A 72,089-nucleotide genomic window follows, 5' to 3' on the forward strand; every position below is an offset into this window, starting at 1 on the left:
AGGGCAGTCTAGTGGTAATAAACTCCCTTACCTTTTGTTTATCTGGGAATGTCTTAATTCCCCCTCACTTTTGAAGGATGATTTTACCAGATGTAGGATTCTTGGTTAGCAGCTTTTTTCTTTAATTACTTTGAATATATTGGCCCATTGCCTACTGGACTCCAAAGTATCTGATGAGAAATCTGCTGATGATCTTATTGAGAATCCCTTGCATATGATAAGTCACTACTCCCTCACTGCTTTCAAGATTCTCTCTTAGTCTTTGACTTTTGAAAGTTTGATTATAATGTGTCTCAGTATTGGTCTGTTTGAGTTCATCTTATTTGGATTTTGTTGCGCTTCTTGGATGTTTATATTTGTGTCTTTCATCAAATTGGTAAGTTTTTAGCTATTATTTTTTCAAATATTCTCTCTTCCCCTTTCTCTCTCTTCTTCTTAGACAACCTGAGTGGATATGTTGGTCCATTTGATTGTGTTCTACAGGTCCCTTAGATTCTGTTTGCTTTTCTTCAGTCTCTTTTATTCTGTTTTGTCTATTCTTCCAACCAGATAATTTCCATTGTGCTATCTTGTTCACTTATTCTTTCTTCTTCCTGCTCATATCTGCCTGTGAACTCACCTAATGAATTTTTTCTTTTCAGTCATTCTACTTTTCAGTTCCAGAATTTAATTTTAGTGTTTTTTTAGGGTTTCTATCTCTTTATTAATATTTCCATATTGTTCATACCTTGTTTTCTTGACTTTATTCCTTTAGTTCTCTGAGTATCTTTTAGACAGTATTAAAGTTTATGTCTTATAGATCTGTCATCAGGTCCTTATTCGGGGATAGCTTCTACATACTACTTATTTTTTCCTTTGAATTGGCAATACCTTTCTGTTCTTTTGTATGCCTCATGATGTTTTTTGTTGAAAAATGGACATTTGAATCTGCTAATGTGCTAACTCTGGAAATTAGATTCTCCTCTTTCTCCAGATTTTACTGTTTTTATCATTGTTTTTGTTGAGAGAGAGAGACAGAGAGACAGAGTGTATGTGTATGTGCATGTGTGTTTATTGTTGTTGTCTGTCTCTCTGCCAATTATTAGCCTGAGGTATAAATTTAAGGTTTTCTCGGGTTTCTTTCTGAGTCTGTGCCTTTCCCTGGGCATGTGTGGTCACTTTCTAAGTTTTCGTATATACACAGTTACTTTTGAATGTTCTAGTCTTTATTGTTTGACTCCCAAAGGGGAAAAAAAGAAAAATAAAGGGTGGAAGTGAAAACACTGGCCCTTTAAATCCCGTGGAAATCACTTCAGCCTGAGGTGAAGGAGCTTGCAACAACAGAGGGACGTGCAGTAACAAAGGCTGCCCACCTCTTTATCTGCACCTGTTTGATCTTAGCAGCAATCAGTGATCAGAGCTCTGATCCAATATCCCTGATATTTGGAGGACATAGGTTTTTTTTGCACACCTGTGTTTCTGCAAATTGTGTGAAAACTGCTACAAGAACACATGCATGGCTGCCTGCCACAGGCTGGGCATGGTGGATGTGTAGCTGCTACTGTGCTAAGAGCTGAAATTGATCAAAATTAACTACAGTTTACAGTCCAAGCCTTCTCCTAGGAACTGCAAGTCTTCAATAGACTCCAGAATTCCAAAATATTTACATAACACAGATTCTGCCAATGTAATTGTTGTCTAGGCAGGAGACAGATTCCTGGTGCTTTCTGCTCTTCCCAGAATCTTCTAAACAATGGCACTTAAAGAAATTAAGCTTTAGCAATTATATGTAAAGGTAACTATTACATGGCTAAGGGAAGCTTAATTGATCTTCCTAAGGAAATGTTTTCTCTCCTTTACTACAAAAGGGAGATGGTATCAGAACACCACATCTTTCTCAATGGATATCTTAAAAAGAGTCATTCACAATCCTGGTTACATATAAGCATCACCTGAAAAAATTTTTGAAAATACAGATTTTTAGATATGATGAATCAGAACACATGGGGCATGAGGGGGTGCCTATAAATCCCCCCATATCATAATTAATTGCCAGTGACTATCTTCTAAAATAAGAGAGGTAGGTTGAGGCAGAGAGTGGGAGAGTCACCCTGTGATAATGTGTGAATTGGGAAAGGCATGGAGATAAGTCTGCTTGTATTTCTTACCTTAAATAGGTTTTGAGACACGCTTGATGGGATGCCAGAAAGTGTTACCCAGTGAACCTCTGTGATTTTAAACAGCTTGTCCCAGACTAATATTGTCCCTTTTAAAGCTGTTAGAAGTCTCTGGAGGCAACTATCTGTATGCTACTTCTATGCTAGTTTGGTTTAAAGATGAGAGGCCTTAAAAAAGGTATAAAAGAATTAACGGGACTTGCATTTCTGACCCCTACCTACCTCTTCAGAATTACTTTTGTATATATTGTTAGTGTCTCCAATCCAGGAAAGTCTTTTGTGTCTGTGAAACTTTATGTGCTCAAATTCTATCCCCCTCTGCATGAAACAATGAAACATCCTTTCCAAATACGCACCCTCTTCTCTCCCCGCCACCATCTAGTTAATCCCAAATTAGCCTTAATGTTCATTTCAAATGAGCTCTCCAAAGAAGTCTTCCTTGATTGCCCTTTCTACAATCTAAGTCAGGTATCAAGTCCTTCTTTTAATCTTGCATTTTATGCTTTAATTTTTCCTTGTATTTATCAGAGTCCGGTGTTATATGGTCATTTGTGTAACTCTTTTGTTAATTTCCGTTTCTCTCATTGAAATCTAGGTGTTTTGAGAATTGAGCCTAGGTCCCATTTGTTCTTTGCTGTCCAGACCTGACAAAATGCCTTTTCCCTAGTACAGGTTCAGACACTGTTTGTTGAATGAATGAAGTAAATGAAAGAGAGACTATTTTAGATCGTCCTTTACTTTCCCCACCCATGGCAGAAAACTGTTTCCTCAGTAAGGTTTTTAAAAATGTCTCCAATGTGCCAAGGTCTGTGAGAATTAAATGATAAGTCATTTATAGATCCTGTCCTTGAAGTCCTTAGGGTCTAGTGGGGAATAAAATACATGTATTTAAGTAGCTATTCACAGGAGACTGTAAAGGAAATTTTGTTAGCTAAATTTTGTTAAACTAAACTTTGGTTACTAAACTTTGTTAGTAAAATCAAAACAAAGTTAAGGGAGGGGAACTCCATTTGAGAAGAGTTAGGGGCCTCACTGCCCTAGGCTTGTGTGGTCTCTTGAGTCAGCTGGATTTGAATCCCTATTGTTACCTCACGGCTGCTTGGCTTCAAGATATTTAACCTCTCTGTGCCATAGCCTCCTCATCTGTGAAATGTTCATTTCCTAGTGGAAAGGGAACACTGTCATTACAGAAAGTGTTTTTAGTGTAATTCTGTAAGTTTGATAATATGAGGGGTCTTCAAAAGTTCATGAAAGCATTCACCATATATTTTAATTCTACTTTTCCCTGAACATTTTTAAGTACCCTCATACTGGAGATCATATACAGATAGTGAATAAGCACATGAAAAGATCGTTAACCACCAGGGAAGTGCAAATTAAGTACGCAATGAGATATCATGACACACCTAAGAACATGGCTAATGTAAAAAATGACACCACCAAATAGTGGTGTGGATATGTGAAAAGTGAATCACTCATATAGTGCTGGTAGAAATGTCTAATGAAATGATACAACCACGCTAGCAAGCAGTTTGACAGTTTCTTTAAAAACTAAGCATACAGTATTGATCTGATCATCACATCTTGGACACAGGTGCTGGTGTCAGCTCTGTGCCCCATGAATATGTATAATGAATTTAAAAAAACAAGACAAAACAAACTAAATATGCAACTACTATATGATCTCGAAATCACACTCCTGGGCATATATTCCAGAGAACTGAAGACTTTCATTGATCAAAACCTGTACACAAATGCTCATAGCAGCTTTATTTGTTGTAATAGTCCAAAACTGAAACAACCTAGAAATCCTTCAACTGGTGAATGTGATACCAGAGGGAAGGGTCTGGAGAGGCCTGATAGCTGGACTCATCCCACCTCATCCTGTTACCCAGGTTCTTGATTCCACCACATGAAAGAATTCAAGAGCAGAGTCACAGTGGAAATTGAAAACAGGTTTAATACAGAGGATAAGAAGTACAGACTTTGGAAACAAATTGTGGCCTGGCTCCAGAGTCTGAGTGGGGCCAACATTAAGTTTAATACAAAAGTCAGAAATATCCACTTCATGTTTAATGCAAAGTACAAGCTGGCTCAAGAGAGTGAGCAGCCACCGGCTAAAAGCAAGTTTAATACAAAAGTAAAGCACACGCATCCTGCCAGTAGAGTGCAAGTTGGTCTCAGGAAAGTGAGCAATAAACCCACCTTTACCAGGATTCCACTTTTATAGTTTAGATATCTAATACATATTCATGCTATCTAATAAATATTCAACTAAGGGGTGGTTTTCAGTTATGTAACAGGTTTGCTCATGCTCAGTTGATCTCTTATTAGGGCATGTTCATTGGTTCAATTCTATCACACGCACAGAACATATTCAAGAATATCCAGTGCTTTTTGGTGCCTCCAGTGGAAGGTCATTCAAATAATAAATTCCACTTTGCTGAGCATGCTCAGCCACTGAAATTATATAACCCCTCCTTACTGAGCATGCTGAGACACTGGATTTGCATGTCTGTCTCCTGTAGTCTCAAACTCCCTGTATTGGGACCACAAATGCGTGCAATGAGCAGCAATGACTCAGCTCTCAGGGAGGGCCTAGAGAAAGGGCTTGAGGCTTCGGGGAGTGACTTGAAACTCAAAGCTGTGTCCTGAAACCTGAACATACAAATACTGAGCACCTGCTATCTCAATGGTTAAACTATAGTACAACCATACAATAACGTACTGCTAAGTGATACAAAGTTATGAACTGTAAATACCTGCAATAATCTGGTTGAATCTTAAATTATCCTGAGTTAAAAAAATATATAAAACTACTGTATGATCCCACTTATATAACATTCTTGAAAAAGCAAAATTATAGAAATGGAGAACATATTAGTGGTTGCCAGGGATTAAAAAGGAGGTGGAGGTAGGAAGAAAGTCGGTGTGGTTGTAAAAGAATAAAATAAAAGATTCTTGTGGTAATGGAAATATCCTGTATCTTGACTATAGCAATGCTAATATCCTGGTTATGATACTCTACTATAGTTTAGGGAGATATTACCATTGGAGGGAACTTAATGAAAGGTTGAGGAATCTCTCTGTATTACTTCTTACAACTCCACATGAATCTGCCATGTTGAAGGGATACCTGCACTTCCATGTTTATCACGGCTCTATTTACAATAGCCAAGAGTTGGAATGTCCCTCATTGGACACCTGGATCAGGAAAATACACACACACACACACACAGAATGGGATACTACCCTGCCATAAAAACGAATGAAACTCGTAAGTGGGAGCTAAAAAAAAACAACAATTAAATGAAAGAAGAAAGAAAAATACAATAATCACAATTATATGTTGAACTTTCAAAAGGAGAGAACAGAACTGAGGTTCCTAGAGGTGGGAAATGGGGAGTCAGGGGTGTATAGGAGGAAATGGTAAAGAGTCATGAAAAACAATTACATGGTATAATGTTGGATATACTAATAATCCTGATTTGAGCATCACATATTGCACACAGGCATTGATATTCAACTCTGTTCCCCACAGCTATGTATGATCAACTATGTTTCAATAAAAATAAAATGAGAAAAAGAATGTACAATTATCTTAAAAATTTAACTTTAAAAAGTTAAAAAATTGGGGCAAAATGAAGGAAACGAATATTGTCAGTTTGTCAGTTATGGCATGAGCCTTGGAACCTTGATATCATAATGGTTAGTGATTCTGACTACTGGGGAATCCTCATGCTTTGTGGATTTGTCTACAGTGCTCTGCCAAATGCTATAGACATAACTGATTTTCAGTGCCAAGAATTAAAAGAAAAAGTGTTCACATCGATCAAAAGGCACTCCAAGCTTTTTGGTGGTCATTCAAGGTTTCACTGCACAAGGTAGTCTTTTAATATACCCTTTTTGATTGTCAAAACAGACTGGCAGTCCCAGGAATTGTTTGCTCTTGTTTACTCAAAAACATATGAACTAATTCTCAACTTTAGCACTGGTTTCATGGAAAGCTAGTCATTTTCATAAGATTTAGTTCTGCTGAACTCAAGAGAGCAGGCTTTGTTTTCTTAGAGAAGATACTTTCTGGGCTCCATGAGAGACAATCTTCTGTAGGTCCATGAGAATGTCTGCCCCACATGTAAAAATTTTTACATTGTCTTCAGTCTAGTTGGTTTTAACTATTATGACCACAGAGTCCTGATGGAGCTTGCTTTTAGCTCAGCCAAATAATACCTAAGGATTTCTGGTGTTTAGAAACTTTTTGATGATTCCAGTATAATTTGGTGTTCTTTAGCAATTTTTTCTCCATGTTTGAATATTGATTTCGATCACTTTTTCCAGAATCCTCAATTATCTAAATGTTTATGCTAATGTGAAATCAAATTATAATTACTTCTTTGCATATCTCCATATCATTTTGTTTTATATGTGTTGGACCACAAATTGTCTTTTATTTATTTATTTATTTATTTTACCAGATTTTAAGTGCTTGGTGAGTATAAACTATCAGATCCATATGAGTCTTCTTTGCAAAGTGCAGTGTTGTGGCTTAAGCAGAGTAAATATTTATTAGGTGATTTAAAGGAAATATACTTTTTAAAGGTATAGATTGGCATAAAACAGTAGGGGCATGTAATTATAATTTTCCTTTAAAAATTAAGCAGAAACTTTTCTCAAAGGACATACCTGTCACTGATAATCAGAATTAACTAGCAGCAAATATTTATGGAGAACTTTAGAATTTAAGAACACTTTTGATACCTTACTTCATTTTAACCTTCTTTTATAACACTGTAAATAGATACTAATTTTTCCAGATTAGAAATACTATTTTATTACTTTTATTGGCATTTTGCAAGATTAGAGACATGAGTACTCTAAATTTTGGATGGTCTCGACATATATTGTGTATGCAAGGTATATTATATATTGGATTATTATCTTTAAAAGTATATCTCCAAAGATGCTCCAAGCATAGTCCCCTGCAGCCCTTGGCACCACTGTCTGGACATTTTGGCACTGCTTTCTGCATCATCCTTATTTTAATGAAAAATAGCACATATTTACATTGAGTAGTTTTATTAGCCTTTTTTATGTCAGTAGGATTTGGGAGTTATGACAAGTTTCTTTCATTCTGTGCTCTTTCTATCCCATTCAGCCCAACCTGGCAGTGTTTCTGTTTATATAAAATTCTCACAAGCTTTGTATGCCCCCCATGGCTTTCACCGGTATTTTCTTCATTAGATAGAAGTCAGTGCACAATCTTTCTGAGAAAATTTCTTCTTTTTTTTTCTTCTGCCATGATGACCAAGGGACAATGTCCTTAAGCATTTTAGAGTCCCTCTGGTTAGGTTGAGGGAATCTGTGAGCATTCCCTTAATCTCTTCAAAGAGCCTTTTGTGTGACTGAACAATATTTGTTCATTATGAAGTTTTAGTGACAGGTTGTACAGCCACACACTCAGCTTTTTTCTCTGTGATATACTTTCTGAAACATCCTCTTAATTTTATCATCTTTTGAATCTGCATGGGCTGAGAATTTCCCAAATTTCTGTTCTCTTTTGTTTAACAGTTCTTCTCTCAATTTATCTTTCTCTTCTCACATTTTAATATAAGCAACAAGAAAAAAAACAAAAACAGAAAACAGGCCACCCCTTTCAACACATTGCTTGAAAATCTCTTCACCTAAATATCTGAGTTTACCATTTGAAAAGTCTGCTTTCCACATATGTACAGGGCAGAAGTCCACTAGCTTTTTGCCCACTTATAACAAGGATATCCCTTCCTCCTGTTTTCAATAACATGTTTCTTCTGAGCCAGCAGTGCCTTTTAAATCCATATTTCTTCTCACAGTTTGTTTGTGATGACTTAGACATTCTGTAGGGCTACTTAGATGTTCTCTATAATGCTCCTCAGTAACTTCTGTGCTCTCACTAGCAGAGAAATGTAAGTATTTCTACTAACAGTCTGTTCAAAGCAATCCAGGCTTTCTTTTTTTCCCCGTACCATCCTCAAAATTCTGCCAACCTCCATTTACTGCTGATTCCAAAGCCACTTCCACATTTTTAGGTGTTTATTAAAACAGCACCCTACTTCCAGGTACCAAAGTCTGTATTCATGTTTTTATGCAGCTATAACAAATTAGCACAAACTTAGTGGCTTAATACAACAGAAACTAATTGTGTTATAATTCTGTAGGTCAGAAGTCCAGGTTAGCTTGACTGGGTCCTCTATGTAGCATCCCATAAGGCTGATCAAAGTGTTGGCAGGGATGCTTTCCTTACTAAAAAGTCTGGGAAAGAATTCTTTCCTTGGCTCATTTAAGTTTTCGGCCGAATTCAGTTACTTGAGGTTGAATTCAGTTACTGAGGTCCCCCTTTCCTTGCTGGCTATCACCTGGGGGCTGGTGTTTGCTCCTAGGGGCTGGCTGTATTCCTTCTTATGCTTTCCAGGTGGCCCCTGCCAACAGTGGTAGATTGAGTCTCTCTCACACTTCAAGTTTCTTTGACTTCCCCTTCTGTGCCATTTCCCTAACTCCATTTGGACAAAGTTCTCTGATTTTAACAGCTCATGCGATTAGACCGGGCCCACTAGTATAATCTTCCTATTTAAGGTTCATAATACTAATTACATCTGCAAACTTTTTGAAGTACTCTCTTATTTCAACCCCCAACTATGGCCTATGGAGACCCTATGTGACTGGACACTTCTCTGGAGGGGAGTGACTATACCAGGTAAATATTTTTAGTATATTGTTCTGGCTATTGGTGGATAATAAACTGGAGAGCAGGCAAAAGCGGAAGCAGAGAGACAAATTAGGGGAGGCAATCATCCTTATTACCCATAACAAGGGCTCCATCTTGGGCATGACAGTGAAAATGAAAAATAGAGCAGATAGATTTGGAATATGTATGCGAGACAAAACCAGCTGGGTGGCTTTTCTGTCAGTGCTGAATACAAATGCAACTGATACCCAGCCTAGAAAATGGTGATTACTTAATAAATAACTGAAGGCAGGAGATGGAAGGATTTGACTGGTCTGACTGTTTAATTGCTTCATCTCTGTTTTCATCATTTATGAAATATCACAAAAAACAAAGAATATTTCAACAAATAAAATCTCATCAAGAGGCTTTTTAGTCACTAGGGAAAAATGAAACTTCTTTCCTGCACTCACCCTGGCTCTTAGTTATGTCATGTCATAGATATGACATGCAAGAAAGATTAAGTACTAAATTTGTAAAATGCTATATTTAACCCGAGTGACAATAATAATGGGTATGATTTATCAGGGGTATACTATATGTAGGTATTATGGTAAGGAGTTTATGTACCTAATATTGTCTGACCCTTACATCTGTTCCACGAGGTGAGATTATTTCTCTTGTGTTTACAGAGGTCCTTGATGCTTAGAGGTCTCATGGTTTCTCCCAGGTCACCCCATTAACAATTAGTGGAGTTCACATCTGAAACTAGATATGTTTATTTCAAAGCACAGGCTTTTACCCAACATGCAGAACTGCTGCCTCTATTCTTTCTTTCCTTTTGGATTTCATAGATGATTCTGTAATCATTTAGCTTCTATCTTGCCACTGAAATCAGCCTTTACTTTGTGGCGAGTAAAAGAATAACTCCCATCTGCTTTGTATATAGTGAACACTGGAACAGAATGCTTTGTAAACAGAGAAATGAATAAGAAGTCCAGCTATCAAAAGAGAGAGAGAGAGAGAGAGAGAGAGAGAAAAGAAAGAAAGAAAAAAGAAAGAAAGAAAAGAAAGAAAAGAAGGAAAAGAAGGAAAGAAAAAGAAAAGAGAAGAGAAAATCAGAGACAAAGATAAAGGTGATAAAAAAATGTTTGGGGGCCGACCTCGTGGCTCACTCGGGAGAGTGCGGCGCTTGGGAGCGCAGCAGCGCTTCCACCGCGGGTTCGGATCCTATATAGGGATGGCCGGTTTGCTCACTGGCTGAGCATGGTCACAGAAAAAGGACAAAAAAAAAAAAAAAAGGTTTGGGTTGAGAGAAATTGCCTACTGATGTAGCTGTAGACATGGTGATGTCATAAAGAGGACAGAGAGGATTGTCCAGGCCTTTGCATGAAGTCCATGTGAATTGCCCCATAAGATCTACTGATAGAGAGAGGACAAATCATTATTTAAAAAAATTTAGAGTATTTTTTTTTCTTAACCAAGGTGAGAATAGAACAGTAAAATTTACTGGGGGGGCGGGGCGGGTATTCTCAGAACCACACTAGCAGACTCAAAACTGTCTCATGCATTTTTTTCTCCAAGGCAGCTGCTGTTATCATCTCCAGGTTTTAGATATGAAAACAAGAGGCTGAGAAAGGCTCATTAAGTGGCCCAAGGTCACACACTAGGAAATTTGTGGGGAAGGACTTGATTCCAGGCCAGCCTAACTCTTCCTGCCACACCAAGTTGTACTCATAGTGCTCAGCCTAAGAGATAAACAGGCAGTGACAGTATTCATTTCCTGCTTCTTAGGATCTTGCAGGCCACTCACATTCAATTTTTAAAGGGAATATGTTTTCCTTCACTTTTTTCCCCCCACCTTTGTAATTATGATAGCATTTAGGGAGAGTACACCTTTTTTTTTTTCTTACCCGAACCTATGTATTGCCTTAGGTACTGCTAAACTCTTCATGGATTTTATAAAACCTGCAGTATTCTTCTAAAAACATTTTATATAAAGACAATGTTCCCTTTGTCTTAGAAAATTACATCTATTCAAGAGCTGGATTTTTAATTCGATTGGCCCATTATCATGAAATATATGCAACATTTTTTTATTTTTCACATACTGCTTTGAGATAGCTCTTTACATTCATTTAAGTGTTTTTATGATGTGATACATTCTATATTAATTTATTTAAAAATAATGACTTTGTTTCAGAGACTCAGTTTCTGAAAGATTTTTTTATATACTTTTAACACCCATTGAGAATACTAGAAAGTGTAAGTGATCTAAGGCATTTGAATTTGGTTTTTAAGTTCAAGGTCTGTGAGATAGAGAAAGCACAGATTTTTTGAGAGGCTGACTATCAGTACTGAATACTGCCACCTTGTATGAGTGTTTATCACAATTTTTAGGAAATGGGGTATACACATTCCCATAGTAAACATTTGAGTACATTCATGATCACCATTAATATGACAAAATTAATTATTTTTAGAAAGATTCTATGACTAAAAAGAAACAGCTCCCTACAATGACAAACATATTTCTTCCCTGTCACACCTTGCTCTTAGATGGAGCATTGTTATTCCCTGAATCAATTATTCATTCAAATTAATATTCTGAATTTAGTGCCTAGTTTTTCTACTTATCCATAAAATGGGAGAGGGGTGGTTTAGCTTCCATTTTACCTTGGCTCACCTTCAGATTCCTGTTGGAAACTTTTTAGATTGACACTGCAGTGATCAACTCAAATGGGATAAATGGTTAACCAGTTGTCACACATGCATTTTGTTAAAGTAAGTGAATTTTAGTTTGTGTGTAATAATAAAGGGGACTTAAATGTTTATTTCTTCACAATGGCATTATATTTGTTCCAGTCTTTTTTTTTTTTTTTAAGACTAGTCAAGTGAAGCAGTGGGTATTATTTTTTTGTTATGTACTATATGAGAAACTTCTTAAGAATTAAAGTCAGATGCAGCCTTCATGATCATTTTTAATACTTATTAGGATGTTAAATAAGTTTTTTTCTAAAAAATTATGACTTTTTTAAAAAAAAGAATCTGCTTTATAAATGTTTAGATATTAATACTATCACTCTAGCAATCACTGCCATGGTATTTAGTTATTAAATAATAAACAATGAAAAATGAGCTTTGTTTAGGTCAAAAGATGAAGATGACTATCACCTTATTACGAGTGGAATTACAGACAGATGCTTATAGGACATATGTAACCCCTACTACCGAGCACCTAAGAGAACATCTCTCTTTTTAGGATCGGAGAAATCTCCTTAGAATCCTGTCAATTTCCACTGTTCACTGGGTCTTTTCTTTCAGTATAAAGGCTGAGGTAGTTCCTCTTCTTTTTCTTTTTCTTCCTCCTCCTCTTCCTCCTCCCCCTCCTCTTCCTCATATTTCTTCTCCTTCTTTGAGCCGGTTTATATTACAATCACATTTTCTCATTTCTACCAAAATATTCGAATAGAGTCAATGACTGAGAGTGAAGAAACAATGTGACCTACAAGAATCCCTTTGAGTATAAAGCTATGTTTTAATATATTTCATATATTTACAAGGTAGCATCCAGCTTTGTTGATACAAAGTCATGAGATTTATCCCTCCACTCCCAAAGTAAAAGAACAGTCCCACCAGAAAGGCTGATAGCTCTGGGGAAAGGAGGCTGAGGGGAGGAAAGATGGGGGAGGGTACTTCATGGAACTATTCCTCCAAGGAGGAGCTTTAGAAAGTAGGTCAACATCCATAGATGCCAAGTGGCTATGAGCATAGGCTTTCAAGTTAGGCTGTCTGGGCTCAAACCCTGTCTCTATTGTTTTTGACAATTTACTTAACTTTTCTGTAAGTTTCCTGTTCTATATCTTGATGTGGTTATTTGCAGATTAAATGACATAGTGTGCATAACATTTAGGAGAGTGTTTGGCACATGGTAGGTGTTCAGTAAACATTATAGAAGAATGAAATGCTCCCTCCTTTGTTTGGTTTCAAGGAAGTGGATGATTTTAGTACTTTATTGAACTAAAGGGTGAAGTATTTAAATGACTCTTTCTAGGTCAATTTATGTGGAAGTTTCCATCAGTATCTTAAGTACTAGATATCTACATTAGAAAAATAAATCTGTATAAACAAGCAGATGTGTGTCTATATTTCCAATTGGTCATATATTTTTAGTTTGGTAATACCATTACAGTTGCTATCTAGAAAAATTGTGTTTCATAAAAATATTCAAAAACACATACATAGGGTATAAAATGTTGAAATAAAATGTAGGAAGAAGCCACTTAGTGTCTCCAGGCACTTTTCCTTTGTACTTATATTCAGTGTGCCCTAAGCTTTGTATTCAGATTATCCTTCAGGCATACTTCATGGAAAATTATTTTCACTTCATAAATATCATTGAAGAGTTTTAACTTTAACTGTCCCATGAATCAGGGGAGCCACAGAGATATTTCCAGGTGAGGTGTCTTTGATCTCATTTTAGCTTTAGTGTTTCCACAAGTACTTCTTAATAGTAAGGGGTGCATGAGGGCTGTGCCCAAGTTCCCTCAGTATCCTTCATAGGGTCTTAAATTATTTAAATCTCAGGTCCACCAGAGCATTAAATTTGTAAATTAAACCAAGAGATAAGGTTGCTTCTGCATCAGAGGTCTAAGGCACATATTAGGTAGAAATTGTCAGAAAGAAATTTCATTGTTGACAAAATTGATCACCTTCTGACTCTCCAGGGATAAATTGAAGTGTGTCCATGACTTGCACACATGACCTTCTGACCTCTGGTTGGGGTTTGTTTTGTTTTGTTTTTTAAGTTGGGTTCAGCTTGTAGGCTACAGTTTTAGCCAGTATCTATGGGAAAATTGTATGAACAAAACCAGGAAAGTATGTATGAACAAAGACAGGAAATTTCAAATAACTTGTACTTTAAAGGTTCAAAAATGTTATAAAAACTCAGGTCAAAATGTATTTTAAATCCCCTTAAACCAAGGTTATTTTTTTAGTCTTTCTGTCAAGAAAAAAATTATAAATATTTATATACACAATGCACTTTTTAATCTTTGTTCAAGTCCCCAAATAGATTTTGAAGTAAGCAAAATATAGATAATAAGTGAATTAATGGTTCTCTAAAAGAGCGGTATCTTGAAAGTGTAGAGGGTGATCCATACTCAATATTCACCATTCAGAAAAATAGACCAATCAGTCTGTTGCTATTTGTTATCATTCATCAGGTGTGTTCAGGGCCTTCCTGGTGCAGGCTTTGCTCAGTACACACTGTGTAAAGACCCATCTGACCATGTACTGTGCTGTGCACTGTGGGTAGTAGAGAAGAATGAGGCATGCTTCCCCTGGTGCAGGGAGACCTGACATCTTGTCATGAGCACAGCTGCTTCCACAGCATTTAAAAAACTAACAGAGATCATGCTTGATTATCTTTTTAGGTATAAAAAGTCCTTTATGATAAAATACAAAATACCACTGAGCACCCTGTGGATAGCCAACTGTATAAACAAAGTGGGGGAGCCCAAGAGATCCTTCTTCTTGGGCTGGCCAATGGTGAACTTTGTGGCTACTTTCAGGTAAGACCCACAGCTTGGTACTGTGTTTACATGGGTGAGCTATGGAAGGACACAGCCAACTTTATATTGTCTAGCACAGATAGAAAAATGTTATTAAATTTTTTCCTAAACTTTTTTTAAAAAGTAAAACTTTTTAATCTATTTGTATATTAAGCCAGTGACTCACTTTCTGACCTCCCACAATGATACTTATATGCCTTGTGCTTCCCCCGAAGAGACTTTTATGTGCAAATGGATATTAAATAGTGGGAACTAGTGGAGTAATTTCCTTTGGTTTTGATCAGTGGTTTTTCAGCATGGCTGTATGTGCTGTTGGTGAGTGGGTGTTCAGAGTCTGTGGAATGAGTCATGAGAGCAAGACTCCAGGCCCCCACTCCACCCTCCACCCGATGCCCAGGTATTATCTGTGTTTTTAAACTTCTTGAACAGATCTTTCTTCAGCAAGTGTTCTTAAATAGTCCAATTAAGTTTGAAAAATTGTTTTTCTGTTCCCAAACTACTCCTTACAGAAATAATATTGAATTATACATATAAAACAAATCATATCATCAACCACTTGATTGCCTGAATTGCTGTACAGCAGATTATTGTATCTGGTGTATATAGAGAGGTGACAATCTAAAACAAAGGTTTGATTCATGGAGTGCAGGTTAGTTTTCTAACACACATTCTTAGGCTAGTATGAGGATGGGGACTGTGGCTCCCTACCCTGGAGATACTGGTTTGGCAGTCTTGAGTTCACAGGGATCATCTGTTACAACAACTTACATCTGTTGCTCTGAAAACCATACTTCTTTTACATATTGAGGGTTCATCACATGCACGCAACTCTTTTTTTCTTCTATTCCTCACTATAATCCACTAAAATATCATACATAATCATAAAGTTAAGATAATTAAAATGTTTACAAGTTGTTAATATACTAGATTCTATAATGTAGCTTTTGACTTTAGGAAATCATTTTCAAAGCTAATTGGGAAAAAATAGATGTTTGTATTACTTTCTATGTCTTCTTTCCCATGACAGATTTCCCTGAAGGGGATCTCAGCTCTTATTATTTAATGTCTTGTTGCAGGTGAAAGGAAACAGTTTTAATTGGGAACATATGAAATCTTTGATGAAGGATTTTCCAAAGAAAGATTTTTTTTTTCTTTTCCTTTTTCTTTTTTTTTATGAGGGGGGAAATGTGGAAACCAGTTTTACACACATTGCATTGGTTATAAAGCTATGTGACTATGTATAAGGCAATGCTTCACACCTAGTGCTTTTGCTATTGGCTATTATTGCTTTTCCACAAATTGGTGTGAGTAATTAGAAGTGACATCGATGCATCTACAGATGTTGGGGGCCAAGTGGGCTTTCCACTCCCCTGACATGGTGTGGAAGTGAGGAGAAGGGGAGCTGTTGCTGGTAGAAATATAAAATTTGGCAAAAACTGGAAAAGTTTGATGGCTCTATAGTAAGTTAAACATAGAAACACTATATGACTCAGCAAATCTACTTCTGGATATAGACCCAGGAAAAAATGAAAACATATGTGCACACAAAAATTTTTCCATAAATATTCATAGCAGAATTGTTCATAATAGCCCCAAATTGGAAATAAACCAAACATTCATCAACTGATGAATGGATAAACAAGATGTGATTTAGAGGATGGGGACACTGGGAATGGAGAGTGACTGCATAATGGGTACAGGGTTTGCTTTTGGGGTAATGAAGGTGTTCTGAAAGGAGACAGGGTTGACAGTTGGTTGCACAATATTATGATGTACAAAATATCAACAGTGGTCAATTTTGTGTTGTATGTAACTTACCGCAATTTTTAAAAAAGCTAGCAAGTGAAAAGTCCATATACAAAGGAGCCTTAAAACATTTTCAACTTGGATAATAAATGTTTCAGTGAAATAGCAAAGAAAATATTAATCATTAATATTTTAGCAGTTGGTGTATTATTCTTGATTAGAGGATCATAGTAATGAAGGATAAGTTCTGTAGGAACCAATTTAACATTATAATTTTGCTGTCTGTATGAAAAATAAAATATTTTGTGTTTGGGGTTTTTTTTTTTCTTTTTTTTCTTTTCCTCTATAATGATCTTGTTTCTGGGCTAAGAATGTCCCATCCAAATGCCAATTTCTTAAGGAGGATTTGGTCTGGATAATAATATTCATTACATTTTAATAGCACTTCCATGTACTAAACACTCTGCAGTTTAATTAACTCCTTTTTTAGTTGTGGAAGCTGGAGCTCAGAATGGTTACGTGACTTGCCCATGATCACATAGCTTCCATCACCTAGCTGCAATCAAGTGTTTAAATTCCAAACCAACTTTTCTTCTGCTATAAGATCTATAGTACCTCTCATTCCTGTAATACTACCCATAGAAAAGCAGGGTCCATCAAAGGCTTAATTATGAGGAGGGTACAACTTACACATACATCCACATCAGTAACATCTGGCTGCTGATATTTTTATCTAGAATGACAGTCTTAATATGATAGTATTAATTTTTTCTCCTGTATTTTTAAAACTGCAGTTCTTCAGAACTGAAGGAACAATGACATTCACTCCGTCAATAGTATTTTTTTTTTCAGTATACATATTTTAAATCTTTAATTTGCAATGTCTACAAAGCAATACCCCGAAACTATCCCCCTTCTTCTTACTAGAAACTGTTAGACTATCTTCAAATAGCTTGTCATTTATATTTATGCTGGCTGCTACTGTAAATAATGCTCTCTAATTTACATGCATGTTTTGTTTAGTTTGGAGGAAATTCTGCTTACCACTCTCATCTTTTCCTTCTCTCCGACCTACTCATTAGAACTAATAATATTCTCAAAACATGCATTAAATTTTCATAAATGCAGGCAACTCTACAGAATGATTTTAAAAGCACCTGTTAACTTCCTAAACTTGAACCCAGGAAGATGGTAGGCCCTCCAATCAAGGCAGGAATGCTTTGAGAAGGCCTCTAACAGGTGCCATTTTAGTAAAGACATGAAAAAGATGAGGGCTGACTCTCATGGATACTTAGGAAATGAGCAGTCCAGGTACTGGGAATAGCAGGTGCAAAGGCCCTGGGGCAGGACTACGCCTGGCATGTTGAGCGTGTGTGGTTATGGCAGAGTGAGCAAGGGGGAGAGAGAGGGAGGAGGTGCATCTTGGGGTGTGGACCATGCAGGTACTTGGAGGTCATGTTGAGGGGCCTTTGGCTTTTACTGAGGAGGTAGGATTTATCAGCATAATCAGTAATAACCACCCATACCCTGCAGTCCACGTCCACATGGGTGCTGGAGACAGGGATCTTGGGCTCGGCTCTGGCAATGGCCCCTGGGGAGGAAAGGGGTACTGAGCATTGCCCCTCACCCTCAAAGGGGGTGTAGGGATGTGCTTCAGCTCTGTCCTTCAGAAGAAAAGAAGGAAAAAAAGAATTAGTACAAAAAAAAAAAAAGAAAGAAAAGAAAAAAGGAAAAAAGAAAACAAATAAAGAAAAATGTGAAAAAAGGAAAAATATAAAAAAACCCAACCCTGTCAAATGGGGAGAGACAACAGGTGCAGACTTTTTACCATCTTGGCTAGGTCTTTTGGGCAAGATGTTAGGATAGGTCTAATGGCAGGCCAGGCTAAGAGCACTGGGAAGTCAGGTCTGTAGCAGCAGGCTAGGAGAATGATACCTTTTGTGGCATGTCAGACCAGGCTGAGGGGACCCCATGAACCCCTTAGCATCAGGCCAATCCTTGCCAAGGTGTCCCTTAGCCTCAAGTTAGGACAAGTCAGGGGGGAACTTTGGGCACTACAGATATTTCCAGGGGGGCCTGAGTGGCAGGCCAGGTCAGGGGTCCCATAGCTGAAGAGGTGCCCTTATTAAAATTTTATAATTTTTACCCCAACAAAATGAAAAAAGAAAAGAAAACCTCCCCCAAAGAAGAAAAATCCCCCTAAAAGAAGAATACCACAATGAAAAGAGAAAAACCCTACAAAAAGTAGAAATCCCCTATGAAAAGATTAAAATCACCCCATGAAAATTTAAAAAAAAAATCCAAAGGAAGCAAAACCCACAAAGAAGAAAACCCTCCAAAAAGAAGAAAACCCAAAAGAAGGAAACCTCAACAAAAGTAAAACCACATGAAAAGAAGAAAAACTCCCAGAAAAGAACAAAACCTGAATAAAAAGAAGAAACTCCCCCAAAAGATAAAAACCCCAATAGAAAGAAGAAAACCACAAAAATCAGAAATCCAAAAAAAAAAACCCCAAAGAAAAAGAAATATAAAAACAAAAACCAAGAAATGCAAAAAAGAACCTGAAAAAGATCAAAGAAGGTCAAAAACAAAGAGAAAAGAAATAAAGCCAAAACTGAAAAGCAAAAAAAAAAAAAAGAAAGAAAGAAAACAGAAAAAGGAAAAATAAAAGAGAACAAGAAAGAAAAAACAACAATAAAGAAAAAATAAATAAATAAATAAAAGAAAGCAGGGTGCCCTTACCAGCAGTCCTGCCTCAGGGGCTCACAGGGGCAGACCAGTCCAGTTAGTCACTTGGGCAAGCCAGGCCAGGAGGCCCTTATCACCAATCCAGACCAGGAGAGCCCTGGTGCAGCCCAGACCTGGGGGTCTGGAAGGCCCTTAGCCAAAAGGGGGCCCTTAGTGGCAGGAGGGCCCTAATGGCAGGAGACCATGCAGGGAAAACCAGTAGAGGGGGAACCTACAGCAAGCTAGGCCAATAGGTGCTTTGGGCATGCCAGGGCAAGATGGTCCATAGTGGCATGTAGGCCCTTAGCAGCAGACCTGTCCAGTTTGGCCCTTATTGGCCTCCAGACCAGGGGGCCTGGTAGTGCCAGATCAGGCCATGGAGGTCCTTAGTGCCAGGTCAGGCCAGGCAAGGGGGGCACTTAGTGGCAGAACAGGCCAAACCAGGGGAGCACTTAGTGGCAGGCCAGGACAGGCAAAGGGCCCCTTTGTCCAAGACAGGCCAAGGGGGCCCTGGGGCAGGCCTGCCAAAAGTGGCCCTATGTCGGGCCTACCAGTGGGTCACTTGGGCAACTAGGCCAGGCCAGCCCTTAGTGGTAGGAGGCCCTTAGCAGTAGGAGGCCCTTAACAACATGTCTGGCCAGGGCCACCTTTAGTGGCAGGCCAGAGCAGGGGGTTCCTAGGAGTGGGGCAGGCCAGGCCAGGGGTCCTCTGGGACAGGACAGGCCTGGACAGGGGTGCTGAAGAAGTGGGTCAGGAGAGGCTTTGGGACCCTAGAGGCAGGCCAGGACAGTCCAGGGAGGACCTAAGAGCAGATGAAGGCAGAGGAGCTCATATCAGAGGGGGGACTTTAGCAGCATAGGGGGCTTTTAGCAGCCAGGAGACTCTTAAAGGCAGACAAGGCCAGGGGAGTCCTTAGCAGTAGGTTACCCTCATCTGCAGGATGCCCTTACTGGCAGTCCAGGCTAGGGGCACTAAGGGCACTAGGGGCCCTAGGGGCAGATCAGACCAGGGGGGCCCTTAGTGACAGGCCATATCTGGCTGGGGGGGGGGGGGGCCCACAACAGCAGGTCCATCCAGGTCAGGGAGGCCCTTAGTGGCAGACCAACCAAGGCCAAGCCAGGGTGTCCCTTAGTGGCAGTTCAGGCAACACCAAGGATGGGGGGCATTATCAGGAGGCAGATCAGGACAGGGGTGCGCTTAGTGGAAGGGTACCCATAGTGACAGGCTGCTCTTAATGATAGGCCAGGTTAGGGGCCCCTAGGCACAGGACATGTCGGGGGGCCTATGGCAGATCATGGGAGCCCCTTAGAGGTAGGCCTGGCCCTGTAGGACCTAGGGGCAGCTCAGGCAAAGGGGGCCCTTAGTGCCAGGTCAGGCCAGGCCAGGGGACCCTTAATGACAGGTCATACCAGGTCAGGGGAATCCTTAGCAGCAGGTCAGACCAGGACAGTGGAGCACCTAGTGGCATGCAAGGCCAGGCCATGCTACTCATAGCCCCAATCCAGGCCAGGTGAGGGGGCCTTTAGTGGCAGATGGGTTCAGGCAAGGTCAGGGGTGCCCTTATCACCAGGCAACTTCCCCCACTACAGGGAGCACTTAGCACTAGACCATTTTGGTCCTGAGAGCCAGGCTAAAACAGCCCATGGGGGAGCTTGGTGGCAGGCTGGTTTACTCCAGGGGCCTCTTAGCAGCTGGCTACTTTTTCCAGGGTGGCCCATAGTGGCAGGCCAGGCAAGGCCATGTGCTCCTTACCACCAGGCTGAGCCAGACCAAGGTGCCCTTAGAACCAGTCCAGGCCAGGGGGCCTTAAGAGGCATGAGAGGTCAAAAAACAGAGGGTCATTAGTGGCAGACCAGGTCATACCAGGCTGCCCTCAGCAGAAGTCCAGGCCAGGCCAGAATGGCCAATAGCTGCAGACCAGTTTAGGCCATGGAGACCCTTAGTGGCAGTCTAGTCAAGGCCAGGAGGGCCCTTAGTAAAGTTTTCTGATTTATACTGTACCAGAAAATTTTCTTTTTCATTAAAACATCAAACTTATTTATAAAAATTTTATTTCTATAGTTACCCTAATTTTTGTAGATTCCTCAGAATCTATAGTCACATCATTTTTCTTTCACTCCCACATTTGTGTATTTTTATTTGAATCAAATTTATTTAATTAAAATAAACACTGAAAGTGAATACATGTTTTTTTTGGGAGGGTTTATTATTCAAATAACCAGATTTAAGTTTTATTAATCTATTAATTCTAACAATGTTCCCTATCATGATAATCTGATTTCATTTTTTTTTGTTTGGTATATCCATTCTCTTGTGAGTCATACGTTTGTTATAATTTTCTTACCTTCTTATGATGAATAAGTAGGTTTAGAATATTTTAATATTTATCATTTAATAATGACATGTAAAAGAATGAATTTGCATCATACATTTATATGTCATTAAGATATTTTATCTGTTACATTTTAGCAATTTAACTATAATGAACTTTACTATGAGTTACTCTATTCTTTTTTTTTAATTTAATTTTATTTTGTTAGTATACAATGTGGTTGATTCTTGTGACCCATTACCATAACCTCCCTCCTTCCTTCCTCTCCCCCCTCCCTACCAAAAACCTCATATCCATTCACTTGTCATATTAACTTCAAGGAATTGTAATTGTGTCTCCTCCCACCCCCAGTTTGTGTATTTATTTACTTATTTTTAGCTCCCACAAATAAGTGAGGACATGCAATATTTCTCTTTCTGTGCCTGACTCGTTTCTCTTAATATAATTCTCTCTAGGTCCATCCATCCTGTTGCAAATGGCAGTATTTCATTCTTTTTTATACCAGAGTAGTATTCCATCATGTAGATATACCACATTTTCCGTATCCACTCATCTGATGATGGACTTTTGGGCTGGATCCAACTCTTAGCTATTGTAAATAGTGCTGCAGTGAATATTGGAGAACAGTTATACCTCCGACTTGATGATTTCCATTCCTCTGGGTATATTACCAGCAGTGGAATAGCTGGGTCATATGGTAGATATATCTGCAACTGTTTGGTGAACCTCCATACCACTTTCCATAGAGGATGCACCATTTCACAGTCCCACCAACAATTAATGAGAGTTCCTTTTTCTCCACAACCTCGCCAGCATTTATCATTCACAGTCTTTTGGATATTAGCCATCCTAACTGGGGTGAGATGGTATCTCAGTGTGGTTTTGATTTGCATTTCCCGAACGCTCAGCGATGTTGAGCATTTTTTCATGTGTCTGTTGGCCATTCATATATCTTCCTTTGAGAAATGCCTATTTAGCTCTTTTGCCCATTTTTTAATTGGGGTACTTGTTTTTTTGCTGTAAAGTTGTTTTGGTTCTTTGTATATTCTGCATACTAATCCTTTGTCAGATATATATTTGCAAATATTTTCTCCCACTCTGTTGGTTGTCTTTTAATTCTATTGATTGTTTCTTTTGCTGTGCAGAAGCTTTTTATCATTGATGAATATAGATGCAAAAATCCTCAATAAAATACTAGCTAACAGAATACAGCAAAACATATGGAAAATTATACACCATGATCAAGTGGGATTCATCCCAGGGATGCAAGGATGGTTCAACTTATGCAATTCCATTAAGGTGATACACCATATTAATAAAATCAAACAAAAGGACCATATGATCATCTCTATAGATGCTGAAAAAGCATTTGATAAAATTCAACACTCATTCATGATAAAGCCTCTCTACAAGTTAGGTATAGCTGGAAAGTATCTCAACATAATTAAAGCCATATATGATAAACCCATTGCCAATATCATCCCGAATGGGGAAAAGCTGAAAGCTTTTCCTTTAAAAACAGGAACCAGACAAGGAGGCCCATTCTCACCACTCCCATTCAACATAGTGTTGGAAGTACTAGCCAGAGCAATCAGAGGAGAGAGGGAAATAAAGGGCATACAGATTGGAAAAGATGAAGTCAAACTGTCCCTATTTGTAGATAGTGTGATCCTAAATATCAAACAGCCTAAAGCCTCTCCCAAAAGCTCTTGAAGTTGATAAATGATCTCAGCAAAGTTACAGGATGCAAAATCAACACACAAAAATCAGTAGCATTTCTGTTCTCCAATAGTGAACATGTAGAAGGAGAAATCAGGAAAGCTTGTCCATTTACAATAGCCACCAAACAAATAAAATATTTAGGAATTGAGTTAACCAAGGATGTGAAAAATCTCTATAATGAGAATTACAAACCACTGCTGAGAGAAATTAAAGAGGACACAAGAAGATGGAAAGATATTCCAAGCACTTGGACTGGAAGAATCAACATTTTGAAAATGTCCATACTACCCAAAGTGATCTACAAATTCAATGCAATCCCCATTAAAATTCTAATGACATTTTTATCAGAAATGGAAAAAACTATGCAGACATTTATATGGAATAACAAAAGACCACGCATAGCCAGAGCAATTCTGAGCAAAAATATAAAGCTGGAGGCATAACACTACCAGACTTTAAACTATATTACAAAGCTATAATAACCAAAACAGCATGATACTGGCATAAAAACAGACACACTTATCAATGGAATAGAATATAGGATCCAGAAATCAACCCACACACCTACAGCCATCTGATCTTTGACAATGGCACCAAGCCTATACACTGGGGAAGAGACTGCCTCTTCAGCAAATGGTGCTGGGATAACTGGATATCTATATGCAGGAGAATGAAACTAGACCCATACCTCTCACCATATACTAAAATCAACTCAAAATGGATTAAATAATTAAATATACACACTGAAAGCATAAAACTTCTTGAATAAAACATAGGACAAACACTTCAGGAAGTAGGACTGGGCACAGACTTCATAAATAAGACCCCAAATTAAGGGCAACCAAAGGAAAAATAAATGGGATTATATCCTCTTTTCTTTTTTATTTCCAGTTGGAGTTTGCCAATGTAATTGGGTTTCTTTAGTCTGTGGATTGATGTATTATACCCATTTTGGAAAATCCTCAGCAATTACACCTTCAGTGATGGCTTCTGCCCCCTTCTCTCTACCCTTTCTGACCCCTCTGAGTCCAGTTACCCATACACAGTTGTAATGAGGCTCATCCACCTCTGGTTCTTCCCTCCTCCTCAGGGAAGGCCCTTTAGGGATTTGGTTGGAAATTCTAATGCGTCACCAATCAACCATGAAAGACTGTGACTAATCCACTTGTGAACTTAGGAGGTTTCAGCTTGCTTCCTTAGCATACACATCCTGCAGCTTTAAAATGTGCCCAAAGTCTTGAGGGACCAATCAGCAGCCCTTTCCCTCTGTGGAAACATAAACTCCCAAGCATTTTGAGATTCAGGAAGATTTTACTCTGACTTTTAGGAAACCTTGGCCTTGATCCTCAAACCTCTACATTCATCTCCAGATCATACAGCATGTGTTGTAGAAAACACCAACCACATTGTGAGACAGGAGGTGCTCAGTTTCCCTGGGTTCATGTTTCTGGACATGCTTCTGAATTTCCAGCCAGTCCTCAAGGTCTCAGGTTCCTCCTCTAGGCCCTCCCCTATAGGAAATCTGCTATTGCCAGTTAGACGTATTTTCAGCACCAACATGGGGAAAATGAGACCACAAAGGGCTGGCTTATGTAAATCCAGTGGCTGGGCATACTCAGTAGAGAAGGATTATGTAACCCTGCTAGCTGAATGACCTTCCACTACAGGAGCTAGAGAGCATAAAATATTCTCAAATATATCTGGTGCCTGTGATAGGATTTGACCAATGAGCATACTTCAAGAAGAGACAAACTAAGTATGTAGAAGACTATGTTACCCAGCTTGGAACCACACTTTTTATTGTATATTCATTAGACAGTGAACCTATAAAGGCAGATCCCAGCAGAAGGTGGGGCTGGTGCTCTCTCCTGGAGGCAGCCCACACTCTGACTGTGAAGTGTGTATTTCTTTCTCTTTGTATCACACTTACCTTCAGTGAGCAGCTGCAAATTCTCTTGAGCCAGCCTGTACTTGGTACTGAGCTTTAAGTATGTATTGCTTGCTTTTGGGTTAAACATGGTGTGGGCCCTGCTCTGTTTCTCTCTCTCTCTCTCTCCCTCTCTCCTTCTCTCCCTCTCTCTCTCCTTCTCTCTCTCTGTCAAATCTGTATCTCTTCTTTGTTACATTAAATCTGTTCTCACTTTGTCCTGTGACTCTGCTCTTGAATTCTTTCCTATGGTAGAGTCAAGAGCCTGGTAAGAGGATGGGGTGGGTTGAGACCAACTACTGGGACCTCCCAGACATCAGTGCATGCTTCTCGAGTTGTGTGATCTCTCACACCAGTGCCAACCATGAATGACCAACCAATACTTCCTTGGTTTCTTTGTCTCCCATGTGGGCCAAGTGTGATCATCATTCCCTACTGAGAATTAGCAAAAACCCTGCCCTAGAATTCTCTCTTTATGAAATACAAGTTCATCTAATTATTGTTTCCACAACTCTTTTATGCCTTCAAAAATAGGATTTTTATAGTTTGCCTGACTTTTTCCTAGTCATTGTTTTGAGCATCGGGCTGTTACAACATCTATATCCTAATGAAAAGCTGAAGTCATGGCATATTTGTTTTTTAACAGCTTTTATTGAAATGTAATGTACATGCCATACAATTCACCCATTTAAAGTGTGTAACTCAATGGATTTTAGTACACTCGGAGTTTTTTGCAATCATCACAACAATTGTAGAACACTTTCATTATTCCAAAACTAAATCCCTTAGCCATCATCCCCAATTATTCAATCCCCTCCAACCCTAGGCAACCATTAATCTATTTCGTTTTCCTACAAATCTTCTTATTTTGGATATTTAATGAAAAGGGTATCATACATTATGGGGTCTTTCATGACTAGCCTTTTTCACTTAGCGTAATGTTTTCAAGGTTCATGTGCAGTTGTAGCATGTGTCAGTATTTCAATGTTTTTATGACTGAATAATGTTTATTTACATGGATATCCCACATTTTGTTTATTCATTCATCAGTTCATGGACACTTGGCTAATTCCACCTTTGGACTATTGTGAATAACACTGTATGACCATTTTTATTCAAGGTTTTGTGTGGATGCATAGTTTTATTTCTCTCAGTGTAACACCTAGGAGTGGAATTGCTGAATCATATAACTCTATACTGAATCATTTGAGGAACTTTCAGGCTGTTTCCAAAGTGGTTACACCATTGTACAGTTTTCCCAGATGTGTGTGAGGGTTTTAATTTCTCCATATCCTTACAACACCGTTTTTATGCATCTTTGTGATTATAACCATGGTAGTGGGTTTGAAGTCATATCTCATTGTGCATTTGATTTGCATTTCACTGATGTCTACCGATGTCAAACATCTTTTGATGTGCTTATTGGTGATTTGTATATTTTCTTTAGAAAATTGTGTATTCAGATTTTTTGCCAATTTTAAAAAATGGGATATTTATCTTTTTTATTATCAAGTTGTAATATATATATATATATATATATATATATATATGTATATATATATATATATATATAGTACGGATACAAGCTCCTTCTAAGATATAAGATTTGTAAAATTTTTCTCCAATTCTGTGGTTTTCACTTTCTTTCATTTCTCTTTTCACTTTCTTGATGGTATTCTTTGAACCACAGGAGTTTTTAATTTTGATGATATTTAGTTTATCCATTTTTTTTCTGTAATTGCTCATGCTTTTGATGTCACACCTAGAAAATCATTGCCTGATCTAAGATCATGAAGATTTACACTATGTGTTCTTCTGTGAGTTTTATAGTTTTAGCGCCCCCCCCCCCCCCGCAGTTTGGTCTTGAGTTGTCTGAGGGGAAAAGCTGATGGGACCCATAGCCCATGTTGGGAGGAAGGGGGTGCTGTGGGGTATGAGAGGAGAAAAAGCTGGAAAGAAGGAGTGACCTGGATGGGACCCAGCTGGGAGGGGGCAGCTATGTTCCCAGGATCGGTGAAGGGACCCTCAATGAAGGGGGCCAGTGGAGAAGCATCTGGAGGACTGGGGAGGGGTCTTTGGAGGTGCTTTCTGGGATGAGAAAGTCTGGGGCAGCACTGTGAGAAGTCTGGAAAGGGACTATGAAGTGATACACTCTCCACTGCTGTCCATTCCTCACCCACCTCCTGAGCCTTGGGTTCCTAAGCCCCAAGCTCAGGAGTTGAACTGGCATTGGAGGGTCTAAGGCAGGGGCTGGAGAGCAGCCTCTCTGCTCTGCTGAGTGTCTCTGATCTGCTGAGTGCCTCAGATTCTGTGACAACTGCCATGAAGGGTCACACAGAAGCTGCATGGGCACCAAGCAAGAGCCCTGCCCATTTCCCCAAGGGGGGGCCCCCCCTCCCTGGGGTGGGCGTGGCCAGAAATCACAGCTTTCATTGTGACTCCACCCTTCCCTGTTTTCTGGCCATGCCCCCATTAGTTTCATCTTTCTCATACGCCAATGGACTGTGAACATTGAGGCCACACCCACTTCAGTGTTGCCTGGTACCACCCACTCCCACTGGCTCTGGTTTAGTTGCACATCTGTGCCATTAGCTGAAGGAATCAATTCCACAGTGCTTGGATAATGGTGATGTGGCCCCCATTTTCTTTTCCCTGTCCCAAGATGTCACAGGAAACCTGACAGAGGAAATTGGCTATGGCCAAGAAAAAGGTATAGCATGTTGGGTCACCCAGCCCAAGGCCCCTCTGATAGTGGGACAGGGGTGCGACTTTGTGTAACTTAGGAGGCACACAGGGCTTGCCCCTCTGTGCCTCTTGGCTCCCCTCACCAAGGTCTTCTCAGCCATCCCTGCCCACTCAGCAGCCCAGCCCCTGACCTCACCAGGCTCCTCCTTGTCATTACTGCCTGTAGCCTGGCCTTTAACTTGATGACCCAGTCCCCTAAGAGTTTTCACCTTCTTTCCAGCTTCTCTGGTCATGGCACAAATTTCCATTTGGAAGGGTTCTCAGGACTAGGGGACCCAGGACTGAGAGGTTTCTGGCTATCTTACTCCGTTCACTTGACAAGGACAATCAGAACAGCCTACATTTCACCAGTGGGCTCAAAAAATTGACAATATCTCTGGGTGACAATTGGGAGAATGGGTTTGGTTTGGTTTTCTCCCAGGTTTCTACTCTCTAGAGACACTTTACAATTTATTTGTGAGTCCGTATCTCACATTAGAATTCCCTAGGATTCTGGGAGCAGAGTACCTTTTAGTCAGTGCTCTCTGGAGGGAGATGTGCTTATCTTCTGTGGAACAAATCCTGGGCAACTGAACTTCACAGCTTGAATCTTGCCCAGATCATCTCAACCTGTGGTGCCATAGTGTCGGGTCCGCCACTGGCCGACCCGAACAGCCCTAGCCTTGTTCCTTTTGGTGGGCAAGCAAATGGCCCAGGATTCCTCTTTCCCTCCTGTCCCCTTTGGAAGGAGACAGGGCAAGAGAGTCGTGAAGAGAGGTGAGCACAGCCACCGGCCCCAACCAGCCCGGTTAAAAGACACTCAGACACGGCGGGGGTTCTGTCGAGCAGTTCCGTTTATTACCACACAAGCACTTGCTTTTAAAGGCAAATGGGGAAGGGAGGTTTTTTACATCCTCCAATCAGCTTAAAGGTCAAGAGAGCATGCATCCTGTCTCAATGCCTAGCTATTGCAACGTCAAGCACGGAAGTGCGTATTTGGCCAATAAAGGCTAAGGCAAGGTTCCCGCAGACACTCCCACCCTACTTCCTCCTGGCGCCGTCTTAGGCTGCCACGTTAATACGCCCTTGTGGGCCTATAATGGCACCACTTGTAATGTCAGTTAAGGTGGCGTTAGTTTTTAAGGCCTTACATCTTCCCCTTTTTGTTTTAATAAGGCAGCTGGAGGTGGCTAACCTTCCCAGCCTTGCCTCCGTTCCCTCTGGCAGCTGTGCCTGTCTTAGGTTGTTTCCCTCTGGAAATATTACCCGTCATTGACTATCCAGCCAAGTGGGGGCAGGGCAGAGCCTTAGAAATTGGTGTTGATTTCTTGAAGGGCCATATTGACCCAAGGGCTGTCAGGGCTTTCATTATGGGCCACCTCCTCTACCACCTGGGTGAGCATTACGAGAGAAGTGGTGTTGCGCCTTATAAGGAACACAACCTGGCGAATGGTGTAAGGCCCCATGATGCTAGGGGGCCTGTCAGGGAGGACAGCAGGGTGGTGAGCCATGGGGAACTTGAAAGCCAGCTTTGGAACCAATTACTATTAGCTTCATGTTCTTTTTTTTCGCTTTTCTAATCCTTCTCTAAGCGTAGCTAGGGAATCTTTGACCACTCCAGTGTGGTCATCGTAGAAGCAGCACTTTTCTTTGAGGGCAGCGCATAATCCTCCTTGCTGTAAGAACAACAGGTCTAGTCCACGTCGATTCTGTAAAATAGCTTGAAAAAGTGATGTTAGCGTTTTTTTAAAATGGGATACAGACACCTCCAGGCGGCTTGTATGACCTCCCAGGTTTGGTTGGCTGGCTCCTGCGGACCTTCTCCGGTGGCAGAGGCCCTTGTCCTTGTTGACCTGAGGAGGGCAGCCACTCGGAGCATCCACAACGGGTTCATAATGCAGCCTGAAACATACAAACAATAAACTCCTCAGGGTCCTCAGTACCCTGGGTGTCTGGCAAGAACTTAAGATTTTTGGCTGGGACCCATATAGGGGTTGACTCACTGAGGGGGAAGAAACAACCAAACCCTTGACCCATAGTTAGCAACGGGTCAGGGCCCCTCCACTGGCCTGTTAAGGGGTCTTTCCACTGCACTTGGACTTCCGGGCGTGATGGTTGAGCTGACCAGTGTTTCTGGAAGGTAGACAGGGGTTCATTTTTGGAAAAATTTAGGATGTTTAAAGTTAGGAGTGCCTGTCCCAACTGCTGATGAGGGCTGGTGACTCCCCCTTTTTGTTTTAATAATTGATTTTCTAGGCACTGGTGATGCCATTCAACAATGGCTTGTCCTTGGGGGTTATAGGGAATTCCTGTAGTATGTTTAATGTTCCATTGTATTAAGAATTCTTGTAAGGCTTTGCTAGAAAAACAAAGCCTATTATCTGTATTAATTTGTGCTGGCAGCCCTAAGGTGGCAAAACACTGCAGCAGGTGATTTTTTGCATGCTTGGCAGCTTCACCTGCGTGTGCTGTGGCCCAACACGCGTGTGAATAGGTGTCAACAGACACAAAAACATATTTGAGTTTCCCAAAAGGCGGGAAGTGAGTTACATCAGTTTGCCACAGCACATTAGGCTTGAGTCCCCTAGGATTGACCCCTGGCGGTTGTAAGGGGGGTACTTGCAGATAAGGAAGGCATGACTTGCATGTGTGTATAATCCTTTTTAGCTGTGAAATAGGTATATTTGGAAACCTGGCATGTAGACCTCGCCAGTTTACATGAGTTAAAGTGTGCAGTTGGCTGGTACTATCTATTGTATATATTTTAGGGACCTGAGAGGCAAGAGTGTCTGCCTGGGCATTTCCAGTCACTAGAAATCCTGGCATCCCTTGATGACCCCGAAGGTGTTGAACAAAAATAGGGTTATTGCGGCCTTGTAAGGTACTCCTTACTTGTATCATAAGGGAGGAGATGGGATTACAATCTAAGCGAATGTGGGCTCCCGGAAGCCCAGGGAGAAGATTGGCCGCATATAAGCTGTCTTTAAATAGGTTGATGGGGTCTGGCACGTTTTGCAGGGCAAGGAGTATAGCGAGCAGCTCTTTGTATAGTGCCAACCCATCACAGGGGTGAAAATGAGTAGCGGGGGCCGCCTGTGATGTGGTGCGTGGGGTTGTTTTGCCTTTAGCCTTGGGACATTGGCTTTTTTTTTTTTTTTTTTTTTTTTTTTTTTTTAAATTTTATTTTGTCGATATACATTGTAGCTGATTAATGCTCCCCATCACCAAAACCTCCCTCCCTTCTCCCTCCCCCCCAACCATGTCCTTTCTGTTTGTTTGTTGTATCAACTTCAAATAATTGTGGTTGTTATATCTTCTTCCCCCCCCCCCCGGTTTGTGTGTGTATGTGTGTATGTGTGTGTGTGAATTTATATATTAATTTTTAGCTCCCTCCAATAAGTGAGAACATGTGGTATTTCTCTTTCTGTGCCTGACTTGTTTCACTTAATATAATTCTCTCGAGGTCCATCCATGTTGTTGCAAATGGCAGTATTTCATTCGTTTTTATAGCTGAGTAGTATTCCATTGTGTAGATGTACCACATTTTCCGTATCCACTCATCTGATGATGGGCATTTGGGCTGGTTCCAACTCTTGGCTATTGTAAAGAGTGCTGCGATGAACATTGGGGAACAGGTGTACCTTCGACTTGATGATTTCCATTCCTCTGGGTATATTCCCAACACTGGGATGGCTGGGTCGTATGGTAGATCTATTTGCAATTGTTTAAGGAACCTCCATACCATTTTCCATAGAGGCTGCACCATTTTGCAGTCCCACCAACAATGTATGAGAGTTCCTTTTTCTCCGCAGCCTCGCCAGCATTTATCGTTCATAGTCTTTTGGATTTTAGCCATCCTAACTGGGGTTAGATGGTATCTCAATGTGGTTTTGATTTGCATTTCCCGGATGCTGAGTGATGTTGAGCATTTTTTCATATGTCTGTTGGCCATTTGGATATCTTCCTTAGAGAAATGCCTACTTAGCTCTTTTGCCCATTTTTTAATTGGGTTGCTTGTTTTCTTCTTGTAAAGTTGTTTGAGTTCCTTATATATTCTGGATATTAATCCTTTGTCAGATGTATATTTTGCAAATATTTTCTCCCACTCTGTTGGTTGTCTTTTAACTCTTTTAATTGTTTCTTTTGCTGTGCAGAAGCTTTTTAGTTTGATATAATCCCATTTGTTTATTTTTCCTTTGGTTGCCCGTGCTTTTGGGGTCGGGACATTGGCTTTTAAAATGACCTTGTCTTCCGCAACCAAAACATTGTCCCTTGAAGGGTGGGGAAGTATTGTGTTCTGAGGGGATCAGGGCGGTAAACGCCTTGAAGGCTTCGGTTAAGTTTTGTGTCTGAGCCTGCAAGGCTGAGGATAAAGTCCTGGCCTCTGCAACAGCCTTTTTTAGCTCTTTTACAACGTTGACCGGATAGGCCTGAGGGGCCGCTTCCCCCCACGTTCTGCGGACGGCTGGGGGTTCCCAGCGAGCCATAACAGGAAAAGCCTGCGGCTCTGCCGGGGATGTTTTTAAAGGTGAACTAGCCTTCTCCACTTCTTCAGGTTCCGCTTTCTCTCCTTTGGCTAAACTTTGCTCAGGGCCTTGCATTGGCAGCTTTGTTTCCTTTTTTCTCTCCTCATCGAACTGCGCCCAATCCCTTTCTGCCCCTTCCTGATGCTCGGGATGGAAGCAAAGCTTTAGGGCAGAGATGGTTGGGTAGAACCCTAAGGGGGGGCCTAGCCCATGACTAATATGGTTCTTTCTGGCCAGGGTCTGAACCCGGTCCCAAGTCTCATACGAGAACAAGTTGGACGAAGGTGCCCAAGGGGCCACCTTCACCACATGACGCCAGGCATTGGTGGCCGTGGAGTCAGATATTTCTAGGCCTCTGCTTTTTAACATGTACTTTAGAGCCTTGCAAGCTGTCTCATCACTCTTTCCACACACACCTCTCATGTTGCCCTGTGAGGAAGGACAAAGGGAGCAACAGGGCAGAGAAGTGCAGGGACTTCCCCCTGTTATGGTACTCACCCTGACACGCAGGCGGATTACTTCACGGCGACTACCGTGGTTGCCGTGGCCAATCCGCTGGTTGATCACCCTTCTTTGACCTTCTTTCAGGACCGAGCAGCCAGGGGCTTCACTCGCTTGCCTTTCACCCACGAGTTTTAAAAAATGCCTCACACAGGGCACCACTCTGTCGGGTCCACCACCAGCCGACCCGAACCGCCCTAGCCTCGTTCCTTTCAGTGGGCAAGCGCATGGCCCGGATTCCTCTTTCCCTCCAGTCTCCTTTGGAAGCAGATGGGGGAAGAGAGCCGTGAAGAGAGGTGAGCACACTGCCAGCCCCAACCAGCCCAGTTAAAAGACACTCAGATGCCGCGGGGGTTCTGTCGAGCAGTTCTGTTTATTACCACACAAGCACTTGCTTTTAAAGGCAAATGGGGAAAGGAGGTTTTTTAAATAATCTTATCAGCTTAAAGGTCAAGAGAGCATGCATCCTGTCTCAATGCCTAGCTATTGCAACGACGAGCATGGAAGCGCGTTTTTGGCCAATAAGGGCTAAGGCAAGTTTCCTACAGACACCCCCACCCTACTTCCTCCTGGCGCCGTCTTAGGCTGCCACATTAATAAGCTCTTGTGGGCCCATAATGGCGCTGCTTGTAATGTCACTTAAGGTGGCATTAGTTTTTAAAACCCGACACTGTAGGACTTATAGGGGGCACCTTTCTGAAGCATCAGATTTGCTTGATTCTTTTGAGAAAAATCTTATTAATATACTTAGGGGTGGCATTTGCCCAGATTTATAAGATCATAACATACCTCTCTGAAATGATGCTTGGGTTGTCCTCTTTTTGTCAGGTCCCCAGATCTCGAGGGGTGTGCCCTCACTGACTTCTGCCATTAGGATACATGACATAAACATTTGGAAGTATTGGTGTGCAGCTCTCACAGATCTGTAAGAGAGGACCCTGATGTCTGATTTGTATTTTGCCACATGGCCGCTGCTGATTCATGACAAAGCCCCAGAAGACTGAAGTTAAATTCCAGTATCACCTTTTTTTAGTCATGTTATCAATCCATTTTTTCAGCCAATTAGTGATCATTACAACACCTTATAGGGTTGCTGGTGGCATTAAATCAGATGGTATAAGTAAGAATATTTTGTAAAAACTGTAAAGTAGGATGCAAGTACAGGGCTCATAGTTCTCCTGAATATTACTGCTTTCCTTTTCATAGCTAACAGATTACCAATGGAGAAATAGCCTTGGTGATCCTCCAGGAGCAAAGAACAAAATGAAAACTGGCAGTAGTCCTGATTCAACCACTTCTGGGGGTTGCCAATTACTTAATGAGGTGAGTCTCAGCTGGTCAGTCTCTTGGGAACAGGGGTCTCAAGAGGCAATAGGGAGTAATGGTAACAATTATGGAAGAAGTGTCAGGAACTAGTTAAATCATCTGGGTTTGAATCCTACCTCTCCCTCTGCTAGGGATATGATTTAGGACTCTTCTCTGAGTCTTCTCCCTTGAAGCTGTACACGCAAAGATAGAACACAAGATTGGCTCTCATTGGATCTTGCTGCAGGAAGCATAAGATGTTGTTGATAACAACAAGGTCCAGAGCCCAATCCCTGTATGCACCACCACCTCCAAGAAAAAAAAAAAAAAAATAGAAAAGAAAAATTGGACCAGTCAAGAGCAAAAGTCATAGCAACAGTTTTTCAGAATGTGCAAGGCATTTTGCATGTTGTCTTTCTGCAGAACCAAAGAATGATAACATCTGCTTATTATGAGAGTGTTTGGAGAAAGTTAGCCAAAGATTTACAGATAAATGTCCAGGAAAGCTTCACCAAAGAGTCTTTCTCCACCACAACAATGCTCCCACTCATTTCTCTCATCAACCATAGGAAATTTTGTGAGATTTTTGACGGGGAACAATTAGGCATTCGCCTTACATTACTGATTTTGCTCCTTCTGACTCTATTTCATAACCTTAAAAAATGTTTAAAGGCTATCCATTTTCCTTCAGTTAATAATGTAAAAAAGATTGCATTGACATGGCTAAATTATCAGAACCCTCACTTCTTTAGGGGTGGACTAAATGGCTGGTATCATCATTTTAAAAAGTGTCTTAAACTTGATGGAGCTTATGTTGATAAATCAAGTTCATGTTTTTTATTTCTATCTTTTAATTCCTTCTTTTCATAAACTTTTTGAAATCCTCTTGCATTTCAAATTCTCTTGAGCATAAAGGAAATTCATTATCTAATATTATAGTAAATCAACAGGCAAAGAGGCCTGAGTTTGTTTACTCACCAAATAAATCAATTTTCTGATTGTTTTCCATCTCTATTCTCTGCTGTTATCTGTTTCACTTTTGCCCTCAGCATTGATGCAAAAACGCCTGCAGAAGTTTTGGAACATCATATCCAGGCACAAAAATATCCGGATGATCAAGAGATAGCATGTTATTTTGCATCTCATAGGAAATCATAAGAAGATTTCCCCTCTTTTGTCTTAATACTGAATTTGGTCATTGACTATTTTTGTTTAATCACTGGCTAACTAGATTAATCACATCAAACCTGAATCTGGGGATAAGACAGTCAACCTTGAGGAGTAATGATGCATTGGGAGGCTTAGATATACTGAATATACTGAATACTTAGATTTCTTTGTCAGAGAAAAAAGGAGAGGAAATGCATACTGGCAACCTACCAATAACACAAGCCATGGATAAACAGCTTCATCAGTAGTGTCACTTAAGTTCAATGTTAGGAATTTTATTAGGAACAGTTAGGTGAACACAAAATCCAGTTTTTCTTTATCTGTATAATAAATTTGGACAATATTTGGTATACTGTCACATTTTGGTATAAAACTTTAGGTTCTAATTTATGAAATATGCATAGACACGATATATCCATCTTACAGGCCTGGGTGATATAAACCACCAATTTATAACTTTTCATACTTTGCCTTCCCCTTTTGTTGGCTAAAATAGAAACAATCCCCAGAGGAACCATGAGAGCTGTTTGTTGACGATTGCATAACTCTGGATGAGAGAAGAAGGGGTCTTTGACAGCCTGTAGGAAACCTTAAATAGCAACCCTCTTATGTAAGCAAGCACTTACTTTTATTAAGATTTGGAAATTTACTTGTTGTAGCATTACTGTTACCTCAATTTTTACAGGAAGTGAAAATATGATAAAAAAAATTAGTAGAGCAAGGTTTATTGATATCAATAAAGCATTTTCTTCTTTCCAATATTTCATCCTCTAAACCTTAATTCTGTACAAAAAATAGTTATTGTTCACATCTAGCATAAAGGACTATGTCTTGTCCATATTTATACTCTTCAGAGATCTAAACTATGCTTTGGGAACATTTAATAAATTACTGTTAAATGTAGGCAACTTTGAATTCATCTTTTAATTTTCAATCTCCTTATGTATCTACTAAATGTATTATTAAATTCTACTAATGCTTTAGTTTTTGAATTTTTGTTTCCAATTTTTTATTGGCTTTGCGGTATCCTAGTAGAGACCCATTTCACCTCTTGTATAGATTACATTATAAAGATTTAATTATTTGTATTATATGTATTTACAAAATTAAAACTTATGTGTAGTATAATCTCAGTGTTTCTTATAGATTAGATTTGCTTCCCTAGTTATGTGATAATCTGCCAGACAGTGGTCAAACATATGCTTAAGCATTTTCACAGTACCTTGCATAACATTATCATGAACAATTTTAGGCACAGTAGAAAATCAATAAAACATACTGAATTGAGTAAAAAATGAAAGATATTGGACCATTACAGTAAAAATATTGATATTTTTATTTTTATGAGCCCAAGTCAGACATAAGGACTGATAATCAGTTGATAAGTATTTTGCATCAGAAACTATTAATCGTAATTATTCAAGATAAAGAGTAATATATCTGAGATCGATAAATATTTCAGAACTGAGGAGTGAGGATACCATTAAGGCATTCCCACAACTTTTATTGCTTCTAAAAGCCAAACATAATTTAACGATATGAATAGGCTTCTTTCTCAGCAAAAAAAAAAACAAAAACAAACAAACAAAAAAACACATCATCAAACCACTAAATTAAAAAAAAAAAGAAGATGACATTATCACAATCAATTTTGCAAATATACAATGGAATATTGATGTTTTTTAAAAAAACCTTAAGAACTTTTAAAAATGCTAACCATAATGGTTCAACTAAAATTATCTTTATGTTCTTAGAAGTTTTAAAATGCCATATCTAAAAATAAGATATGGTAACATAATAGGTATCCAGGGATAAGCACACTGTTAAAAAGAAGAATGGATTGGGAGATCTTATCATTGTTTAATTTTAACTTAAGGAATTTTTAAAAATTTTTATTTATCATCTGACCAGTAGGCAATTTCCTTCTACAAATCCAAATCATTGCTCTTATTTTTCTGTCATATATATTACCTCTCATCTTTTCTAATACACATTTCATGTGAGCTAGAATATCACATTTGAAATTTGATGAAATGATTTCTTATTGATTCACTTAAATATGTTCCATTTACATACTTAAGGTAATTACTTCTGCTCAGAATTATTTTTGAGACAAAATAAAATTGTGTCATTGTTCAAATAGAAGATAAATTCTCTTTTTGATCAATTTCTAGCAATTAATCACCATGAATTATGTGCATTTGAATTGAGACTAAATAATACAGAAAGAATAATATTTTAATTTTAGAGTATACTTTATTAGTAAACCAGTGGCAAAAAATTCCAGCAAGGAAACATATGGCAAAAAATTTATAAAATCAATTTATGTTATAAATCTAAATTATCTCAGGTAATTAGTCCATTGAATTAGAGACTGTACATACGCCCTGCCAGAGACACTTCTATTAAGCAGAGATCTTGGTAAAGATGGTAAAATAAGTAATCAGACAGGAATTAGGAAAATTCTCTCTTTGGGAATGCATATCAATACTCAGGAGTTAAAGTGATAGACACTTCTAATTTCACTTTCCTCTCTCATCTTAATATATATTCCTACATCTTGCAAGACACTTAGCAAACTGAAGTCTACTTTAACCAGCCTCCTTGCATCTTCATGAGGCAATGTACCTAATTTTTAGACAGTGATGTGTGAGCAAAAAAATATATGCAGCATCCAATTAGTATCCTTCAAATAAATGTGTATGTGTCCTTTTATCCCACTTATCACTGTGAATTCATAGCCAATGTTTTGAGCTATCTCACATATGAAGAGGAGGAAAAGAGTCTAGGGATAAACAAACAAAAAAAATCAACTCCATGGAGCTATCATAACATCACTAAATTTCTCAAATTTTTACATAAAAAATGTATAAATTCTCCTAAGCTGCTCTTCTTGTTTTCCATAGAATCTAAGATGTCATTAATTATTGCTTTATGTACCACAAAGCATTTTTAAAATGTCTCTGATTAAACTATGAAACACGGCTAAATACTTTCCAGATGCCTCAAACAGGATTTTAAATTTGGCAATTATATTTTGCATACACATGTGTATTTACTGATTTCGAGTTTCCTCGTGCTTCATAAGAAATGTCTTATTGAAACTCCTGTCTCAATTTAATATTCTCCATAATTAGGGTTTTCATATTATTTAAACAAAATGCTCTGTAATCATTCTAATAGTTCAAAGAGCTTTAGGAATAAAATAATATCTTAGGTTATTGTCCAGTATTGTATCTTGAACTCCTTTCACTGATTTATTAATTGAAATATGGCACAGATCTTAAGCATACGGCATGGTATATTTTTTAGAATGTAAAATACCAGTATAATCACAACGTAGATAAATATGCATTATTACCAGAATCCAGAAGTGTCTACTGTAATCCTTCCCAGTTATTACTATAGACAACACTATTCTAACTTCTATCTTCATAAATTAGATGTGCTTGATACTAAATTCAGTAGAAATGAAATCATACAATAGATAATAGTTTCAGTCTGGTTTTAAAAACCCAACCAATAGTGTGGGAAGCGGTTTTGGCTCCTGGGCCGCTTCTTACCTGAAGCAATGGTGCCAACAGCAGCAGTAGCAGCAGCAGTATCTTCAGAAGCCTCTCTGAGATGCAGAGTCCAGGGTTTCTCCTTGATAGCAGCTGCACTCAATTGGGGCCAGTCTTAGGGCTAGAATAGTAGGGCCAGTTTAGTGGTGGTAGCGGCTTCCTTCAGTTTCTCATCATCTGGAGTAATTCTACAGGCCCCTTTTCCTCTTCCAGCTTTTCCAACACTTTCATAACCACCCTCCGCATTATACTGTCTATTCTTTAAAAACTTCTGTTTTGTGGACTGATATAAAATGTATTTTCTGATTCCTGGTACAAAACTATTAGGTCATCCTTCATTCATGTATCAATTCAAATCCTTGTTCTAAGTCTCTTTCCGAAAATGTTTCTTCTCTACCATAACTTTTTTCATTCATATATTATATAGATTATAGATTCTAATATATTTATAATATATAGAATAATATATACTATATTTTTAAATAACTAGGTCTTACATATAGAAATAATTTTAATATCTTTGTTCTCTGTATCTCCATGATTAATCCCATGTTTTCTGAATCTACTAACATAGCACTGGTCAGAGTTATAGCTCTGATGAGTGAACAGCCACTTAGTCTCATAACCAGCTCCCAACATGCAGCACCAGTGTTAAGGATTAATTCCCTATTCAAATTTCATTTTCCCGTTGCTAGTTCTATCTTTGTAGACTGTCTACTAATCCCAATTTTTTAGATCAAGTTGCATAACCTCTTATAGCAATTCTTTTTTCTCTCTCTCTGGCATTAAAAAACAAAACAAAACAAACAAAAAAACCCCTGCCAAACACAAATCCGTAACAGTACATACATCAAATAGCACTTCCTTCTATATTTTTTCTCAATTTAAATACAAGGATGCTTCAAAAAGATTGTGGAAAAATAGAATTAAAAGATAATACAAAACTTTCATGAACTTTCTGAAGAATCCTCATAACGGGCTTAGATACAGGCTCTGTCCGTACGTTGCTGTTCCATCTTTTTACAGATAATCAGGGCATGCACAGTCATGTCCTATAATCTTTAGACTTAATAAAATCTTATAATTTATTCTTATTTTATAGTTTTAAAAATATTTATCCCTGTTGCAAACTGCCTATTTTTTATACTCCTCAAATCTATGCAATGCACAAAAATCTCTCAAAGTCTCCTCATAAAAGCAGAATGTCCTAATCAATTTACAGGTAGTTTTTAAGTTACTACACAAAATTTTATACATTAGTGGAATGCTATGAACCATATGACAAATAATATACTGAAACTCTCGTTACTTTGAAGAGAAGTTGGTTGTATTTTGGAAAAAAATTAGATTACAACATTTCTTTATACACATATGAAAGTATTTTTAATCATGGGGAAATGTTCTAAAAAATATGAAATTGTGTAAGTAAGTAACAATAGAAGAAAAATTAATAATTCACTGTTTATATCATTTCTAGAAAAATATTTTTTTTAAATAAAATAAAGATATAACCACAACTTTGTGCTCTAACAGAAGGGTGGTCATATTCCCTGATTTGTCTGAGATAGTCACAAAACTATCCCAAAACTAAATGAGAGTGGACAGTATACGGATAGAATGTATTACAAGTTAACAGAAGTAAAGAAGCAGTCAATTTGGGGGAATGTTAGTAGAAGTTAAGTTAGACAGACAGGGATATTTATTTTCTTTGGAGTTTTGCTTATATATTTTTAACATTTCCCGGTAGGACTGGCATTTCGACTAACAGATATACTCATTTTTATAGGTCATTTAAATGGGGCCGGCTCGGCCCGTGGCTCACTCGGGAGAGTGCGGTGCTGATAACACCAAGGCCCCGGGTTCGGATCCCACATACGGATGGCCGGTTCGCTCACTGGCTGAGTGTGGTGCTGACAACACCAAGTCAAGGGTTAAGATCCCCTTACCGGTCATCTTTAAAAAAAATAAATAAATAAAAAAGGAATGGTAATTTCCTTCAAACTTCTCAGTTGAAATTATAATCAGTTAAAGAAAGGTAAATTAATAAAATACAATATTGATTATTTCAAAAGAGAAAGTGATAATTTTATAAAGTTAATATAAAAATATTTTTAAGCCTTATTTTTGCAAGCAGTTTTCCAATAGATTTGTTATGCACAGTTATGTTGAATGGGAATTGAAGCTCTTGAAACACAGAAGTTAGCTAGTTTTTAATTATGCAGTGAGTTATGCCCTGAAGCATATTTACTTGATATTTTATCTATTGTTTAATATTGTGTCCCATGAATTACTTATAAGGGAGGGAGATCAATATCTTTGAGAGTACTGCAAATAATTATATAATTCAGCTAGGAATTGCCTTGTTCATTTGCCAACATTATTATATTCTTTGAAAAGTAAATAGCAAGAATAATTTCCACCTGCTATGCATATGACTCTTACTCTTCAACCATCTCAAAATGCCTAGATTTTCTTAATAGCTTTCTGGATTTCATCAAATGCATTAAAAACAAATATTCTAGTACAAGAATAAATAGTGTAATTCCCCCAGTTCTCCTAAATTTTTACTAAATATCTCAATAATCCATGAATAGCAGAGGCATTTGGTGCCTAATGCCAAAATTCTATTTCCTCCTTCAAGTCCAGCACACACACAGACTAGGAGCACCTCGTGGCCATGATCCATCTGTGCATGGTTGTCCATAATACTTGGTTCCATAAAGAGAATTACTTACCAGGCATTAGTTGAATCCAACCTTACTTCTTGTTTCATTAAGTTACATACAAGCAACCAAATATTGCGAACTCAGAAACATTTGTTAAAGTGTGTTAAAAAGTAAACTGAGGCATAATAAAACTTTAAAGCGTTTATTTGAGCAAACAATGATCATAAATGGGGCAGGTTCCAAACCAGAAGAAGTCCAGGAGCTCCACTGAGGGAAAACAAAGGGAGGCTTTTATAGGATGGGAACAGAAATAAAGTAAAGAAAATATTTGCTTGGTTACAGTTGTACAGTTGCCTTATTTAGCTTATCCAGTTGGAAAGTCCCTAGTTTTATAATTTTAAGTTTGATGGTTACTTCTCATTGGTTAAGCTTAAGTTCTGCTTTTCTTTAATATAGGCATTTACAAGAAATAACACGTAAGTGTATGTTTGCAAACCAAACGAAGTTTAGGTCACTTATGAAAGCTAACTGGTTTTGTCTGTCCAGGGATTCTTCAGGCCTGGTCTCCATTTTAATTTACTTTAATAATAGCTACATTAAATCTGGATTGAACACAGCTTTCAGTAAAAAAAATTCAAATTGATGCTATAAAAATTGTTTGAAATCACTGTCAGAAATGTTTTGAACAGCATAAATGGGAAGGATTACCAAAAACAAATTTTGAAAAGAACTTGAAGCAATTTTAAAGCATTGCAAAAGTGGTAAGGAGGCCAACAAGACAAATACTTAAAAATTGAAGACAAGAAAAGAAGAGAAAAAATAAATAGCTGCCATTGTAGCCTAAGTCTATAAGTAAAATCATTTTCAACAAGCATTTAAATGCCATCCAAAAATTAATTTATTATAAATCAAATTTTATATATATATATATATATATATATATATATATATATATATAGGCAGCTGGCCAGTAAAGGGATCCAAACCTGTGATCTTGGTGTTATAGCACTGCACTCTAACCAGCTGAGCAAACCGGCCATAAATCAACTAATATTAATTAAAGATGTTAAAAAATTAAAAACTTGGTACAGAAATTAGGGACAGAAAAGAAAAACAGAAATGAGGCTAGTGGGGGGCGGGGAATGGTGATTTAATGCCTATACACATTGATCTGGAAGACTGAGGATTTGATATGTGACTATACAAGTAGGGTCATGATCCTGATCAGTTTAATGATGAGAACATTTATAAAAATTAAGAGCTAAATAATTTGCTTCAGGAATGTGCATTTATTTCAATTGTTTAAAAACCAGATATTTTATGTTTCAGGACCATTCAGGAAGAAGAAAATATATGAGGAGAACTTAGTATAAAAATAACCACTGATTCCATAAGTCCATTTTATATACAATCCCGCAGTGTAAGCCTGTAGCATGATACAGGTGTCTCCTGTATCTTTTAAAGTGATGGCTTTCAGCTACCTTTTTGAGGAAGGTAGAATGGTCTCCAGCCCGCATTTTGTTGTTCTTTTACATCTAAAATGGCCTTAGCAAGGTGATCATACTCTTGTTTAAGTAAACTGTGTTAATGCTTATCAAAATATTACTTCTCTTGCCAATATAAGATAATCAGATTGGAGTAGAATGGAGATCGTTTAACCCATTTGGGTTAAACCCAGTGATTTTCATGAGCAATTTATTTCCTCGTGAAAGAGCAGTCCTGGAGTTTAAGTGTTACAAACATTCTTTATAATTTAACAATTTACACTATCAAATAATGTTTTACATTGACTCTGAGTTTTTAAATTGAAATTCATGTCCATTTTGTCTTGGACTTTCTTCTCTATGACAACCTTGTGTTCAAGCACTGCTAAATAGGTAGTAATCTTTCTTTCTATGATAACAGTTTGAGTTTAAATTGCTTTTTTAATTTCCTCTGACAGAGAACACTACTTCTCTTTTTACTGTTATGATTGAGCAAATATTCCACATATTTAATTATTTTGAATTTGAATCTCTGATATTTTTCAGTCAAAGTTAACTTCTTTCCAGTCTCTCGATTCATATTTCATAATCATTCACCCACTTACTTATTCAACCAAATTTGAGAAACTGTTCATTAAGCTTTTAATATTAATCTTTACTAATTTTATTTTGGGGGTTTTGGGTTTTTTTTTTTTTTTTTTGTCTTTTTTGTGACCGGTAAGGGGATCGCAACCCTTGGCTTGTAGTCGCCCATGCCGCGCTCAGCCAGTGAGCACACCGGCCATCCCTATATAGGATCCGAACCCGCGGCCAGAGCACTGCTGCGCTCCCAGCACCGCACTCTCCCAAGTGAGCCACGGTGTCGGCCCACTAATTTTATTTTGAATGTGCACACATGTTCACAGTCACAAACAGACTTCTTAACAGTGTGTGTTGGCTGTCACTTTCCCCAGTCCTTATCACTAGGCAGAATGAAGAGATCTAGATCAATTGTCCTGGTGAGTAGCCAGACTTTCCATAAGAAAGAGAAAAAGAAAAATGTTCATTTGCCTGGTTTTGTTTTTTTGCTTATAATGGGGAGGAGGCAGCTGTTTTCCCTCACCTCATGAAAAGATATACTCCTTTTTTGCAACTATTTAGGATGTTGCAAAGTCTCTCAAAGAGCCAGATAACCCTATGTATCAGGTTTTCATGATCAACAGTTTTCTACAAATTCTGGAACTTCATCTTTTTTGACATGTAAATACCAAGATAAAGATAGAGATAAAACTCTGGTCTCTCCTCTACCCTAAGGTTTAGCCTATGAACCTGATAACTAGAGACCTAGTAACCCAAGGATTCTAACAATTTGGCCCTCTTGGGGAGATATGAGGAATTTTATTACCCTTTGAGATTAGAGCAATTAAGTAAACAAATGGTTATGGATCTAATTCTCTTGGTATGTGCAGAGTCTCAAAAGGCTAAGGCTTTTGGCAGGAGCACTGAGAAACCCAGGTATGGTTTACATCTCTATACTGATGTTTACATAGCATATTACCAGGTGAATGGGGAATTAAAATAGCAATGCGTTTTAAATAACGGTAACCTCTCTTAAATCTTATGGTTTTTGCAAGACCTTTTAAAAATAACAAAAATTTATCCTGGATGTCTGTAATATTTCTCCAAAAGAGTATAGCCCATTCTGAGTTTTCATTACAACCTCCACTCTAATGTTTTATCTATTGTCCACAAACCCTTATCTTGGTAGATTGATTTAATTCATACATTTGGAAAGTTTTATAAAATGTATGAGATAGTTGTATTTTTATGAATTGTATTCTCATTTGATTATCTATATTTATGTGACTGGTTTAACTAATAATCATTTAATAATAATTTTATATTCTACCAAACCACTCCACATGTACATCCTGTATCTTAGTAAATAACAGAAATATACTAATCTAAAAGACAACACTGATGTTGACTCTTGTTTTGAAAAATAAAACCTGACAAATCAAATAAAAGTAAATGAATTATTACTCAGACATCCACTTATGGTTTAGGTATATATCTTGACAGGCCATGAAAAAAATGCCTCCAAGGGTCTTCACTTCAAGACATAAAATTGCTTTGTTATTTTTCTAAAAGCTATTTTTAAAAACATCATCATCTTTTTAAAGTCATTCATCTATAAATTTGCAAAAAATGTCTGTTGAGGTTTGTAAGCAAAATTTTAAATAAATTTAATATTTAGGAATGGTTTGATTTAGTCACTCTTAAAACATCTAATATTTGGCATCAATGTAAATATTAATAAATATTTATCTTACATTTGTAAAATTTTTATCTCAAAACTGTTTTTACTCTGATTTGCTTTTTGTTCTGTAGCTGTTTACTATTTCTGAATTATATTCTTTACAAAATTTGAAGTTGAACCTAAAAAATCCATTTTTTGTTATTTGGAAAAAATACATAATATTCATGGTAATGACCTACAACTGTACATTCTAATGATTGAGTTTATCAACTTTATTTTTACTAAACCTCATCCTAGGTCTTATGTTAAAAACATGAAGTCAGATAAAAAGTTTGTTATTCAATTTATTAGATCCTGTGAATTAGTAGCATCCATTTAGATGTTGTGAATGTTCTCTAAGGTGGATGAGAATGCATGAGCAAGTACTAGCATAGTGGTTGATACCTTGTAAATTGATTGTAGTTTTCTAGTGATTGACAGGCTAATGACTAAATAGCTAAGATAAAATACAATAAGCACTTTTATAGAGTTCAGAAATACATTTAAAAGACAGTTTTTCATTACAAATTTCTGTACTTTACTCCAAATTTCCATAAAGAAAAAAAATATGTCTCATTTCATGGACCACTGCACTGATTATATAAAAGAACTGGAGATAAAATAAGCAGAAAATCAACACCTCTAAAGCATCTGATTTGACTAAATTATCCTATAGGAATAAAGCACCAGGCTAAATCACAAGGACTTCTTTCTTTTCAATGTTGTTTTACTGGCTAATGCAATATTTAAGCTAACTAATTCATGTTTCTTCTACCACGAATTATTTTTATTTGATCTATCTTCTAAAAGTAAGCCTTACTAGGTGCTTTGCCTAGAAATTTTCCTATAAGTATAGATGCCTTTTCATTTATTGTACTACCGTTTTTTCTATAGTATTAGATATGTATAGTTAGATGAAAGCATGAATATAATTTTGTTGAAGTGAACAGAACTGAAGCCATGTTGGGACCTAAAACCTCATGGGCTGTGGGCAGTTTTTAAAAGGACACAGTTTTGTTTTTTTCTTTCCTGACATACATTTCTCTGAATTTCCTCTTTTCCCATGGCTATTTGATACTTCAGACTTGGGTTATGGGGCAAGATGACATTATTTACATGAATTTAAAGTTGTTTTCCAGCCAGCCTGGAGCTGCAAACATACACTTACTATCCAGACGTTGCAATACCAAGAAAGACATCAATAAAGTTATGCAGATTCCACTCCTCCAGGAGGACCATGAGATACCAACACAGATAAGAGCAGAAGCCAGACAGAGTCTTGGCAAGACTTTGAACCTGAGACCTTGTATGAAGTCCTCACTGCTCACGTGCTCCTTCCTCGTGCTTTTCATTTTCCCTCATTCCATTCCCTCAACCGCATCTTTAAAATCCCCTCAATACACCTGAGTCTTTGAGCTGGCTTTAGCCTGGCCATTCTCCTTCAGATTTATTGGAGAGATGGGCTAGCCTAACATCTCTTCTCAGGTCACTGGGATTCCTGAATAAATGTCGGGCCTTAAAAACTAATGCCACCTTAAGTGACATGACAAGCGACACCATTATGGGCCCACAAGGGCGTATTAACGTGGCAGCCTAAGACGGCGCCAGGAGGAAGTAGGGTGGGAGTGTCTGTGGGATCCTTGCCTTAGCCCTTATTGGCCAAATACACGCTTCCACACTTGTGAACACTGCGTGATTGCAATAGCTAGGCATTGAGACAGGATGCATGCTCTTGTAACCTTTAAGCTGATTGGAGGATGTAAAAACCTCCCTTCCCCATTTGCCTTTACAAGCAAGTGCTTGTGTGATAATAAACGGAACTGCTCAACAGAACCCCTGCCGCTCTGAGTGTCCTTTAACTGGGCTGGTTGGGGCCAGCGGCTGTGCTCACCTCTCTTCAAGGCTCTCTTCCCCCGTCTCCTTCCAACAGGGACTGGAGGGAAAGAGGAATCCAGGCCATCCGCTCACCCAGCAGAAGGGACACCTAGGGAGAAACTGATAATGAGGCTAGGGCTTTTCGACCCGACAAATAAAAGCTGACTTCCATTTTCACCAACATTTGACTTTTGGGTTGTTTGGTTTTTGTCTGGCAGCAGGCAGCTGGATTTGTGAGTTTGGTATCAATTTTGGGGAGCCTCAACCAGGAGATGGGTGGTCCCTGTAACAAGGTTTTTTGTGGGAAGAATCATGGTCCAGAGATTATCTAGCATTTCTAAACAGGGCACAAAAAAGAAGACAGCTGGAAATTCTATGTAGACATTAGTGATTATTTGAATTTCATAAGACAAATATCAATTCTTTATTTAAAGTCTAAATAGATGCTGCTTAATATGCAGAGATGCCACCAAGGCATTTATGATCCAATTGAAAGATATATACAAATACAATAAAGTTTCCTTATACACCAGTTACCCAAATTAAACTATATAAGCTTACCAAGAAAAGGAAGAAGGATAAAAGAAAGGAGGGAAGGAAGGGAGAGAGGAAGAAAGGAAAGAAGAAAAACGAAGAAGAAGGGAAGAAAAACAAATAACAAAATAGAGCAATGTGTAAATGTGCTTGTGATTTGGCATACCTATCATTACGTTTAATGTTAATGTGCCTCTTAGGACAGAAAATAGAAGAATTAATAGAATTAATTGAATGCCAAGGGGAGACACAACAAAGGGCCTTAAAAAAAGGACCATAGAACCATGACTAATTGACAATTAGTGAAAATAGTAAAATTATGGACAAAAGTCACTTTATTTGGAGGGCAATTTAGGAACTTTTTAGGGATATATTTCCTATTCTCAAGACTTGTCTTAAGTGCTGAGAATCTAACCCCAAGTAAGATTTGACTCCACTTACATATAACTATCTTAAAGGGTAAATAAGATGAGAGGCAAAAATCAATCATTATTTAAATTTAGAGAAGGAACAGGTAATCGATTAAATTTTGAATAAAGTTTTCATAAAATTGCAATCATTTGAGAAGGCCCATTAGTGAGGATAGTTCAGTAGAAGCACAATAGTAAGGAAGTTAACTGAAAATCTTTTGCAGCGTAAATGCCTAGAAATGCTGTGTGAGAATGTAATAATCATTGTTTAAAATGCATAGTTGAGCTCAGTAAAATGAAATAAAATAGAAATAGGAATACTCAGGGGACGAATAATTTTTTTTTTTTTAAAGATGACTGGTAAGGGGATCTCAACCCTTGGCTTGGTATTGTCAACACCACGCTCAGCCAGTGAGCCAACCAGCCATCCCTATATAGGATCCGAACCCATGGCCTTGGTGTTATCAGCACCACACTCTCCCGAGTGAGCCACGGGCCAGCCCTGAATAATATTTTTAATACTTTGAGCAGGCACGGCGGGTGGGGGGTGCAGTAGAAATAGAGAATTAGATTTTAAGGCTAAATGCCTTTCTAGGGGGCAGGGTGTATCAGGGAAATTATCTCAAACTTGCAAATAAAGTTAAAAAAAATGGGTCATCATATATTTCAATGTTATTTTAGTGTAAAGGCTGCCCAAGAATTACTTAGGGGAATGCAGTTAGTTCTTCTCAGTGTTCATTAATGATTAAAGTTTCCAGAATTAGTAAAGAGCATCTTAACTTGTAGACTTTTTTTCCAGTAGAAATAGAAATATCTTTGCCTAGTAGAATAGATAACCTCACAGATTTATGACTCTGTTGTGTGTCAATCTCTATCTGTTTATCCATCTAGCCCAGCAATCTTAACATTCCTTTGTTAAATTGCCCCCAGTTTCTCAGATGCACTGTGTGCCATTCAAAAACTTTACTGGTTCTTTAATTAATGAGTTAAATGACATCTTTAAAATATATTCATTTTATACTTAACTAAGAACTATGATTTTAACTTTCTAAAAATTATACTTTAGTAAGCCAGAAATTGGTTATAATTGATCTGCTAGAGATTCTACATTCCTAGAACCTTGAAATCAATGTTTAGACAAGAATTTCTGTCTAACATCAAAGGGCATGAGACATTTTTTGCTGTTCTCAGATCTTCGGAGGGAAAAACACAGCTGAGAATTTGTCACTAGCACTCTATTTCTTACTCAAGATTGGAGTAGGAATTTGTAGCACCAATGTCCTTCAGGAATCTTAAACATTAGAAACAAAATAAAAATTAGGCCAAAGCCAGTATTTCCCATGGATTTCCTAGCAGAAAAAATGTGAAACTCTTTTGGAGAAATGATCCAATATTCCAAACACAAGAATTTACTACTGGGGGAAAAAAGTAAGTTAAATTTAAAACTGTATTGAAAATAAATTTACAAACAAAATGAAAAATAAAACACCATCAGTGAGATTCAGCATACACAAAATAGCAGATTAAAAGGATGTGTAATAATAAATACCATTAAAGAAATTATGAAATTAATGTACTGCATAATATATGAGGAGTCTTCAAAAAGTTCATGGAAAAATTCAAATTATCATTTAATTCCAATTTTATACTAATTTTTGAAGTACACTTGTATATAATAGTTTAAAATATTAATGAAGGAATAAAAAGCAAGTTTTGGCAAATAGGACATCAAAAAATAAAAATAAAGTCATTGAATTAAAACCAATTAGATATGGATAAAGAAAGAATTATAACTCATAGATTCACTGAAGAACTACAAAAAATAAATCAGAACAAGGAAAAGAAGCCTTAAGGTGAGTGCAGGAAGCAAGTAACAATTGTAAGTATAAGAACTGTTAAATGTGAGGGAAAATCTAAATGAGCACTGACTATTAAAAAATGATAATACCACTACTAATAATAAATATAACATCTCATTGTTAAGATAAAAAACGTTAGTGAAAATACTTGAAAAGTATAGACCACTCCAATTTAGTGCTCCTTTTAAGGTCACCAACTATTTCCATGTTGCTAATCCCAAAGTTTAATTCTCTGTGTTCATTTTACTGAACTATAAATAGCCCTTGATTTAGTTTCTTAGTACTTTGTTCAAAAAAAAAAAAAAAAAAAAAAAAAGAAAGAGAACAAAAAACAAAAACTTTATTCTGTGGCTTCTAGAACATTCTCTTGGCTTTCTTCTCATCCTTTTGTGTTGTTTGTTCTTTGGGACTCTTCTGTATCTACACACACTCCCTTGATGATATCTTATAGACCCATGGTTTAAAAGACTATGTTTATGCCAAGAATGGGCAAACTTATGCCTCTACCACTTACCGCTTTTATAAATTCCAGGCTCTTATATTTAACTTCCTATAAAATCTTCATTGGAAAGGCTAATAAACATCTCAAAGTTAAAATGTACAAACTTTCTTTATACATTGCAATTTGGCTTAGAATAAAAAATATCTGGGAGTCATTTCTAACTCTTCTCTCTTTCATAAATTTTACATCCTATCTCTCAACAAGTCTTGTTGTTCTACCTTCAGAATATATCAAAAATGTAACCATGCTCTTAGTCTCTCCCAGAAACAGATACTGTAAAAAGCATTCAGTCACAAGTAATTTGTAATGTAAAAAAAATTATGTTTTTCTCCTTCAGCATTTAAAATGTTTTTTCAAATGTTACTTTTACAAAGTCAATCACTGATTAATTAAAATTGCAACCCACCACTATTACTATAAACCCTTCCATACTTTATTTTTCTTCATAAATACATAACTTTTTTTAAACTTCTCAATATACATTGTAGTTGATTTTCATGTCTCTTTACCTGTTCCTCTTTCCCCCCTCCCTCCCATCTACATCATATCTGTTCACTTGTCTTAACAAGTTCAAGGAATTGTTGTGATTGTTGGATCTTCTTCCCCTCCCCACCATTTATTTGTTTGTATATTTATTTATTTATTTGTCACCTCTTCCCCAGGGTGATGGAGACACAAAGGATTACTCAAAGCCCATTTCTTCTGAACAGTGAGAAGCCCCAACGGAGTTAATTTCCACAAACCCTCAAGAGAGAGGCATTCCTTGGAAAATTAACACTGAACTTCAGTTTTCTCTCAGTATTTATTCTCCAGGCCAGAAAGTTACAGAAAAGGAACATAGCTGGTTACAAATGAACAGTAAGATAATTGTCATGGCAACAATCTTTAGGTTTGGCTGCACCAAGGACATCTGCCCTTAGAGCCAGCAATTTTGCTATGTTACAATTCTTTATCTACAACAGAGACTTTAGCATGGAGACAGTTTCCTTTCTTTCACAAGCTTAACATTTCTACGTGTAATTCTAAAAAGGTTATACCTGAAACTACATGGCCTTGGAAGCTAGGCCCTGTGAGATACATTTGCTTTATTAACATTAGTATACTCCACATATCCCGCATTTTTATTTATTTATTTTTTTTAAAGAAAAAGCAAAAGCTGTAGATCAAGTTTTCACAGTTAAAACAAAACATTTTGTTGAAGAAAAGTTAGTATCACTTTAACATGGCAAGTCTTTTTCATTTATCCAATGTGGGGACTGATGATGTCATTGTCTCTCAAGGGCTGTTGCATTGGCATCATTCCTGGTGGTGTGAATTCGGGTGTTATTGCCAGTTGTTGAAACTCTGGAATGGGATTCTGTTCCATGTAATAGTTGATTTTGAGTCCAGAGAGTTTGTTGGTCATCCAGGACATCACTGCTTCCAAAGCATCTAATCTTTGTAAAATTTCTTGATCAATTACAAATCTTTTGATTAGGAACAGGATGTCTCATGCAAGTCATGAGCACCCCCTTTAAGGCTGTGAAACTTTAGAGAACTGCTTTTGTAGACAAGATATTATTTCCCCCTTTTACGATCAAAACATTCATCATAAAAGCATTGATGATCAATTTTCTGATTTAAAAGTTTTTACTTTTCTTTGTATAGATCCCTCAGTGCTGGGAAGGCTCATTCCCAGGTTGTCATGTCCCACGTTGGGGGGAAGATGAAACAGCAAGATGAAACAACAATTAGGCCAATTTAGGGCAACATGAAGAAGAGTCAGGAGGTATTTTATAACCAAAGTTTTAAATTATATCCTGTTAAAAAGAGAGTCAATTTTTTATTGAACTTGTTTCACTTCCCTCCTGGAGATGAAAAAAGGATTACTCAAAGCACTATGAATGCATTGAGAAGCCCAAAGTGTCTGCATCTCAGCCACTCCTCTGTTAGGAGGAGAAAACTGGGGTACAGCCCTGAATCAAATTTAGCTTCTGTCTTTTATTGTAAAGATAGGGAAGTTTCACAAGAAAAATCAGTTGATTTAATTATGAAAGAAAGACTTAAAAACAAAGGCAGGGTAAAACTAGTAACAACAGTAAAATTAACAATGTGACATTCCAGAATGCAATTTCTAAAAAGCTAAAATGATCCACCAACAAGCAGCTTGCCCTTAGCATACATTTTCTTCTTCACATATTTCCCTCTCCCTACAGCCATTTCCTTAGCATATTTAAACAACAATCAAGCAGCTTCCTCAACATATCTTAACAACAATCAGTAGGTTAAGCTGCACCAAGAATATCTGCCCTTAGAGCCAGCAATTTTGTTGTTTTACAATTCTTTATCTACAACAGAGACTTTAGCCTGGGGAAAATTTCCTTTCTTTCTCAAGCTTAACATTTCTATGTGTAATTCTAGAAAGTTAGGTTATACCCAAAACTATAGGGCCTTGGAATCTAGGCCCTGTGAAATACATTTTCTTTATTAATGTTAGTATACTCCATATTTATTATTTTTTGCTCCCACAAATAAGTGAGAATATGTGATCTTTCTCTTCTGCACCCTGACTTGTTTCACTTAATATAATTTTCTCTAAGTCCATCCATGTTGCTGCAAATGGTAGAATTTCATTCTTTTTTTATAGCAGAGTAGTATTCCATTGTGTAGATATACCACAGTTTCCTTATCCACTCATCTAATGATGGACATTTGAGCCAGTTCCAACTCTTGGCTATTGTAAATAGTGCTGGAATAAACATGGGAGTACAGGTATCCCTTCAGCATGATGATTTCCATTCCTCTGAATATATTCCCAGCAGTGAAATAGCTGGATCATATGGTAGATCTATCTGTAATTGTTTGAGGAACCTCTAAACCATTTTCTGTAAAGGCTGCATCATTTTGCAGTCCTACCAATAGTGTATGAAAGTTCCTTTTTCTCTGCAACGTTGCCAGCATTTATCAGTCTCAGTTTTTTGGATATTAGCCATCCTAACCAGAGTGAGATAGTTTCTCAACACAAAGCCCTGTATGATAAGCCCACTGCCAATATCATCCTGAACAGGGAAAAACTTTCAGCTTTTACCTTAAGAACAGGAAAAAACTTTCAGCTTTTACCTTAAGAACAGGAACTAAACAAGGATACCCATTCTCACCACTCCTATTCAACGTAGTGTTGGAAGGACTAGCAAGAGCAATCAGAGGAGAGAAGGAAAAAGGGGCATCCAGATTGGAAAAGATGAAGTCAAACTGTCCCTGTTTGTGGATGATATGACCTTATGTATTGAACAGCCTAAAGCCTCTAAAAAAAAAAACTGTTAGAGTAGATCAGTGATTTCAGCAAAGTTGCAGGATACAAAGTCAACACATAAGTCACTAGCATTTCTATACTCCAACAGTGAACGTGCAGAAAGAGAAATCTGGAAAGCTAGCCCATTTACAATAGCCACCAAAAAAAAAAAAATACTTAACCACGGATGTGTAAAATCTCTATGAAGAGAATTACAAACTGCTGTTGAGAGAAATTAAGGAGGACATAGGAAGATGGAAAGATATCCCATGCTCACGGATCGGAAGAAATAATATTGTGAAAATGTCCATATTATCCAAACATTTAATATATATTTTATTTATTTTCTGTCATTCTATACCTGGTTGTAATCTTCATGAGGGCTCCGATTTTTTTTTCTCTTTCTTTAATCCTCTGTATTTAGTTTGGCACTAGCAGATTGAGTAGAACCTGCTCCCCTCCCCCCCATATATATATATATATGCACACACACACACACACACACACACACGCACGTGCTAACCTCCAGAACCTGTGAATGTGACCTTTAGAAAAAATATTTTTGCAGATATAATTAACATAAGGATTTCTAGGTGAGATCATCCTGGATTATCTCAGTGTCCCCACCCTAATCCAATGATCGGTGTTCTTACAAGAGACAGAATAAAAGGCACAGAAAAGAGGAGAGGGCCATTTGAAGATAGAAGCAGAGCTTGGAGTTATACAGGCACAAGCCAAAGAATGCCTGGAGCTGCTAGCAGCTGGAAGAGGCAAAGAAATATTCATCCATAGAGCCTTGAAAAGGAGAGTGGCCCTACCTATGCCTTGACTTCAGATTTCTGCCCTCCAGAACTGTGAGAGAATATGTTTCTGTTGCTTTAAGCCACCAAATTTGTTGTAATTTCTTATGACAGCCCAAGCAAATTTATATACTGGAACTGAGTAGACATTCTATAAGCATTATTTGTAAATCTATAGTCATCACAACAATGCGTCATTGACTCAAACAATTTGACCATTGGAGAATAATAGCAAACTTAAAAGTAGAAGCGTGACTTTTAATATCTTATGTATGAATTTCACATAACCTGGAAAATGAATAACCATTCAAAATATAGCAGTGGTACAGTTGGTTAACATATGAAGAAACTATAAATTGTCTTCTAACATCACACTAATTTCAAATGTAAAATACACATTGTGTCATTTTACATTGAAATATGAAATATATTTTATTTAGTCAAATTGAGTTTTTTAAATAACATCTATTATTTTTACTTTACTATTTAATACTGGAGAAAGTTTCCCCTTGGTGAAACTATTACAAAGTAGGAAATCTAATGTTTGTATAGTGGGAAGATAAATTCATACAACTACTTTGGAAAGCTGCTTGGCAACATGAGGATGTACATGTCCAAATACCTAAAACTCCTCTGATCTATGTTTATATATCCTATGAAAATTCTAACATATATGAACAAGGAGACCATGAATATTCACTGCAGCACTCTCATCAACATTTAGAATAGTAATTATAAACATGACAAATATTTTTAATACAGACATTGATAGCTTTCTATTATTTATGTTATGAAATCTCATATAGTTTAATAAAAATGGATATCCAAGCATCATCAGGAATGGATCTCAAAAATATAACAGTGAGATTATAAAGCATGTTTTAAAATTCTACAAAGAAAATGATAACATTTTATTTAATTTTGAAGATACAAACAACACCATATGCTGTGTATAAATATTTTACACAGACATCTATTTTTAAAAATACAGAAATATATATGGGATGGTAAACATCAAATTTCAGCCAGTAGTTATCTCTTGTAGCATCTGTTAAAGTATAATCTTACGTATGGTTATGTTTCTGTATCATTTTTTTTTTTCAAATTTGGGTGTGTTATAAATATTTTACAATTGGAAGTTTAACATTTTAATGATATATTAGTCTTATTTATTGTTTCAATTAACTTATTTTTGATTGATATGTATTGATTGTATATATTTATGGGATTCAGTTATATTTCAATACACGTATACAATGTGTGATGATGAAATCAAGGTAATTAGCATATTAATCATTGTAAAAATGTATCATTTCTTTGTGATGACAACATTTGAGGTCCTCTCTTCTATCCATTTATGAACATACAGTAAATTATTTTTAATTACAGATGACAACACTACTGCAGACCACTAGAATATATTTTTCTTATCTAGCTGTAATTTTGTATCCACTAACCAACCTCTCCCTATCTCCCCTTCTCTCTACCCTTACCAGCCTCCAGTAACCAATTCTCTCTATTTCTATAAACTCAGCATTATGGTTGTAAAATATTTTCTCACAGTTCTTCAACTCCCATTCCACTAACAGGGGGCATAAGGTCACCGACCTGGAAAATGGCAGGACTTTTTACTTTTCACTTATTACTTTTAGACAGCCACCTTTTCAACATCACCTCCTCTTCCTGTGCCACTCAACTTATGGTTCTGTCTGCGATATTTATTATATTTGATAACAAGACAAACAAGTCAAAATCTGCAATGATCTATCTATTCACTTGCTTTTCAGCTCTGTCCACTTATTTTCATAGAAGTTCCAAGTCATATCTTCAGTTTACTACACTATTCTACTACCAGTAGAATAAATCTCACATTGCTCTGACCGGTCACTCAAAAATATTTGTTATTGAATGAACAGAACTGGGTACTTAATCTAATATAATCTCCAAACTAATTTTATGATGTATTGATATAGGTTTCAGTTAGGATAAGGTTTAGTTATAAGTAACATTGAAGACAAATAAAAGTAGCCTTAACATGAAAGTGGTTTATTTTTTCCAACAACAGAAGTAGGGCAAGGCAGTCCAAGACCAGTAGAAGAGCAGCCACACAGTGACACTAAAGATTTGAGTGACAACCATGCAAGAACATTATTAGCATTTCCTTAGAAAGAGGTGTCACATAAGATTGTGTGATGCTTGCAGTACCTTGGGGCATGATGTTCACATTCTAGTTAAGAAAAAGAGGGACGGCTGAAGCAGCAAAGGGCAAAGGGCCAAACATGTAGAAAATTCTGTACTTTTTACAAGCCTTTCCAGGAAACCTCACCTTGTGATATCCATTTACATGTCACCTGGATCACATGGTCACACAAGGAAGCATGGATATTTTAGCTTAGAAGATGAAACTAGGCAAGAGAAAAAGTTTATAAATCACATTTGCATTGCCTATCAATACTGTCCCCAAGATATATCCATTTTTTAATGTATCAAATTAACTTATTTTTAACATTTTAAGTAAAAAAGAATATGTGTGTGTACACACACACACGCGCACACACACACCCAAACAACTTCTGCTAACTGGACTTTAAAACCTGTGTTTTTGCTGTTAAATATGTCCCCTCTGAAGGCAGCCTTCACATCTAGGGTATATTGATAAAGGTAATAAAAAAACTACCTACCCATGATTTGTTGAATTTTTCTTTGTAACAATTACTATATAAGCTTATTTCCATTCAGTATCTCATTTAATCTACCCTCTAGATTCAGTATTAATATCTCTACTTTATAAATGAGTAAACCGCAAATGACAAAGTTTAAAAACTTGATCTTTTTTACATAGTTGGTCAACAACACATTTGGAATTTGATTTCAGATTTATGGACTTCCAAAGCCTTAATCTCATTCTTTATGTTAAATGTGATACAACCAAACATAAGAGGCCCACAGCTGTTGCTAATTGAAATGAGAGAAAAATATCTGAGAAGGCAACAGGCAAGAGAATGAGATATTTTCCAGAGTGAACAACATTGATTCTATAAGGAACAGATATCGCCAAGAAAGTGCTCTTTTTGACTCCTCTGAGAAATATCCACATATATGTATGCCATATTTTTTGAAAAAATATCTGCACAGCAATTGCCATAAGAAACCATATGGACAAGATTTGTACATTCTGAAAGTACAGTCTTGGATGAAGGAAATATTTCTCTGGTTAAATATGCCTTACAAAAAAAAAAATGCTAGTTGTCTTACTCTGGTCCTGGTACCATAACAAGATAGCACAGACTGGGCAATTTATAAATAATGGAAATTTATGTCTCACAGTTCTAGGGGCTGGGAAGTCCAAGGTCACAGCACTAACAGATTCAGCACCTGCAGAGGGTCTTTTCCACGGATAGCATTTTCTTGTAGCATCCTCACATGGCAGAAGGGCAAAAGGAGCAAACGATGTGTCCTTACATGGCAGAAGATACAGTTTTGGAGGCTAAGTTCAAAGTCCAGGGAACACATCCAGTGAGAGCATCATTGTTGGGTAGTGACTCTTCACAGCAAAGCAGAATTCTATATCAAATGGTAGAAGCAAAGAGAGAAAGAACTTCTCATGTGTTGTCCTTTTAAAGCAAACAGAAACATGCCCATGACCACTATTAAGCCATCACATGTATTAATCCATTCACTATGGAATGGTTCTAACAATCTAATCACCTCTTCAAGGCCACACTTCTCAATTACTGTAATAGGATTTCTCACCTTCTTAACACTGTCACAGTAGGGATCAAGCCTCAATGAGTTTGGGTGGACATCGGACCCACAGCATACTGCTTTTGCGGTATCCCATAGGTTTGGGTAAGTTGTGCTTGTATTTTCACTTGTTCCAAAGAATTTCTTTTTTATTTCCTGCTTTATTTCTTCTTTGGCCCACTGGTTGTTCAGGAGCATGTTGTTTAATTTCCATGTATCTGTATAGTTTCCAGTTTTGTTTGGTGTTAATTTCTAGTTTTATTCCACTGTGGTCTCAAAATAAACTTGATATGATTTCAATATTTTTAAATTTGTGAAGACTTGATTTGTGGCCTAACATGATCTATTCTGGATAATAATCTGTGTGCTGATGAGAATAATCTATAATCTGCAGTTGTAAGATTAAATTTTCTGTAAATGTCTATCAAGTCCATTTGGTATAAGTGCCATTTAAATCCAACATTTCTCTGCAAATTTTTGTCTAGATGATCTGTCCAATGCTGAAAGAAGCATGTTAAAGTTCCCAACTATTACTGTGTTGGGGTCTATCTCTTTAGATTCATTAACAATTGCTTTTTATATATCTGGGTGCTTGAAGTTGGATGCATATATATTCATAATAGTTATATCTTCTTGCCACACTGATCCTTTTATCATTATATATTGTCTGTTTTTGTCTCTTTTTATAGTTCTTGGTTTAAAATCATTTTTATCTAAGTATGGCGACCCTTGCAAGTTTTTGCTTTTACATTTTCATGGAATGAATTTTTCTATTCCTTTTCTGTTAGTATGTGTGTTTCTGTATTGGTGAAGTGAGTTTCCTGCTGGCAGCATATGGTGGGGTCTAATCTTTTAATCCATTCAGCCAGTCTCCTATCCAAAAGTATTGACATCCAGTGGCAGCCTGGGACCAAGAAAGATGGGGGGAATCAGCATATAATTCCCCTCTGGAAAAATATAGTATTGTGGACTATTAAAAGCTCCCCACACGGTCTATGAGGGCCACATGGTTACTTTGCAGTCTGATTTGCAGGCATCTGCAGTGGGAGTATTTGCTGCCAACCTGCCCCACTCCCACCTACCTTGTCCCAGCAGTGCAGGATCTCTCCAGTCTCTACACTGGTCTTGGTCAGGGGCTTCCCTGTCTTCTGTGTTGCTGTCTTGAGTTTCTAGCTCTTGGGGGTTGTCCTCACTGTTTTGCTGGATTCCATCACTTTCTCTTAGACATTTTGAAGGTGACTATCTACTTGTCATTTTGAACTTTTTTGCAATAGAGGCAAGAGTTGGCTGCCTCTAGTCAGCCATCTTGCCGAAAAATACTTTGTTAATATGCTAGTGTTCTTTGTGAATATCCAAGAGAAAGCTAAAACATAATTTCTCCAAATTTATTTACATGTGATGTTACACTTCTCGCTGTGTAATGGAGATGAAAAAAGGATTACTCGAAGCACCATGAATGTGCTGAGAAGCCTGAAGTGTCTGTATCCCAGAGCAAACTGGGTAGAGCAACCATTCAAAGTTAGCTTCTGTCTTTTATTGTAAAGACAAGGAAGTTTCACAAGGAAATTCAGTAGATTCAATCATTACAAAGGACACAAGGACATGGGCAGAGTTACAAAAGTTATCTATGGCTAAGTATAGCTTAACAATGGGAACTAGTAACATCAGTAAAATAAACAAAGTGACATTCCAAAGTACAATTAATGAAAAGCTAAGTTAGTCAAACTGGCTCATTATCTAAAGTATAACCTCTCCTTAAGCAAAAGTAGCATTCTTATGATAAAATCTAAATACAGTTTTCTCTAAAGTCTCCCCCAACAGACAGCTTGCCCCTAGCAAACATTTTTTCCACAACTTTTCCTTCAGAAATTCTTAAAATCTCTTAACAGGATTGGTATGAGAACCACCTGTTATCTCTAAAATCATTAAAGTATACAATTAAATACCTAAACAGTGATTAGAGTTGATTAGAGGGGCTTTTGCCACACTATCTGTGGGCTACCCAAGTGCTTTTGCCCTATGCACACATTTACCTAAAAACCCTGTTCTAAAATCAAATGAGAATCAAGATTTCTAACCCTTCACAATGTGAATATAATTTTTCCTTCTTATTTGACCTCAAGAAATTAATATTCCCCCCAAACACTAAGGTAACTGTCTTTTGAGATCATTAACTATTTGTTCTTGATTGTTTAGTAGCTATTCCTGGATCATAATACTTTACAGACCATTAAAACACTGGTACTTCTAAACATATGTAGGCTGAAACCCACTAAGAGAAAAAGCAAGGACTTGGAGAGTTTGAATTAGGGTTCAAGATCACAACTTTTAGTTGCTTCTCTGTATTCATCAGCAAGCAAATGACCATATAAATTATTCAATTAAGTTGGTGCCCATATCTTTAAATCTCCAATATATTTATAATTTCAGATAAATAAGACACTATTTCTAGGGATATCTAGCATTAGTTCTGGGCTTCCAAAAGGATATTCACAATCTCTTATCACCCATGGAATTCACCAGTTGAAAATAAACTGTACTAAATAGTTAAGGGCCGCCTGGGGAGATCTCCAGAACCAAGGAAGGTTGAAGAGTCAATTATTTGCATGGATCTTCTGTTATTTGATTGAAATTTAAAAACAAGTGTTACTTCTACCTTAAATTCTATTTTTTAAAAATGTCCTGTATTGGCTTATATCTTTTTCTCACTATCTTAAATCATTCACTTCATTATTTTGTGCAGAATGAATCTCAAAAGAATAAGCTGAATAATAATAGTATGAGCAAATTTATAATTATTATTTTAAAAATATAAAGAATTCCCATTTTTACGTATGAGGTCTTTGGAATTTTTTATTTTATTATTATTTTTTAAAAATTTTATTTCATTTTGTCAATATGCAATGTGGTTGATTATTGTGGCCCATTACTGAAACCTTCCTCCCTCCTCCCTCTCCCCCCTCCCTCCCAACAATGTCCTTTCTGTTCTCTTGTTGTATCAACTTCAAGGAATTGTAATTGTTGTGTTTCCTTTCCTCCCCCTCCCCAGTTTATTTGTGTATTTATTTATTTATTTTTAGCTCCCACAAATAAGTGAGAACATGTGATATTTCTCTTTCTGTGCCTGACTCGTTCCACTTAATATAATTCTCTCTAGGTCCATCCATGTCATTGCAAATGGCAGTATTTCATTCTTTTTTATACCGGAGTAGTATTCCATTGTGAGATATACCACATTTTCCATATCCACTCATCTCCTGATGGACATTTGGGCTGGTTCCAACTCTTAGCTATTGTAAAGAGTACTGCAATGAACATTAGGAAACAGGTAAACCTTTGGCTTGATGATTTCCATTCCTCTGGGTATATTCCCAGCACTGGAATAGCTGGGTCATATGACAGATATATCTGCATTTGTTTGGGGAGCCTCCATACCATTTTCCTAAGAGGCTGCATCATGTTGAGTCCCACCAACAATCTATGAGAGTTCCTTTTTCTCCGCAACATTGCCAGCATTAATCATTCACAGTCTTTTGGATATTAGCCATCCTAACCGGGGTGAGATGGTATCTCAGTGTGGTTTTGATTTGCATTTCCTCAATGCTCAGTGATCTTGAGCATTTTTTCATGTGTCTGTTGGCCATTCATATATCTTCCTTTGAGAAATGCCTATTTAGCTCTTTTGCCCATTTTTTAATTGGGGTACTTGTTTTTTTGTTGTAAAGTTGTTTCAGTACCTTGTATATTCTAGATATTAATCCTTTGTCAGATGTATATTTTGCAAATATTTTCTCCCACTCTGTTGGTTGTCTTTTAACCTGTTCATTGTTTCTTTTGCTGTGCAGAAGCTTTTTAGTTTGATATAATCCCATTTGTTTATTTTTCATTTGGTTTCCCATGCTTTTGGGGTCTTATTCATGAAGTCTGTGCCCAGTCCTACTTCCTGAAGTGTTTCTCCTATTTTTTCCTTAAGAAGTTTTATTGTTCCAGGGTGTATATTTAATTCTTTAATCCATTTTGAGTTGATTTTAGTATATGGTGAGAAGTATGGGTCTAGTTTCATTCTCCTGCATATGGATATCCAGTTATCCCAGCACCATTAGCTGAAGAGGCAGTCTCTTCCTCAGTGTATAGGCTTGGTGCTTTTGTCAAAGATCAGATGACTGTAGGTGTGTGGGTTGATTTCTGGATTCACTATTCTATTCCGTTCATCAGTGTGTCTGCTTTAATGCCAGTACCGTGCTGTTTTGGTTATTATAGCTTTATAGTATACTTTAAAGTCAGTAGTGTTATGCATCCAGATATAATTTTTTGCTCATAATTGCTTTGGCTATGTGTGGTCTTTTGTTACTCCATATCAATGTCTGGATAGTTTTATTTTTTTCCATTTATGAGAAAAATGTCATTGGAATTTTGATGGGTATTGCATTGAATTTGTATATCACTTTGGGTAGTAGGGACATTTTCACAATGTTGATTCTTCCAATCCAACAGCATGGGATATCTTTTGATCTTCTTGTGTCCTCTTTAATTTCCCTCAACAGTGGTTTGTAGTTCTTGTTATACAGATTTTTCACATCCTTGGTTAACTCTGTTCCTAAGTATTTTATTTTCTTGGTGGCTATTGTAAATGAGCAAGTTTTCTTGATTTGTCTTTCTGCTTGTTCACTATTGGAGAATAGAAATGCTACTGATTTTTGTGTGTTGATTTTGTATCCTGTAGCTTTGCTGAAATCACTTATTAACTCCAAGAGTTTTTTGTAGAGGCTTTAGGCTGTTTGATATATAGGATCATGTCTTCAGCAAACAGGGACAGTTTGACTTCATCTTCTCCAATATGGATGCCGTTTATTTCCTTCTCTTCTCTAATTGCCCTGACTAGTACTTCCAACACTATGTTGAATAGGAGTGGTGAGAGTGGGCATCTTTGTCTAGTTCCTTTTCTTAAAGGAAAAGCTTTCAGCTTTTCCCCATTTAGGATGATATTGGCAGTGGGTTTGTCATACATGGCTTTAATTATGGCAAGATATTTTCCATCTATACCTAACTTGTAGAAAGTCTTTATCAAGAACAAGTGTTGAATTTTATCCAATGCTTTTTCAGCATGTATGGAGATGGTAATATGGTCCTTGTGTTTAATTTTATTGATATGGTGTATCACATTAATTGATTTGTGTATGTTGAACCAACCTTGCATCCCTGGGATGAATCCCAGTTGATCATGCTGTATAATTTTGCATATGTATTGCTATATTCTATCAGTATTGTATTGAGGATTTTTGTGTCTATATTAATCAAGGATATTGGCCTATAGTTTTTTTTTTTTTAATCTGTATCTTTACATGGTTTTTGTATCAGGGTGATGTTTGCTTCATAGAATGAGTTTGGTAGAATTGCCTGTATTTCAATCTTTTGGAATAGTTTGTAGAGAATTGGGGTCAATTCCTTTTTGAATGTTTGGTAGAATTCTGCTGTGAATATATCTGGTCCAGGGCTTTTCTTTGTTGGGAACCTTCAATCTCTTTCATTGTTATTAGTCTGTTCAGATTTTCTACATCGTCTTGGTTCAGTTTTGGTTGTTTGTATGTGTCCAGAAATTTATCCATTTCCTCCAGATTTTCAAATTTGTTGGTATATAGTTGTTTGTAGTAGTCTCGAATGATTCCTTGTATTTCAGAGGTGTCGGATATAATATCACCTTTTTCATTTCTAATTTTTGTATTTGGGTCTTCTCTCTTCTTTTTTTAGTTTGTCATGCAGTGGTTTGTCAATTTTGTTTATCTTTTCAAAAAACCAACTTTTTGATTAATTGGTCTTTTGCATCATTTTTGGGGTTGCAGTTTCATTAAGTTCTGCTCTAATCTTAACAATTTCTTTCTGGCTGCTCTCTTTGGGTTTGGATTGTTCTTGTTTTTCTAGTTCTTTAAGGTGAAGTGTTATGTTCTTCACTTCCTATCTTTCCATTATTCTTCTGAAGTAAGCATTTAATGTGATATATTTCCCCCTTAGTACTGCTTTTGTATTATCCCACAGGTTTTGGTATGATGTATCACTGTTTTCATTAGTTTCAATAAATTTTTTGATTTCCTGTTTAATTTCTTCTTGGACACATATATCATTAAGTACTATGCTGTTTAATTTCCATGTGTGTGTATAGTTTCCAGAATTACATTTGTTATTGATTTCGAATTTTAATCCATCATGTTCTGAAAAAAATACATGAGATAATTCCAATTTCTTTGAATTTGTTGAGACTTGATTTGTGACCTAACATGTGGTCTATCCTGGAGAATGATCCATATGCTGATGAGAAGAATAAATATTCTGAGGTTGTTGAATGGAATGTACTGTTGCTATCTGCCAAGTCCAATTGGTCTAGAGTGTTGTTTAGATCTTGTGTTTCTCTGCTGATTCTTTGCCTAGATAATCTGTCCAATACTGATAGTGGGGTGTTCAGGTCTTGTGCTATTATGGCATTAGTGTTTATCTCCTTCTTTAAGTCTAATAGAGTTTGCTTTGTAAATATGGCTGCTCCAACATTGGGTGCATATAAATTTATGATATGTCTTCGTGATGGATGCATCTTGTTATCATTATGTAATGGCCCTCATTATCTCTTTCTATGGTTTTTAGTTTAAAGTACATTTTATCATATATAAGAATAGCTATTCCAGCTTGTTTTTCATTTCTGTTCACATGGTAAATCTTTTTCCATCCTTTCACTCTTTGTCTATGTGAGTCTTTATAGGTGAGGTGGGTCTCTTGAAGGCAGCATATAGTTGGGTCCTCCTTTTTAATCCAGTCAGCCAGTGTGTGTCTTTTGATTGGGGAATTTAAGCCTTTTACATTAAGAGTTGTTATTGAAAGTGTTGATTTACTGCTAGCATTTTGTTGATTTTTGTTTGGATGTCTTAAGTGTCTTTTGTTCCTTTCTTTCTGATTTACTGTTTATCTTCTGTATTTGTTGGTTTCTTGGCTTGTAGATAAATTTTTTTTCTTCTTTGTTGGTATTTTTATTTTACTAGTGGGTTTTGATTTTTCTTGAGTTTTTATGGTGGCAGTAGTTATTTTTCAGGTACCAAACCCAGTACTCCCTTGAGAATTTATTGTAAGTGTGGTCATGTGGTAGCCAACTCCCACAGTTTTTGTTTGTCTTTGAAATATACTATTTAGTCTTCATTTTGGAAGCATAGCCTGTGGGGTAGAATATTCTTGGCTGGCAATTTCTGTCTTTTAGTATTTTGAATATATCATCCCATTCCTTTCTGGCTTTTAGGGTTTGTGATGAAAAGTCTGATGTTACTCTGATAGGGGCTCCCTTATAGGTGATTTTTCGCTTCTCTCTTGAAGCTTTTAAGATTCTTTGTGTTTGAATTTTGCCAATTTGACTATAGCGTTTCTTGGAGAAGACCTTTTTGGGTTGAATACATTTGGGGATCTTTGAGCTTCCTGAATCTGAAGATCTTTGTGTTTTCCTATACCTGAGAAGTTTTCTGCCACTATTTTGTTGAATATGTTTTCAATGCAATCTCTTTTTTCCTTGCCTTCTGGCATACCCATGACTCAGATATTTAAGTGCTTAAGGTTGTTGGATATCTCTTTTAGATTTTCTTCAATGTTTTTAATTCTTTTTTTCTTTTTTTGGTCTGCCTGTGCTATTTCATATAGCCCATCTTCAAGGTCAGAAGTCCTCTCTTCTGCTTCTGCAAGCCTGCTGGTTAAACTCTCTGTTGTGTTTTTTATTGTGTTGAATGAATTCTTCAGCTTGGCAAGCTCTGCTACATTCATTTTCAGGGCATTGATTTCCTTGTGCATTTCTTTTTTCAGGTCCTGTATACTTTTCCTCATTTCATCATGTTGTCTAGCTGAGTTTTCTTGTATCTCATTTAGTTTCCTTAGAATTATCACTTGAAATTCCTGTCAGATATTTCATGGTCTTCTTGTTATATAGTATCTAGGGGTTCAGAGTTATTACCCTTTAGTGGTGTACTTTCTTGATTTTCCATATTTCTGGTATCTGTCCTTTGATGCTTAGTCATTGTGGCAAGGGATTTCATGTTTCACTTGTTCAACACTATTGTCTGGCTAGGATCCTGCTAGGGCTGCCAATTTGGCATGGCTACCTCAGTGTCTGCTCAGTCACCCGCTGACACCTTGGGCATGTGGTCGCCTCGGGTCTCAGGCCTCTCTGTTTGGCGTTCACTCATCCAGGCTAGGGAAGGGGTCTGGCAGCAGTGAGGCCTTCCTGCTAGGTCATACAGTGGTGCCATGGGGCTCGTGATCTCCACAGGACTCGTGCCTGTCCAGGGAGGTGCCTCTCTGGTCAGCACGCACTCAGCCAGACTCCTGGAATTTTTTAAATTGAGTGATTATAATTTAGTAAAAGAAAGGGTTTTTCTTGAAATTTCTATAAATGACAAACATCAAGAAAGTTTTCAGAGAAATACTAAATTGCTCTTAGAATATATAGACAGAGTAAATCTCATTATGTAAAATTATTCCAGTCTGAATGGTTTTTTCTTGCCATTTGTTGGGTCCGCCGCCAGCCAACCCAAACAGCCCTAGCCTCGTTCCTTTTGGTGGGCGAGCAAATGGCCCAGATTCCTCTTTCCCTTCTGTCCCCTTTGGAAGGAGACGGGGAAAGAGAGCCGTGAAGAGAGGTGAGCACACCGCCGGCCCCAACCAGCCCAGTTTAAAGGACACTCAGATGCATGGGGTGGGGGGGGGGTCTGTCAAGCAGTTCCGTTTATTATCACACAAGTACTTGCTTTTAAAGGCAAATGGGGAAGGCAGGTTTTTACATCCTCCAATCAGCTTAAAGCTTACGAGAGCATGCATCCTCTCTCAATGCCTAGCTATTGCAATCACGCAGTGTTCACCAGCGCAGGAGCACGTATTTGGCCAATAAGGGCTAAGGCAAGGTTCCCGCAGACACTCCCACCCTACTTCCTCCTGGTGCCATCTTAGGCTGCTACATTAGTACGCCCTTGTGGGCCCATAATGGCTCCACCTGTAATGTCACTTAAGGTGGCATTAGTTTTTAAGGCCCGACAGCAATTGCTTCAAAATGAAACTTTAGGCAAAAAATCATATTTCTCAGTTGGTGGTATACATCATAATTTTAAAAATTAAAAGTTCAATCAATTATTTAAATTTTTTATTACTTACATTTTTATTAATTATCAATCTATATTGAAGAGTTTTGTCCAAAAGAAGTTGGATAACATGAATAATAAAGATTGATTAACATAAACTATTCCTCAGAATAGATTATATTATAGGGGAAATTAGATAATGCAAAAATAACAATTACCCAAAGAAGAAAGTGGTGTCTTAAGAGAAGTATGGATAAAATACTCTAAAAAACTGAAGTAGAAAGATGGTGTTTACAGTTGGGGGATCAGGGAAGTTTCTCTGGAAGAACTGACATTTATGCTAGACCTTGCAAAGACTCACCTTAATAGAATAGTAGGCAAAATATATGAACAATCCTTCCAGAGTGGAGGAAATACAAATCATGACAACTATATATTTCTAACATCACTAATAATAGGTAAATGAATTAAAACAATTAGGTACCAGTTTTTCCCCTATATGACTGGCAAAATTAAAAATGTTAGCAAGGTTTTTGAGGACATAGGGAAGTGGATAGGCTCAAAGTGCTGGTATAAATACATAACCAAACAACTATTTGGAGTGCAATTCCTGTATATTCTACATTTTGTAAATAATAAATATGTTTCTGCCTTTCCAGTTTTGGAAATACATTTTCGATAGATGTGAAAAAATGCCAACAGCAGCATTGTGCTGCAGTTGAAAAAACTCTAAATATCCATCAGTGTACAAATGCTAAATAAAAATAGTTTATCCATTATGCAGACTACAATGCCAGTATTATAGTATAATGGCCAAAAACACAATCTCTGAAAGCAGAACTATTTGGATTTGAATCACTTGCTTTCCCAGTATTGACCCTGAGCAAAGAATTTATATATATTTTTTTCTCCTCTGTAAAATAGAGATAACAGCATTACCAATTTCATTAAGTTGTCATGATGATTAAATGAGACAATCTATATACCACACCTAATACCCATTACACAGTAAGTACCCAATTAAATTTGGCTAATGCTATTAATTTTGTTATTATTCATCTTAATATTACTCTCATGGTAAGACTTCTAAGGCATATTGTTGGATACAAAAAAGGAGATTTCAAACTGACCCATATTGTAGCACTTGACTTAAGGAAAGCAGACTTAAAGGGCAATTGTTCATATTCTCAATAGGTGAATTTACATACATTTATAAATGCATTGAACGTGTTTGGGGAAAACACCAACCTGAAAACAGTGGTTATCCCTGAAGAAGAGACTGGGCTTGGGCAATATTGAAATGAAGTTTTAACTACTTCTGAAATGTTTTAGTTTTTTAAAGAAGAAGGTATTATTTATGTAATTAAAACAATTTACATATTAAGTACTGATTGGCTGACTAAAACCTGTTAAAATGGATGGGGAAAGGCAACACATGGGGAGTAACGTATTCAAGTAATGAGAAATCATGATCTCCTTTAGAAGTCTAGGAATAGTAACCTTTTAGGTGATATAGCTCTTTTTGTTGAGCTGATAATTATTGGGTTAATGATTAGGAGATTATTTCTCAACAGAGAAGAGAACATTAATGTTTCAATATTTTCACCGCAAATTGTCTGAAAAACCAGGCCACCTATATACACTCTAGCCCAGTAATCTAGTTACAAGAGAGCATTCTTGCTTACTTTATTTACTCTTCAGTGATCTAATGCCAATAACACCAATCTATAGAGACGACAGTCAATTATAACAAAAAGCACATTAAAGAGTCAAACATCACCATGTAATAGACATAAAAACACCTTATTAACATTTGTATAACACTCTCAACTGAAATAAACAGACCACACTCAATTTTAACATCTGGCTCCAAACAATTCTTGTTTGGGTGATAACTTTTTAAAAAACAAATGCTGGGCATCTTTCATCAACTTTTCATCAAGTAACAGATGTTCCTGTAGAACAAAATGTATGCATGTTGGAAGTGTGACTGGTGCTCACTTCTGCTTAGTTCTGTGTGAAAAGCTTTATGTTGGGTGCAATTCAGAAAGACAAATGGCTTCAGATCTTTTGAATAGATGCCATAGTACTTGCTTAAATGCAGATTTTTGTGATTTTTGGAATATTATCATTCACAATTTTTACATTCAAATTTCACATTCATATTATAGCTGTGTGAAGACATTATTCTTTAGGACAAAGGCATTTCTGTTTTCTTGTGCTCTTGGGCATCTTCAGGTCATTTTCATTATATCAATCATTTATCTTCATAAAGTATTTGGCAATGTACAATTACTTACTACACCAAAGTATGAAAGAAAGAGATATAGTTGGTCTGTTCTTGAATGCATTTCCACCAGATTCCCTTAGGATAATGCCTGTTTCAACATAAGCTATTAAAGTTTTTGTTGAATTCAAATCACCTCATCATGCTGGAACATGTGGAGACAAATACCCACAGATGTTCGCCTGAAGGTTCAGGCATATTTAAAGGCAACTTAATTATAAGATACTTTGATGTTCTCCCAATTAATTTGGAGCTAAATATTTTACATCTGCTAAGTCTTTTTAAAAACTTAAGAAATAGTTACTTTTCACATTATTATGGTTTTTGTCCTAAGTTAATAATGACATATATTGATACTTTAAAAACAATTTAAAATAATTTACGTTTTTGATGGTGTTTATTATAACACTGAAATATACCGTCTTTGCAAATATACGCCATTTTGTTATCTATTTATTCCATGTTACATTTCCATACACTCCTGAACTTCTTGTTATTAAAACTTTCATACAAAACAGAAAGGAAGAATTGGTTAATTTCTATCTAATTTGGATAAACATATTGAGTCAAATAAATCATTATGCCAAATAAGAAAAAATCTCATACACAGAAAATTTGACATTTCTAGGCTGGCTAGTTAGCTAAGTTGGTTAGAGTGGAGTGTTATAACACTGAGGGTTCAGATCCCTATAACAGCCAGCCACCAAAAAACCAAACAAACAAAAAATAAAAAATCCCAAGAGAAAGCTTAACATTTCTGAATAAAAGGATTATGTAAAGAATGACATTTGACTTTTTTGCATGAATTAGAAATAAGCTCTGAGTCTGAACAATGAAATCCAAACGATGACTTCACTCTTCTCGTCCCATCCCCCACCCCACTCCAAAGACACACAGTTTACTGCCTTGGTCAGGTGCTTTTGTGAATGACACAAACTGCCTGTCTGGATCACTTTTCCATATTATCACTATAAATTATTTGAGTTTTGATTTATTTCTTCTCTCTTTCTCTATTTTTTTTTTTGTTGTTTTTTGCACAATAGGTATTCCAAACATTTACCAAGGTTTTTAAATACTCCAGCCTGTATTTGATCTTTTCATTCTTTGCAGAAGTGCTCTGTCTTCCACTTCCCAGAATATTGGTAATGTCCTAATTTCATAGTTGCTTGCTTTAATTTGTATTTGTTCTTAGCTTTTTCCTTTCAATCTCATAGAATGAGAGGACATCTCTTCTCCCACATTTATAAATACGTTGCCACCAGGATTTTGTTTCATTACGTACACTTTACTCTCCAATATCTTTTAATTTTACTTCTTTCTTGAGCACATGAGCAAATTTGAAATATAAGCAAAATTATTCTCATGACCAGAGGCAGGATTAGACAGACTACCCCCAATAGGCCAAATCCTGGGTGCCACCTGTTTTTATAAATGAAATTTTACTGGAACCCAGCCACCCTCATTCCTTTGCATATTGCCTATGGCTGCTAACGAACAATGAAAGCAGAGCTGAGTATTTACAACAGAGACAGTATGGTCCACAAACCTAAAATACCTACTATCCTGCCCTTTAGAGAAAATGTTTACCAGCCCTTGTCCCCTTGTTCTAAGTTAATGACACCTCATTTACATTATTATTTTCAGTTTGTAGTTTTGTATTCTTTCCTAAAGAGCCCCACCCTCTGCCTTCCAAATTAAACATTCTATAGACCCCATAAAATATGGATCCACCCTAGCTCATGCCATGTAATTATCTCTAGTTATTATTCTTTGCCTTCACAATCCTTCCTTGAATAGTTAGGCTTCTCCAAAAAATCTTAAATAATTGCTCTGTCTTGTGAGGTAGTATTTATTCCTTTAGCCACTTACAACTCTCTTACATGTGTATATATATATATACGTATATATGTGTGTGTGTGTGTGTGTGTGTTTGTATATATATATTACCTGACTTGCTATAGCTTATGTTATGAAATCCTGTTCTTTAATTCTATGATTCGTTTATTTACTGATTCTTCTCATGCATTTATAAGTCATATGGGGACTCTTTCTGACCCCAAAAGAGAAGACTTTTGAAGTTTCTGGACTCATTCCTTTACATTGGCATGATTCCTCGAGATAATACAAAATAATTAAATTATAAATTTAGACTTGCACAAATCTGAGATCTTACAGCATATCAAGCTTTACCAGTAATTTCAGTAACTCAGGTAATTACTAGGCACAGTCAAGACAGCAAGTGGTTTTAATTCTTAATCTGATAATGTTTCCTCATCAGATACTCCCTTGCCCAGACAGATGGATGAGACTTCTAGGAGGGCGTGTGGAACTTCACGTACATGGAGAGAGCCTTCTTGGTCATCAACTATCTTCATTCTTTCATCTAGATAGTTACATATGTGGCATATGTGGCATTTCCCAGGGAACCATATCCCATAAATGCATGTATTTCTGCTTTTTAAATTATAAGCAGTCATAAACAACCAAGCACATTCTGATAAAAGCATTTCATAGAAAATCACTCTCCTGTTAGCAGACAAACAACAAACAACAACAACAAAAACAACAAAAGTTCAGGTTGTTTGCCAGAAGCTCTGACATTACTATGTTTA

The sequence above is a fragment of the Cynocephalus volans genome, chromosome 9 (genome assembly GCF_027409185.1).
Source record: "Cynocephalus volans isolate mCynVol1 chromosome 9, mCynVol1.pri, whole genome shotgun sequence".
Lineage (NCBI taxonomy): Eukaryota > Metazoa > Chordata > Mammalia > Dermoptera > Cynocephalidae > Cynocephalus > Cynocephalus volans.